Source organism: Solanum lycopersicum, chromosome 9 (genome assembly GCF_036512215.1).
Source record: "Solanum lycopersicum chromosome 9, SLM_r2.1".
Taxonomy (NCBI): domain Eukaryota; kingdom Viridiplantae; phylum Streptophyta; class Magnoliopsida; order Solanales; family Solanaceae; genus Solanum; species Solanum lycopersicum.
In genome coordinates this window covers 26,574,868-26,646,956 of record NC_090808.1, presented here as the reverse complement: position 1 = coordinate 26,646,956, position 72,089 = coordinate 26,574,868, and the positions used below count along the sequence as shown (strand labels likewise).

The 72,089-nt window shown below is 37.4% G+C and overlaps 4 protein-coding genes, 1 long non-coding RNA gene and 1 pseudogene across 5 annotated transcripts; 2 read left to right on the top strand and 4 right to left on the bottom strand.

The window, feature by feature from the left end:
- Window positions 1-20,980: 20,980 nt before the first annotated feature.
- On the bottom strand, window positions 20,981-21,307 carry LOC138338448 (uncharacterized). The gene has a single exon (XM_069289412.1). The coding sequence runs from the start codon at window positions 21,305-21,307 to the stop codon at window positions 20,981-20,983; it is 327 nt and encodes a 108-aa protein (XP_069145513.1).
- A 12,723-nt stretch (window positions 21,308-34,030) lies between these two features.
- LOC101250439 (galacturonokinase-like) lies at window positions 34,031-45,471 on the bottom strand (annotated as a pseudogene).
- Window positions 45,472-50,016: 4,545 nt separating this feature from the next.
- Window positions 50,017-51,550, top strand: LOC101268219 (uncharacterized). The gene is made up of 2 exons (XM_004246920.5): window positions 50,017-50,252; window positions 50,598-51,550. Exon 2 carries the CDS (start codon window positions 50,603-50,605, stop codon window positions 51,251-51,253), a length of 651 nt encoding a protein of 216 aa, XP_004246968.1. The 5' UTR covers window positions 50,017-50,252; window positions 50,598-50,602; the 3' UTR covers window positions 51,254-51,550.
- A 223-nt stretch (window positions 51,551-51,773) lies between these two features.
- Window positions 51,774-52,555, top strand: LOC138338100 (uncharacterized). Its single transcript, XR_011211405.1, has 2 exons — window positions 51,774-52,011; window positions 52,128-52,555. It is a non-coding gene; the product is annotated as an uncharacterized lncRNA (long non-coding RNA).
- Window positions 52,556-54,124: 1,569 nt separating this feature from the next.
- Window positions 54,125-54,727, bottom strand: LOC101268505 (uncharacterized). Its single transcript, XM_004246921.5, has one exon. The coding sequence runs from the start codon at window positions 54,725-54,727 to the stop codon at window positions 54,125-54,127; it is 603 nt and encodes a 200-aa protein (XP_004246969.1).
- A 14,660-nt stretch (window positions 54,728-69,387) lies between these two features.
- On the bottom strand, window positions 69,388-69,831 carry LOC138338447 (uncharacterized). The gene has a single exon (XM_069289411.1). The coding sequence runs from the start codon at window positions 69,829-69,831 to the stop codon at window positions 69,388-69,390; it is 444 nt and encodes a 147-aa protein (XP_069145512.1).
- Window positions 69,832-72,089: the final 2,258 nt, after the last annotated feature.

Sequence of the window (72,089 nt, the reverse complement as noted above, 5' to 3'; positions counted from 1 at the left end):
TATGGAAAAATCATCTAGTTGAGGGTGCAACATGGGAGGCCTAGACCAACATGAAGTTCTGTTACCCTCATCTTTTTGAGAATTAAGGTTAGTCATTCTTTTTAATGATATAAAAATGACTAGAATTTGAAGTTTCTTGATTTTTAGGTGAAGTTTTGCACAGTATGCATTTTTTAAAGAACTTACAGTGAAGTTACTGTAGTATTGCTATTAAAAAAAACTTGAAATCTTTCTTTTCGCTTGTTTTGAGTTATGTTATGCATTTTGATGTGGTGAGTCTTCCTAAAATGATAGGTAGCATGTTGTTAAGTTGAACTTTATGCTAATTGACTCATATAATGTATGTTGAGCTCATAAGTGTTGTGAAAAGGAAATGCCTAATGATAAAGTGTTTTTAGACTTATGTGTCGTAATATGAGTTTTAATATTTGACATATGTTGAATTGATATTGTTGATTGGTTGGGCTTCTAGTCTTGAGTCTATTCCTTCCTTCAAAAGAATTTTAGTGTCATTCGGGGATGAATGTTCCTAAGGGGGGATAATGTAACACCTTGAAAATCCAAGACTCATTGTAAAGCCTAACATAGGTGTCAAAAAGTCTAAACACCATTTCTAAGTCCATTTTTAATGAATATAGGTCATTTTGGAGATTTAAGAACCAAAACATCCAAGAAGTTGGTTCAACGGGATGATAGTGTGCCTTAGCCTACTTGACTATGTTTTAGGAGTCGGATTTTTCAAATATTGGTGGAAATATAGCTAATGGGTGTTTGAGTTGTTCCATGGTTAAAAGGTCTGGGTACAACTCCCCAAGGACCAACCAAGGGCCCTTGAGGAGGACCCCTACAGTTTGATGCAGCACTGCTTGGCAGTGTGCACCGACGGGACAGACGACGACCCGTGTGTGGATCGACGAGGTGTTGATGCCACCGTCGTCCCACACTTAGGATGGTGGAGATTATCCCTCACCTACATAGTTTCTAGAATCATTGACGGAGTGAGGAGGTGTAGGCTACGGTCCGTGTGTGGATCGACGGGGCATCGATTCCACCGTCGTCCTACATTTAGAAAATTTGGGAAAAGCCTCATCTACTTCAGTCTTTGAACGGACTTACGGATGTGCAGCACGGACCATAAGTGGACCAACGGTCCATCGATCGAGGCCTCATCTATTTTATTTGAATATTTTTGGAAAAGGAAAAATATTTGTATTTTATAAATTTTTGACTTTTTAGAGTCGCCACTTAATTTTTGACAAAAATCAAGAAAACTATATTTTCAAAAGAGTTAAATAGAAAAAATCATTTGAAAACTTTAAGGGGGTTCGGGGATTCCTATTTATATTTTTAGGAAGGGGTTAAGCACCTAAAATATCCTCTTAATACGGTTAACCACAACTAACTTAGTTTGGCTAAAACTTGATTTAACTTGAATGGAAAAATGTTTAGAATGGTAGAGAGCTAAAATATTAAATTATTATCTAAAGTGAGTTATTTACAAAATTATTAATTTTAAGTTGATAAAACATTTAAGGCGTTTGCCGGGATTCAGATTTTTTAACTTTAAACTAACGACAATCAAGGAACAAACTATCAAAACAAGTAAAGAGAGAGAGAGAGAGAGAGAGAGACAGAGAGAGAGAGAGAGAGAGAGAGAGAAAGAGAGGCAGAGAGATTAGGGTCCAAATCCAAATTCTCTGTCTGCCTTGACCGGAATTTTGGACACACCTGTTTTGGGTTTTTGACCCATTTTCTCCTGTTCTAAGCTAATTACACAATAATAATAATTATGGAAAAGAAATACAACGAGGGCTTAGGCCCAAAGTTAACAAAATACAATAAGAGATATAAATAAAGTGAGCTTATTTCAACCCAAAATTTCCGACTCTTTTGACTTTTTAAATTTCTCAAACTTCGGGACCTGTCCGTCAACTTTAATAGGCTTGATTCGATAGAGAAAGGGGTTAGGGCCTCCGTAGCCTTATAATAAGATACGAAGATGAGGTTCCGGGAACCCAGATATATTTTCGAATGCAAAAACAGAAATTAAATATTGTAACAGCCAAGTTGTAAAGTGTTGTCACCAATTCTGCATTTTTCCTAAAAATATAAATACACAGTATAACGATAAAATAAAAAAAAAGAATCATATTGCAGGCAGAAACTTAGCATGATAACGCAATAAAGATGATCAAAAGTATTCCACTACATAATAATTAATTTCACAAAAACCAGATGGATAACTCAATTAGTATTAACAACAACATTAATATATATATACATGAACAACTACTAGTGGACACAAATTTTTTTTAAAAAAAGGAAACAAAACAAAGAGGATGTGCTCTAATCAGCCATTTTCAAATCGAGATAGGCAAAAGTCGAGACCGACACTAAATCAATTAGATATCTAATATTAAATATATGGTCAATAAAAATCACAAGACCCGTTTAATCTCAACAAAAATTAAAGCTGTTAAAAAGGGGTTTAAAGCCTAAGACGAAACTAGATGCAGCTGATATACCGTGGTTTCACGGTATTTTTAATGCTTTTCCCTTTAGTTTAGTGTGTCCTAAAGCCTTTTTGTATTAGTTTTTATGTAAGTTTCTCTTTTTTTTGCAGGAAATCTGTCTAAAAGATGAATGCAAAGGTTTTTGAGCAAGAAATGCAGAAAAAGTACCACCTACGGAGCTTGTGACGGTCCGTTGTGCGTGTGACGGTCCGTAGGTGGCATCGTAGTGCAGCTGCTGAAGCAAGATGGGGAAGTCCGACCAAGTGTGGGATTATAGAGTGCGCGATGGACCATCGTAGCCATGATGGTTTGTCCTACTGGTTCGTCATGAAGATCAGAGAAGTAGTCCCGGTACCCTACTTCCAAGAGTTCAAGTGTTATGGAACAGAGACCCCCGACGGACCGTTGTGCCTGTGACGATCCATCATACCTGCCGTCGAGGGTAATGAAGAGAGCATCAGAAGAAATTGTACAAGTATGGGATGACGGAGTTCATGACGGCCCGTCGTGACCATGACGATCCGTCGCGAGGTCCGTCGACCCAACCGCGTTTTGACATATTTCCAGCAAATAGAGTCCTTATTTAATTAGGTTTTTATTTTTTTATAAATAGTTCGAAAAACCTCGTTTTTGAGGTTAGACTCTTGGTTATTTGAGCTTCTTTTGTGCATTAGACTTGCTGATTATTATTACACTTTCGGAGAATCTTTAGTCTTTAATTAATTTCAGTAATTGATTGTTGGTGATTTTTGTTGATTAATCAAGTGAACTTTTGGATTTTATTCCTTCTCATTTAAGTAAGTGCATGAATTCTTATATTATATATTTGAATATTGTGATTATGACTATGGGTAACTAAACTCCATAACTAGGGTTCTGGGAACCATACACGAATAATGAGGTAAAACCTAACTAAAATAACAATTCTAGAATAGTGTATTGCATGTATTGATAATTCTTTTGCTTAGAATTCTTTTTAACGGAGGGCCAACATTAGAACTCGCCTTATTGCTACTTGCCGGACCAAGGAGGTAGATAATAGGAAAAGAATTATCAACATAGATTTAGTTTATACTATCTAATAGGCTAATATTTATTGGTAGGAGGTAATAACTTAGTTAAATATAAAATACAATGCTTAATATGAGGTAAAGGTAAGGGTTAGTATAGAAACACACATAGCTGGACCAAGGTGCAGAGTGAAATTTTCTAGATGCCGGACAAAGGATTTAGAAATACATAACTTATTACTTTGCATGCAAGATACTAGGAAAGAATTATCAAGTTATGAACCTGTGGGGAACACGTAAACCCTAGTTACTTTTATTAATTGATTAAACTCCAACATTTGAAGCTGTTAGTTATCTTCTTTAATTTAGCTAGTTATTTCCATTCATTTAGAAGTAAAAAAACTCTTTTATTGTCTTTGCTTTCCAAGGAAATAATTGACTAAATAGTAGTAATAATAGATTGCAGTTAAGTCTGAACTATTTTCCTTGTGGAACGATCCCAACCTCATTAGTTGGGTTCTTTACTCGATACGACCGCTTTACTTCTTATTTGAGAAGTAAGTTTTGAGTGTATCAAATTTTGGCGCCGCTGCCGGGGAAAGTATCTTTTAGATTAAATTAAACTTATTACTATAGTTTAGTCAATATTTTCTTGATTTTACTTTGTTTTATTGTTTTTGATTTTTGAAGAACCATCTTCCTTGTATGCCAAATACACGGAGAGGAAGAGAACCCTTATTTCCCTAAGATCACGAATTAGAGCGTACACTACGCAACATGAATTGAAACTTGGGTATTAATAATGATGATCCAAACCAGGATATCCAGCTCCGGTTGATGTTCATGGTCAGTTGTTACCTGATGCTCCGGGTGAGAACCAACAGAGGGGACAGAACCCTGCTCCATGTCCCCAAGAATACTACAGAGGCTATGACAATATAGCAGACTCCGATGGGCCGCTTGTCTTGCCCTCTTTACCACCAGGCCACACCTTTGTGGTAACTAGTAGCCTGATGCAAATGCTCACTGCCAGAGGTTTGTTTTCAGGGCTACCTTTTGAGGATCCACATGCCCATATAGCTAAGGTAAGGGCAGTGTGTAAAAGTTGTGTAGGGAGGCCTGACTTGGACTTGGATGTAATAGGGATAAGAGTGTTTCCTCTCTCACTGACGGGAGAGGCTGCTATTTGGTTCACTGAGCTCCCTTACAACTCAATTTTCACTTGGAACTAAATAAGGAACGTTTTCTTAGCACGCTACTACTCGATCTCCAAGAAACTAAACCATAAAGATAGAGTGAAAAACTTTGTGGCACTACCAGGAAATTCAGTTAGTAGTTCTTGGGATAGATTCACCTTGTTTTTGAGAAGCGTCCCCAATCACCGCATAGATGATGAGTCACTGAAGGAATACTTCTATCGGGGACAGGATGATAATAATAAAGCGGTGTTGGATACTATAGCGGGTGGTTCTTATGGGGAGTGTCCTTATGCTTAGATTGCTGAAAAGTTAGAGAAAATCTCCCGAAACAATAAAGCTTGGAGTACTAAGAAGTCAGATACTTGGAGAAACACCTTCCCAGTGCAATCCACTCACAACCCAGCCATAGATGAGATTCATGAAGAGATGGCTTAGATGAGAACTGAACTTGGGTTGGTATTAAAACATATCACTGGGGGTGAAGAAAAGATAAATGCAGTTAACTACTTGTCTAAACCACCACCACCAAATGATGAATGTTATTATGCGGAGGATTCCTATGCAGTAAATGAGCAGATGGGGGGTTTCCGACCGAGTGCCCAAGGCTCAAATCAGGATAATTGGCGCCAAGGTCAAGGGAACCAAGGGATAACTATTGTAAAAGAAATGATAGGAATGGGACCTATGTCCCTCCTCAAAATTGTGAAATTACTCCTAGGGACGGTGGAGATAGTATGGCGCGTGTTAAGGATATGTTGCACGAAATGATGAGGATCGATTTGCAAATGGCCCAATTATGCGCGACTATGAACACACGGCAACCGGGCACTCTTCCTAGCAACACTGTCCAAAATCCGAAAAATGATGCACACTGTATGGCAATCACTACTCAGGGTGGTAAGCAAACCATTGATCCACCTATGCCGTCTAATGAGGAAAAGGTGAGAAAGGATAATGATAAGGTGGTAGAGAGTAGTTAAGAAGTAGAAGATAGCACTGGAAAAGATGCAGAAGTCCCTATAAAGGTAATTCCCATGCCTAGATCCCCCCCTTTCCTCAGAGATTAGTGAAAAAGATCGAGGATGGTAAATATCAGCGTTTTATAACAATGTTGAAGCAACTTTCTATAAATGTCCCTTTGGTAGAATCTCTAGAACAAATGCCCAGTTATGACAAGTTTATGAAAGATCTGGTTACAAAGAAAAGATCAATCACTGTCGAGGATGATGATAGGATGCAACATTGTAGTGCTATTGCTACAGGATCTCTCGTACGAAAGAAATAAGATCCGGGTGCGTTCACTATTCCTTGTACATTCGGGTCATTCCATTTTTGCGAAAGCATTATGTGATCTGGGGGCAATCATAAATCTCATGCCCCTCTCAATTTACAAGAAGTTGGGTTTGGGTGACCCAAAGCCCACTGCAATGCGGCTACTGATGCCTGATCGAATAGTGAAAAGGCATATAGGGACTCCATGATGTGCTCATAAAAGTGGAGTCATTCATATTTCCAGCAGATTTTGTTATTCTTGATTGCGAAGTTGATTTTAAAGTGCCTATTATTCTTAGGAGGCCATTCCTTGCTACAGGTAGAGCCTTAGTTGATATGGAAAAGGGGCAGATGAAATTTTGGTTGAAAATTGAAGAAGCGACTTTCAACATTTGTAGGTCCATGAGGCAGAGTGGTGAGCTCCAATCGGTGTCTCATATATCTTACAAAGAAAAGATGAAGAAGGATAATGACCTAAAAAGCGAAAAATGAGAGTTTATGGTTGGGGATTTGGCGCTTTTTGACAGTTCTAGGTTGCGTTGGCTTCCGGGCAAGCTCAAGTCCAAATGGACTGGTCCTTACTTGATCACCCAAGTATTCCCTCATGGAGCAGTGGAGTTAGAAACCAAGGAGGGAGTGCGGTTTAAGGTGAATGAAGAACGAATAAAACTCTATTTTGGGCATTGCATCAGTGAATGAAGTGATAGAGGCATACCACCTTGATGAAGGTTGAGTAAGAAAGTGTCCTCAGTTGTGCCGCGACATTAAATCAGGTGCTTGTTGGGAGGCAACTCAATACTTATAGTTTTTCTTTTTAGTAATGGTAGCATTTTCTACTAATGGGCTTTAAATTTACAGGCACATCACCAGGAAATTCTACAGAAAATCACTCTGCAACAGTCACTGACGGATACATCGACGGACCGTCATGCATGCGACGGACCGTCGCATGAATCCGTCATGCTAGGTACATCTTTCTGTTATTTTCAAAACTAGGGCACACGCGACGGAACCAATGACGGACCGTCACAACTGTGACGGACCGTCGTCGGGGACTCATCGCGTCATTAATGAAGCATACTCGACCTGACCAGTCTGGGGTTTTTTAAAAAATCTTAACATTTAAAAAACCCACCCCCTTGATTTCACCCATTTCCTTCCCTCTTCCTCCCATTTCCCTCCCTTTTCAACTTCCAATTTCCCACCTCTCTTTAAACCGATCATTTTCCCAAATTCCCTGATATCTAAAATACACTCTCTACTAGTCCGAGTCTGCTGCTATGGTTCTCTACTTGATCACCAAGTACCTTCCTCGCTTGTTTTTCTCAAATTCCGGTATGTGTCTCTGATTTCTACCCATTTACATTGCATTTTTATTTATCACTTAGTATTAGCCTATTTTTTTACTGATGGGTTCATTCTTTCATACATATTCTTTATTACCTAGGTTGAGAATCCTCAAAATTGCCTTGTTATAACTCTAGAAATAGGCGTTTTTGCATTGCTAGTTTACTAGGTATTTGGATTAGACAAATGTAGCTTAAAACACTAACAATTCCATTTGGGTCATTGATATACCGTGGTTTCATGGTATTATTAATACTTTTTCCTTAAGTTTAGTGTGTCCAAAAGCCTTTTTGTGCTAATTTTTATATAAGTTTCTCTTTATTTGCAGGAAATCTATCCAAAGATGAATCCGTAGATTTTGAGCGAAGAAATGCAGAAGAGACCACCTACGGAGCTTGTGACGGTCCGTCATGCTTGTGGCGGTCCGTAGGTGGCAGCGTAGTGCAACTGCTGAAGGAAGATGGGGAAGTCTGACCAAGTGTGGGGTTACGGAGTCCATGATGGTTCGTCGTGTCTATGACGGTCCGTCCTGTAGGTTCGTCATGAAGTTCAGAGAAGTAGTCCCAATACCCATACTCCAAGAGTTTAAGTGTTTTGGAACGACGACCCTCGACAGACCGTCGTGTCTATGACGATCCGTCATACTTTCCTTCGAGGGTAATGAAGAGAGCAGCATAAGAAATTGCACAAGTATGGGACGACAGAGTCCATGACTATCTGTCGTGACCACGACGATCCGTCGCGAGGTCCATCGACCTAGCCGCATTTTGACATATTTCCAGCAAATAGAATCCTTGTTTAATTAGGTTTTTATTTTCTATAAATAGTTTGAAAAACCTCGTTTTTGAGGTTAGACACCGTATTGTGAGACACCGTATTAGGAGACATTGTATTGTTAGACTCTTGATTATTTTGTTGACTGTTTGAGAGATTATTGATTATCTTGAGAGTTTTATCATTGATTGTGGGTGATTTTTGCTGATTAATCAATTGAACTTGCGGATTTTATTCTTTCTCATTGAAGTAAGTATATGAATTCTTATATAATATATTTGAATATTGTGATTATGACTATGGGTAACTAAACGCCATAACTAGGGTTGTGGGAACCATAGGTAAATAATGAGGTAAAACCAAACTAAAATAACAATTCTAGAATAGTGTCTTGCATGTATTAATAATTCTTTCCCTTAGAAGTATTTTTAACGGATGTCCAACGTTAGAACTCGCCTTAATGCTACTTGCCGGACCAAGGAGGTATATAATAGAAAAAGAATTATCAACATAGATTTAGTGTATACTATAATAGGCTAGTATGATTGGTATGAGGTAATAACTTAGTCAAATATCGAATACGATGATTAATATGAGGTAAAGATAAGGGTTAGGATAGCAACACACGTAGCCGGACCAAGGTGCGGAGTGAGATTTTATAGATGCCGAACCAAGGATTTAGAAATACATTACTTATCACTTTGCATGCAAGATACTAGGAAAGAATTGTTATAGTTAGAATTATCAAGTTATGAATCTGTGGGGAACACGTAAACCCTAGTTACTTTGATTAATTGATTAAACTCTAACATTCGAAGCTGTTAAGTGTCTCTTTCAATTTCGTTAGTTATTTTCATTCATTTATAAATAGAAACCCTATTGTTTTTGCTTTCCAAGGAAGTAATTGACCAAACAATAGTAATAATAGGTTAACGTTAAGTCTAAACTATTTTCCTCGTGAGAACTATCCCAACCTCACTAGTTGGGTTATTTACTTGACACGACCACTTTACTTCTTATTTGAGAAGTAAGTTTGAGCGTATCAAATTTTGGCGCCGTTGCCCGATGACGAACCTTCATACCCACAACGGACCGTCATTGGGTCCGTCCCAACATCCCTAACACCCCACTGTCCAATTTTCTCCAAGTGTCCACCAACGGATACATGCGATGGACCTTCGTTCCTACGACGGTCCGTCTTACACAACAATTTTGGTTGTCAGAGATCCTATTTTTAAGGTTCTCCCACTTTTTCTAAGTGTCCACCAACGGACACATGCGACAAACCATCTTTCCCACGTTGGTCTGTTCTGCACAACCGTTCTGGTTGTCAGAGACCCTGTTCCTAAGGGTCTCTCACTTTTTCTAAGTGTCCTCTAATGCACACATGTGGCGGACCGTCGTTCCCACGATGGTCCATCCTGCACAGCTGTTCTGGTTTTCAGAGACCATGTACCTAACGGTCTCTCGATGTTTCTAAGTGTCCTCCAATGGAAAGACGGTCTGTCCTGCACAACCGTTCTGGTTGTCAGAGACCCTATTCCTAAGGGTTTCCAACTTTTTCCAAGTGTCCTCTTATAGACACATCTATGATGGACCATCATACCCTCGACGATTTGTCCTGCATAACCGTCATTGACGGTCAGAGACCCCTCTTCTAAGGATCTCCATACCTTTTTCTATGTGTTCCACGACGGACATTGACGACGGACCTTCATAATCACAACGGTTTGTCCTGCTTATCCGTCATACTTGTCAGAGACTTTCCTTCAGGGGTCTCCACATAAACATAGTTTAAAGTAATACATGACGGACTCCATGACTGTTCGTTGTAATCACGATGAGCCGTCACCTGGTACGTCGTGTTTCTCTGTTACTATAGAAATGACATTGCATCTTGAATCTTTTATTTATTTTGTGTCATTTTTCTTGTCTTGTTTGCTCCTTCTAGTACTAAAAGTTATTCTTTATAGGTACTATCTATTATGGCACCAAAACAAAATCGAGTCTACGTATGTGGGTGATCAAATTCTGTCTCCCCGTCTGCCCATCTGTTCATTGTCTGATGATGAGAGTGATCCCGAATACGTGCCCCCAAGCACTTCCACCCCATCTCGAGCTGCACGTGTTGCTAGAGCCACAGCAAAAAAGGTGGCTTCAGGCGTAGTCACTGCCTCCTAGTATGATGAGGAGTGCACATTGTCCGGCACACCTTCTGGGTCAGCTACTCACAAAGAAGGAGCGTCTGGCTCCTTAGGAGTTTCGTGGTTGGAGGAAGCCTCTGGATTTGCTGAGGTCCCTGCACTCGCCACAGCTGCATATTCTGCCTTGTCTGATGAGGCTGACAGTTCTGAATCCACATCCGGCTCACTGACTCGTGCTCATACCCCGGTTGCCGACCAGCCCAGTCGGTGGTGTGTCGACAGGTAGTATAAAGTTTATTCAGACCTAAAGTTTCTAAATGAAAAAGGAGACATGACACAGACCCTTACATTGGAGCGGCAGGTCCTTACAAAAAGTCTCCCGACTATGCCAGAGATCCACAATCTCTTCTCCTGACATTGACTGGAGTGGACAGTCATTCGCTGGACCGTTATAGTGAAGATTTGGTTCGAGAGTTCTATGCCTCCTACGTGGCTACTCTTAGATCACAGATTGATAGGTGAGCTGCCCCTGCCAAACAGTCCCCACTGGAGCATGTCCGAGTACGTGGCATTCAGGTTGATATTTCCCTGCCTGCCATCCGTCGGTGTCTATACGGCGAGGATGTTGATGCCAATCGAACCCCTCTTACCGCCGAGTTTGACTACCAGTGGCAAATTGTCAAAGATGGACAATTATTACGTTATACATCGCTGAGAGAGACCACCAAGAGGTAGATGACCCTGTACTTGTCTCTTGATGGAGAGGGTGTTGACTGGGTGACCGAGCCGAAGGGAGCCATCAAGAAGGCTAACTTGGCCTTCACAACGAAGTTTTGATGGTTGATGTCTGCCACTGCCTTTCCCCCACAGTCGCTGATAATATAGTCACATGGGATCGTGCAATATTGATGGCTAAGATGATAGCCGGGTTTGAGGTGGACTTTGCTTGGCTTCTACAGGAAGTCATGCACGAGAGGGCTTTTAAGGTCACAACTACTTACCCTTTACCGTGCATGATATTTTCTCTATATAGGTCAGCAGGTGTGCCTGTCTAGCATGTTGATCAGGTCAAGACCCCGCTGGGCACGGTTGATATCGTCCTCATCAGGGATGAGTCCAATGAGTTGGCTCCACACAGAGGGTCCTGTCCAAATTTGCCTCCACTTGGTGACAATCTGGCTGATACAGTAGCATAGGCCCGCACAGCTACGCAGACGTCTTCCACTGACACTACCCTGGTCGAGTCTATCCCGGGTAGTAGCACTTCCCCGAGCTCCTCTCTCTCAGCCCCTTTCCCCGCTCTGGTTCCGCTTGCTAGGGTCCAGAAATTAGAGGCACAGATGGCTACACTTCTGCATCACATCCAGCCCTTGATGCAGAGGTCTATTGTTGAGGCAGAAGAGCGCTTGGAGCGGAAAATGGTCCAGCACACAGAGCGGAAGATTGTTGAGGTTCATCAGCGCTTGGACATTTTTGAGTTGCGGGTGCTAGCCCGGCCAGCCCCTCAACTAGATGTGTCGACCCTTTAGGCTGCGGTCGACAGCCTTTGGCAGACGTTGATATGATCTTAGAGGCTAGGGTGTCTGAGTCTGAGGCCCCTTCTCAAAGCCTGATGAAAACACAATGATGGCAGCCTTATTCTCCACTTCTGATATTCCACCACCTCCCCCTCGAGAGCATGCCAAGAGGCATAAGAGTCGAGAGGAGGATGAGTCTCAATCACGGAAGAAGGAGCGTCATGAGATGGCGGTTGCGAGGAGAGCCTCGCTTGCTGATGAGGAGGCGCGTTGGATGAGGGTCGTAGAGTCAGCTGCTGAGGCATCTAGCTCCAAAAATGTGGAGATAGAGAGAGGTAATGCTGATAGTGTTGATGATGCTGAGGACACTACTGAGGGTGTCCAGATTACAGAGGTAGTAGGTTTCGGGGAACCGGACCCACCAGCTTGCTGATCGTCGGTGCTTTGCGCCCCAGGTTTGCTTCACCTACCACTCTTGTATTTCAATTTTTTTATGCATTGGGGACAATTGCATGTCTTTTTTTTGGGGGTGGGGCAAATGGAAAGTGAGTGCTAGGGTGATGTCTGAGTAGCCCAATTCACTATCCTCATTTGGGGTTTTCTTGCCTGTGTTCTTTTTCCTCAAGAGACTAATTATTTTTACTGTTGAATCGACATGTCTATATATTGTGTACACGGTTTAATTCTTAAGAATGATGGATAAAATGATATCCCGATAAAATAAAAATGATGCATGACTAGGCATAGTATTGATAAATGTGTGGCTCTAAGCATGACATAGAGGTACATCACTGCATGACCCTAAGTCTAAAATTTGAACTAGGTGTCTGATAATCTAGTAGAGTAATGAGATGTCAAGTGAGTATGACAAAGATTTGAATAGTCCACTATTTGTACTGAGCTAGAACTTGTCTGGTTAGTCCTGCTAAAAGTAAGTTGTAATAGATAATTAGGAAAGGATCATAGACCCTTGTTCAAAATAGCCCATTGTTAGCCTAAATAAAAAAACAAATGAAATTAATCCTTCTTTGATCCAAATGATTTGAGCTTAAACTAGACCTTTCTTTTTCACCCCAACTGATCTTTTCTAGGAACAATGTGTTGGCCCTGGTCCCTCCTTGGACATGTGCAGCTCAGCTTATGCCAAAAGCATAAGTTGAGGGTGGCTAATGCACTAAACAACCTTTTCATGGTCCTGAACCAACTTTGGGTATTGTGTACTTTGACTCATGGTAAAGCCATGAGTTGAGAGTGGCTATTATGAGGAATGCTCTAGAAAGTGGGGTTGAAAGAACAAAGAGAGAGAAAGACCAAAAGTAAAGTGACTCAAGAATCAGTTGAAAGAAAAGTGAAATAAAAAAACAAAAAAAACCAATAAATACAAGCAAGAAAAGAAGAGAGTCACTTACACAAATGAAGAAAGAAGGGAAAATAGCAAGGTGAAAGAATATGAGAAACTGGGCAAAATAAAATTATAAAAAGTGGTATGTTTAGACGATATGTCAAGGAGGGAAAAAAGTCACTAAAGTATACCTAAATATACCCTACCTGACCCTGAGCCTATGTTACAAGCTAAGAAAGTCATATCGTGATCCTAAGAGTTGTATAGCGAACTTAAAGCAGTGAAAATAAGGTCAAGCTTATGGCAATATGTATGAATGAGTGTAAATTTGTTCTGAGAGTGCGTGTTGAAAAGTAATCCTTATACTCAAACTGAAATCATTGTGTGAAAATGAGGATATTGTTTTGAAGTGAGGACACTAGTTGCAATACCGGAAATATTAGCACCTCGGTGAGAGATTGAAGAGGATAGGTGTTAGTGCATGGTGAGTCTGTGTCATGATTTGTTTCCACATAATTCAAGCCTAATAGTGATAGCATGCATAAATATGATAAGACTGATTGGGATTGATAGCCAAATGACTCCGAAAGATAAAACATGGATACTATTGTGCATAGATTTTGTATTAAGTCATAGTGCATCGCTTGAGGACAAACAACGAATTTAAGTTAAGGGTGTTGATATACCATGGTTTCACGGTATTTTTAATGCATTTTCCTTAAGTTTAGTGTGTCCAAAAGCCTTTTTGTATTAATTTTTATGTAAGTTTCTCTTTATTTGCAGGAAATCTGTCTAAAAGATGAATGCGAAGGTTTTTGAGCAAGATATGCAGAAAAGTACCACCTACGGAGCTTGTGACAGTCCGTCGTGCCTGTGACGGTCCGTAGGTGGCATCGTAGTGCAAATTCTGAAGGAAGATGGGAAAGTCTGACCAAGTGTGGGGTTACGGAGTGCGTGATGAACCGTCGTAGCCATGACGGTCCGTACTGCTGGTTCGTCATGAAGATCAGAGAAGTAGTCCCAGAACCTAACTTCCAAGAGTTCAAGTGTTACGGAATAGAGACCCCCGATGGACTGTTGTGTTACGGAATAGAGTTCAAGTGTTACGGAATAGAGTTCAAGTGTTACGGCCCGTCGTGACCATGATGATCTGTCGCGAGGTCCGTCGACCTAGTCGCGTTTTGACAAATTTCCAGCAAATAGAGTCCTTATTTAATTAGTTTTTTATTTTTTTTAAAAAATAGTTCGAAAAGCCTCGTTATTGGGGTTAGACTCTTGGTTATTTGAGCTTCTTTTGTAGATTAGACTTGGTGATTATTATTATACTTTTGGAGAATCTTTAGTGTTCAATTAATTTCAGTAATTGATTGTTGGTGATATTTGTTGATTAATCAAGTGAACTTTTGGATTTTATTCTTTCTCATTGAAGTAAGTGCATGAATTCTTATATTACATATTTGAATATTGTGATTATGACTATGGGTAACTAAACTCCATAACTAGGGTTGTGGGAACCATAGGCGAATAAAGAGGTAAAACCTAACTAATATAATAATTCTAGAATATTGTCTTGTATGTATTGATAATTCTTTCGCTTAGAAGTCTTTTTAACGGATGACCAACGTTAGAACTCACCTTAATGCTACTTGCCGGACCAAAAAGGTAGATAATAGGAAAAGAATTATCAACATAGATTTAGTGTATACTATCAAGTAGGCTAGTATTGATTGGTAGGAGGTAATAACTTAGTCAAATATCGAATACGATGCTTAATATGAGGTAAGGGTTAGTATAGCAACACACGTAGCCGAACCAAGGTGCGGAATGAAATTTTCTAGACACCAGACCAAGGATTTAGAAATACATAACTTATCATTTCGCATGCAAGATACTAGGAAAGAATTGTTATAGTTAGAACTATCAGGTTATGAACCTGCGGGGAACACATAAACCCTAGTTACTTTTATTTATTGATTAAACTCTAACATTTGAAGTTGGTAGTTGTCTCTTTTAATTTAGCTACTTATTTTCATTCATTTAGAAGTAAAAAAAAACCTTTTATTATCTTTGCTTTCCAAGGAAATAATTGACTAAATAATAGTAATAATAGATTGAAGTTAAGTCTAAACTATTTTCCTCGTGGGAACGATCCCAACCTCATTAGTTGGGTTCTTTACTTGATACAACCGCTTTACTTCTTATTTGAGAAGTAAGTCTGAGCGTATCAGCAACCAACTTCAAACATTTATTTATCAATAGCAACGCAATGACGTAAGTATTTTAGGATTAAAGCGGAAGAGAAATTTCTTTTATCAAGTAGTAGATAGATAGGCAGAAAGATATATAAAGAAAAAAAACAAGTAACATCATGAACGGAACGCATTAAACTAAATAGACTTGAGGCGTAACCGACAACATGCCAAAGCCTCAATGAATACATAAAGGAGTGAACATTCATTCAAGCCATACAATGAAAAGTTAATACAAAAGAAAACACACTTCAAATGATTTTAAACATTAATCTCCACAAAATCAACAAAAAACCTATGTTTTGGAAATAAGACAAGAAACTCAAACTTTATCGACTCGACTTGCAAATATGACATGTTCTACATGACTTAGATAAACGAGGAGAAATATCAGGCCGAGAAAATCAATGGAACTAAATTAATGCTATTTTTTGAGCATTAAGAGGTTCAATTCATCAAAAATCTCATACCCAACTGCACAATATGGCCTAAAAAAAATTCAGAGATATGTTGCCAAAATCATTTCTTCATTATTATTATTTAACAATATAACCCAAGAAAGAAATAACCCAAAGCTAAAACATTATCCTTTGGCAGCAGAACAAAGATAAAAAAAACTTTGAAACCTTTAAGCGTATATAAGAGAAAATCCTCATAATCTCAAGAATACGCCTAAGGACAATGAGTTTCTTATCTAGACACTTTTAAATAACAAAAAAGTCACAACGAGGGGGCAATATCACTGCATTAACAATATTTCTATCCACATTTTCAGCAAGAAAAAGAACAAAACAAAATGCCAATTCGACTAAATGCAAATAGGAATAAGACGTTATGAATCAAAGGTCGACAACCAAGACAAAAAGAAAGGAAGAAAGCCTTTGTACCTTCTTGTGAGCAGCGAATGAGACGATTTCACCACCGGAATATGACTTTGGAAGTTTTAACGAGTAGAACGAAGACGAGAGGAGGCAGAGCAAAGATAGAAAACTTCCCTCTATATTGTAACCTATATCTCTAAGTATATCTATCTCTTTTGGATGGATAACCCTTTTAATCTGTTTTACACTGTTGGCCACTTTTGTCTGTTTCGATTTCTCCCTAAAAAAAACACTGCCCTTTTTTTAAGCAAATCCCAAAACAAATGATTTTCCCCTTCCTTTTCCTAAAAAATTGTCTTCCCCTGTTTCTTACTAGAAATGTTTTAACTAAAAACTCTCAGAACATCGAATTTCAAATTAAAAAAATCAAACCCACACAAAAAATCTCCCTCTTCAAGCACGAATAGAGTACATTTATAGGAGAAGACACTAGGGTTTTTGGATTGTGGGAGGGCGGAGGAATTTCTAGAAAAGCTTGGGGTAATAGTGAAAATTCCTCTGATAAAATTAAAAATTTCCTCGTCAAGGACCAACAGATAGCTGGTGTTGTACAAGAAAATATAAGCCAAATCCAAAATGTGAAAGCAACACGAGCGGTTTAGATGCATCTCTCATCCTTGAAACTCGACAAGAAATGATCTCGTTCGAGCAAGTATGAATTGACGTGGCTGATACAGAGGGAATGGAGCTGGATTTGCAAAGAATCGTACGGAGGCAATGTAGGCCGAAAATGCATGACACTATTTCCGTCTACTGTCGTCTCCCCCTATACCGCATTGCAAACGTTGGAGCCTATTCCGTGAACTCGCGCTCACGCCGTGAAGATGCCGCTATGTCGCTGTTGTATCTGGGATCCTTGATGAAGGCAAAGGGGGTGGGCCGTATAAAAAGAGTATGGGTTGGAGAAATGGGCTGACAAAGGATTCAATTGGGTCTCAAAGTTCACGATAAAATTTTATTGACTAGATTTGGACTAGGCTCCGGGCACAAGAATATAAATTATGACCAATCAAGAAATTAGATGCAACCGAACTTAATTAATTGGGATAAGTTTGACTAGGTATTGAGTAAGAAGAATGAATATAGATCAATTAATAAGCTTCTTAATTTCAATAAAACGAAATAACCGACTTAATTATAAAATAGCTAAGATAGTATAAAAACGACTTATTATATAACTAAACTAATTAGTAAAATCTTTTGAGATGATTTTCAAATAATCCTGAAATATAGTAATCGTATACATAATTACGCGAAACATGTATATCATCTAAAAATTATATACATATATATGTATATTAAAGGGAAAGGTTAACTTAAAATAATTTTTAAAACGCTATAAATTTTATAAAATCAATTTTCTCAAATCGTTTAGGATTAAAAATCTCTTTGATTATCTTATATCGGGTAGGGTCAAAATTGGGTGTCAACAAGTGTCTCTCAATTTACTTGGATTGATGCAAGAAATTCGAGGAAAATGAAATTGACGAAGCCAATTTTGACCGACCACATATTCATTTTTTGTAAAGGGAGTTGGTGCGGACTTCAGGATTTATGGCCGAACCCCGGAAATGGGTCTCCTACATATCTCAGCTATATGAGTAATCAGGCCACTTGTAGTTCGACACCTTGATTTGATGCACAATTTTGAAAGGATTCAAAAGTCATTTTGATAGCGGATTATGAAGGGATCGAGATGCCTTAGAATGGGATTTGAGAGCGAATGTTGGGATACAACCTAGTTCTCGACTTTGAGCTCGCCTACATATCCTTAAACCTTAGGAATCAAGCTACTTGTAGTTCGACTCAATTGGTTGAAAAGGAAATCTATTATGCTAGAGAAGCATTGGTTCTGGAATAGTGACAAATAAAGTCAAGTATGAAAAAAAGGCTTGTAACCTCTTAGTCATGAATGTGGTGCACTTCACACCCATAATTAAGAACTTACACGAACATAATTTCAAAAACTCTTGGCGCATTGTCACTCAAATTAAAAACTTGCTTCCGAAAAACCGAAATTCCGGATGCAAAACCTAACTAACAAAAACCCAAAGATAAAAAAATCCACATGCCTTCTGATAGAGGTGTGGTTTGATTGTGGCGGAAGTTTCTCCTCTGCTCACGTCCAAAGAGTTTGACACTCCTCTTTGGACCATGTCCCTGTTTACTAAAGAGTGAGATAGTATCTTTTACCGCGTTGACACTTAGTCGTTCTCCTTTAATTTGATGCCAACTCGATCGGTTTAACGTAAAGCAAATAAAACTTTTGTCTTATGCTTGGTATGTAATCTTAAATGTACTCTTCATGTGATGTCAACATAAATGAAAAATGATGCAATATTTATATTTTTCTTGATTACGTCTTTGATGTTCTTCTTGATGTTTACTTTTATCAAAAATAAAGGAATGTAGCTGAAGTCGATGGGTAAATATTTCTCTCGAGATGCACGATTCCTTCTCTAGTAGTGCATGATTTCTTTTGGGGCATGAATATCTTTCCGTGATGTGTAAATTTCTGAGAGGTATGAAATCTTTTCACAATGCATAACTTTCTGTGAGGCATGAATATCTTTTTGCGATGCATAATTTCTACGAGGTATGAAATTTTCTTGAGATGCATAACTTTCTATGAGGTATGAAATCTTCTCGCGATGCATAACTTTCTACGAGGAATGGAATCTTCCCGCAATTCATAATTTCTATGAGGTATGAAATCTTCTCGTGATGCATAACTTTCTATTAGGCATGGAATCTTCTCGCGATGCATAATTTCTGCGAGGTATGAAATCTTCTCACGATGCATAACTTCTGCAAGGAATGAAATCTTCTCGCGATGCATGATCTTCTGCGATGCATGGATATTGACTCGCGATGCATGGATCTTCCACGATGCATGAATATTGACTTGCGATGCATGGATCTTCCACAATGCATGAATATTGACTCACGATGCATGATCTTCCGCAATGCATGGATATTGACTCGTGATGCATTAATATTGACTCGCGATGCATGATCTTCCGCGATACATGGATTTTGACTCGCGATGCATGATCTTTTTAATGCCTTCTTGATAATCATATCGTCTCATTGGATAATAACTGTAAAATGACTTCCACATAGTATATCATCTTGATAGACAATAAAATAAATGACCCCTTTAGGTAATGTATTGTCTTGATCGACAATAAAATAAATGACCCCTACGAGTACTATATTGTCTTGATCGACAATTAAATAAATGAACCCCCCCGGGTAATGTATGGTATCATATCTAACATTATGATGCAAACGACATCCTTTACGGAAACCATAAACTGTTTCTTGAGATTTTTACTAGATTCACCTTCGAATCTAGCTAGACACTCCTTATAAACTTCATGTTGTTGGAAATTGACTAAAATAAACAATTCATATTCCCAAGTCTACGGTATAAGAAATATAAAATAATTCTTGCGTCTACAGGAACACCGCTAAATTTTGGGAGAGCTTTCTCCTCCCTAACTTCTCCATATTCGTCGATCGGAGAAATTTACTGATATCACAGCAAAGCTATGAACATGCGTCCACAGAAAAATCATTAGTTTTAAAACGGACTAATCTGTGTTGATTCTTCAATTGTCTGATCCTTGTCCTGCTATCTCCAGTTGATTTTCCTGATCTCCTAATTCTTGATAGATAAGATAAAATATTTTATGCCAAAACAAATGAAAGACGAAAGAAATTTTTTTTAGGAAAATAAATTTTGAGAAGTTATATTTTTAAAAGGGTCACTGCCAAATGCCATGTCACGTCAACCTTAGCAAACTTCTTAGAGCCTGATGCTTGTAGGTATATCTGATTATTCACTGCGAGTATTCAAAACCACTCTAGACTTGTAGATAAACCCATGGTGATATTTTAAGATCATCCTTAAAATTTCTGTCCCAGTTAACTGTCTTGCTTACCTTTCAACTGTAATTGAGTAGATCGCAAAATTTTGAGATCCTCTAAAAAAAAATTTGTCCCAGTTGCAAATCTTGAAATATCTTCAGTCTTGACTTGTTGAGGAAAAATCTTCTTCTCGAGAATTTTTTAGTTCCTCTCAAAAATTCTGTCCCAGTTTCTATTGTAAAGAAGAATAGAAATATTACGGGAGATATGATCGAATCCTTGTGGTGTATAAGTATACCGTTGAGGCAGAAATCAGGTCAAACATAGTCCCCCCCCCAAAGGTTGACAAGTGTAAGAAATTTACAATGAAAACCGACTGAGGCCGACATAGGCCACCTACGTATCTCATTTTTGAGAATTTGGGTCAAACTTAGTTCAAATACAAAGAAATATTGAAAAGGATAAAATGAGGTGACCGAGGCCGACATAGGCCGCCTACGTATCTCATTTTATAAATTCAAGTCAGACTTAGTTCATTACAAGAGGGATAAAATTTAAACAAAGCAATTACAATCAAATGGAACGATTACAAGTAAATAAAATAAATGCAAACCAAAGCTTCACATATGGTATCTCTTGACAACATTTGAGTTGATCAGTTTCGGCCATGTGATACCATCCATCTCCAATAGGACCAAAGCACCTACAGATAATACTTTGCGAACCATGTAGGGTCCTTGCCAATTTTGAGAGATTTTTTCTTTGTACTCATCCTGATGAGGAAAAATGCGTCTAAGTACCAATTAACCGATTTCAAAGATTCTAGCTCTAACTCTCCTGTGGAAAGCACGATCATTCTCTATCGATATAGTTGACCATGAAAAACGGCAACCATTCTCTTCTCTTCAATAAAAATTAACTGATCAATTCTCTTTCTAACCCATTCAGCATTACTCAACTTAGCTTCTTGGATGATTCTCAAAGACGGTATTTCAACTTCAGCAGGTATGACTGCTTCTACTCCATCTACCAGCAAGTATGGAGCTTCTCCAATCGACGTTCTGACTCTAGTTCGATAACCCAATAACGCATACGACAACATTTCATGCCAACCTCGGTGATTGTCAATCATCTTCCTCAAAATCTTCTTTATATTCTTATTAGCATCCTCTACAGCTCCGTTCATTTGAGGACGACAAGCGGTTGAGTTTCAGTGAGTAATCTTAAATTGCTCACATTATCAGTGATGATCGACTTTGGTATTCCAAACCTGCAGATCAGATTTTTGCGAACAAAATCAGCTGCAACATTCTTGGTCACGGACTTGTAGGAAGCTGCTTCCACCCACTTGGTGAAATAATTAATGGCAACCAAATTAAATCTTTGTCCATTAGAAGCGGCTGGATCTATCGGACCGATGACATTCATGCCCCAAGCTACAAATGGATAAGGTGAACTCATAGCATTAAGTTCGTGAGGCGGCACTCGGATCAAATCATCGTGCACTTTACATTTATGACACTTCTACACAAACTTGCAACAATTATCTCCATAGTCATCCAGAAATAACCGGCTTGAAGGATCTTTCTTGCCAAACTGAGCCCATTCATATGTGTGCCACAAACTTTGGCATGTATCTGTTCAATAAACTTCGCGGATTCAACAGCATGGACACATTTGAGAAGGCCCAAATCTAGAGTCCTCCTATGTAGGACTTCTCTACTTAGAAAAAAATTGAGAGCCATGTGGCGTATCGACTTCTTTTTGTTGGATGTTGCATCTTAAGGATAACTCTCACACTTCAAATACTTATTTATATCAAAATACCATGGCAAACCATCTGGTTCTGCTTCGACATGGGAACAATGGACTGGATGTTCCTTAAGCTCTATATCCAGAGGATCAATATAATCTTTGTACGGATGTTTAATTATCAAAGGGATGGTGGCAAGAGCATCGGCAAACTCATTTTGTATCTTTGGAGTGTGTCTAAATTCGATCTTACAAAATCTTTTGCACAACTTTTGTACGTACTGCACGTAAGGTATAATCTTCGGGTTCTTCACATCTCATTCTCCTTGAACTTTATGAATCAGAAGATTTGAATCTCCAGTAACCAACAACTCGTAGACATTCATGTCAATGGCCATTTTCAACTCAAGAATACAAGCATCGTATTTAGCCATGTTTTTTCATGCAATTATATCGAAGTTTAGCCACCATGGAATAGTGCTGACCATATTTTAACACTAAATCCACTTTGATGCCTTTCCCTTGATGATTCGCCGCTCCATCAAAGAATAACCTCCAACCAGGATATGCTTCAGAAATAACTTCACCCATAAATGACACTTCTTCATCGTGAAAATAAGTCTTAAGCGGCTCATACTCTTCATCAACATGATTTTCTACAAGATGATCAGCCAAGGCCTGTGCCTTCATTGCCTTCTGAGTCACGTACACAATATCGAATTCACTCAACAACATTTTCCACTTAGATAACTTTCCGGTCGGCATCACCTTCTGGAAAATATGCTTCAACGGGTCTATTCTAGAAATGAGGTATGTATTATACGAAGACAAATAATTTCTCAACTTCTGGGCAAGCCAAGTCAAAGCACAACACGTTCTCTCCAACAGAATGTATTGAGACTCGTATGGAGTAAACTTCTTGCTTATGTAATAGATAGTCATTTCCTTCTTTCCTATCTCATCTTGTTGACCGAGTACGCATCTTGAATGCACTTCCTGATACAAACAAGTACAACAACAAAGGACTCTCTTCTCGCGGAGGAACCAATACCAGTGGATTTGACAAATAGTTCTTAATAGCATTGAAAGCATTCTGACACTCTTCAGTCCACTTTGTCGAAGCGTCTTTCTTCAGCAGCTTGAATATAGGCTCACACACCACGGTTGATTGAGATATGAATCGATTGATGTAGTTCAACCTCCCTACAAAACTCATCACCTCTCTTTTCGTCTTCGACGGAGGTAACTGTTGAATTGATTTAACCATAGAAGGATTGAGATCACTACCACTTTTGGTGACTATAAATCCCAACAACTTTTTGGATGGAACTCCAAAAGCGCATTTGGGGGGATTTAAATTCAAGTTATAACGATGTGAACGATCAAGGAACTTTCTTAGTTGTGTCAAGTGGTCCGAACTCTCGCAGGACTTGATTATGACATCATCTACGTACACCTCGATCTCTTTATGAATCATATCATGAAATATAGTTTTCATAGCCCTCATGTAGGTAGTACCAACATTTTTTAGGCCAAATAGCATTACCCTATAATGATATACACCCCAAGGTGTAATGAAAGCTGTCTTTTCTGCGTCTTCTTCTTCTATCAGAATTTGATCATATCCTACGTAACAATCCACGAATGACTATATTTCATGCTTAGCATAGTTCTCAATCAGAATATGGATATTTGGCAATGGAAAATAATCCTTCAGGCTAGCCTTGTCGAGATCCTTATAGTCGACACAAATTCTGATCTTCCCATCTTTCTTGGTGACCGGAACAACATTGGCTAACCAAGTCGGGTATTGCTTCACTTCCACCAATCGAGACTCGATCTGCTTAGTGATCTCTTCTTTGATATTTAAACTCAACTCAGGCTTGAATTTCTGAGTTTTTTCTTCACCAGACTGAACACTGGATTGATTGGCAATTGGTTAGATACAACGTCGGTACTTGCCCTAGCATGTCGTTGACTTCCCAGATGAACACATCAATGTATTCAGTGAGAAAATATATAAGATCCTTCCTCTGAGTTTCATTTAAGTGAACGCTAATTTTTGCTGCGTTTATCAACTAAACAAAAGAGAAAAGGTGAATTATCCTTCAAAAAGAAAACACACCTACGACAAAAATTATTGGTGGAGACCTATTGCAATATGTAGAAATTTCAAACAAACAAACCATATTACGAAAGTTGAAAGTTCAAAAACGTTCAAAATAGTGCTCCATCACAAACAATATAAGCATTAGTTGAGGAGGATCAACTTTTCAGATTGCAGTAATTGAAGCAAAGGAAGAGAGCTGAATATTTGCTTTTATTAGCGTTGATACTAGAATAATAAGTAGTTTAGTTGTAGGAGAAGTCTTTGTTCTAATTTAAAATGTTAGGTTTAGTTAGATAAGTCTAAGTTATATATTTGAGATTTTTTAAAAATTTTATTTTACTGAATTTTGCACATTTTTTGTTTTTTAAATTGACTATTTAACTCTCTATACTTACTAAAACTTCAAAGACAATTTCAATCAGTTTTATATTTTTTTTGCTGCTCCATCCTTTTAAAAACACAACATAAACAACGTTATGTCAATGTGTATGTCTTTGAAATACCCTTCGGGGGGCCCAATGGTTTTTGTTTGGGCTTGGTCTTAGGACTTCCATGTTGGAGGTCTCAAGTTCGAAACCCCTTGCAAGCGAAAGCAAGGGGTTTGCCGCCTGGGTCGAGCTTGTCGCACCAGGCTTGCCTAGTGCAGGTTACCTCTCCTATGTGGTTTGTGAGCTATTGCATAGGAGCGGGGGTTTTACCTAGTGTGTAGCTGCAGGTATCCTTGTCATAAAAAACGTATGTCTTTGAAACTACTATCTGATGTGTTTAAATCATTTTAGTACTTTTAATTACTTCTAATTGATTCTTGTTAGAAATGAGATAATTTTGCTGAAATTTCTAAATAGTTGATTTCACGTTAACACTACGTGTTGCAGGTATACCCTCAATATATAAGATGTCGGGGGGCATAAAATAATAAGGTCTTATTGGAGAAACTACTTTAAGCAAACTGATGGCTTGGTGTGGGTTGTGGATAGTTCTGATCTGAGAAGGCCAGATGACCGCAAATACGAGCTGCATAATCTTATGAAGATGGAGGTATATGTCATATTAGTTCTCTTTTCCGTTGTTGAACCTTATCTATTCCCTTGTGCAAAAGCTCCAAGAACATATAAATTTTTAGGGTGGTTTACTGATCCAACTCCCCCTTTCTCTTCTACTAACTACTTCCATACGAGTGTATCTAGGGGTGAGAGTCCTTCATAAGTTGTGTCAAGTAAAGGCTACAACTTGTTTGAACTTTTCTTGCTTCTATATAGTTGTATTTTCATTTTTAAGACATGCAGATTTATGATTTTTGTTCTTACGATGTTTATAGGCAGCAAACCATTGAATTTTCACTTCTCCATTGGTTTTTAAACCTAGTGACATATTTTTATTCCTGAGTTGTTACATTGCATCTTGTTTTAGGAGACAGATGCTCTTGCTTCTTCATGTATTAGTGGATGGAGATTTTTTATAAGGGCAACGGTGACGTGATAAGTGTCATTCAGGAAGACGTGTGTCCCCACCCTTACAAAAAAACAACTACATCCCCTAATACATTAACAAGCAAGAGCATGTGTTCCTTAAAGTAAGATGTTGAATTTAATTCATAGCTGATACTATAATACATAGGAAATAGAGTTGTTGGAACTACTTATTCCTATTTAGCATTGTCTTAAAAGGTCTCTCCCAAATGTATCACTGACTTGGACAACTGAAAATTGAGCCGTGTGCAATCTACACCTTGCATGCTTTGGTTTGGCATTACCTGCTCTATATTGTTTTAAGTGCAAGATAATGGTCAAGAAACTAGGGAATAAGTTTCAGTTATGGCATAGAACACGTGCATACTTTTATATTGTATACATATGCTTCTCTCGCCATTTCATTTTGTGTGGCATAGTTTGACTGGGCAAGGAGGTCAAAAAAGAAAGAAATTTTTTTGAAACCTATGGTTTAATATTGTCATGGCATTTGTGTGTTTATAAGACCTTTGAAACATGTATGGCTATAAAAGCTTGTCATTAATGGTTGGGATATTTAAGTTAAATTGTTTCCAAATTTAGAATTTAGTTAAGGAAATATTTCCATGTAAACTGGAACATAGGGAGCATTTCCATTGGTCTAAATGCAAAATAGTGAGTCAGAAGCAAGGGGACGAGTTTTGAAATTCACATGTCAAAGCGCGTCCAATCTCATACTTCGTCGTGGAAATGCTGCCAGCTTCTGCTTATTATGACACTTGTTTGAATATTTTGTTATGTTTAAGTTAATTAATTTTTAAAATCATTTACATGTCATATTCTGGCGACATTCCTTTTGCTTCTTTGTTGCATTTTCCTCTATAGTGAAGGCTTTGAGTAATGAATACTATAACTTTGTTTTATGCAAGTCGCAGCACATATTATAGCTTCCTTCCACCCAAAAATCATCATACTATTAATGATCTCAATTAAGATTTTTTTTCTGGAAACTTATTTGTGTGGCTATGAAAATAATAAATTGTGTACAGAACCTATTCAGTGATTTTCTAACAGAACTGTCTATGCACATTTACTAGCTCTATTAATCTTGTTACATGTTTCATAATGTTGTGCCGATAGAATTTTACAAGATAGTTGCCTAACTGTCCACCCTCACATCATCATGTTAATAAGTGCACAATAGAGGCATAAACCTTGTTGTTAATCTTTGTTGGATTTTTTGAATGTGTTCATTATGCGCTTCAAAAGTCTTCTTTTGTGTATCTGTAACTTCCTATGTGTCCTAAACAAGAACGCGCAAATCCTTTTTCATTAAATGAGGATAGGATGACAGATCATTCTATCATTAAAATTTAGTGAAGCTGCATAGCTTCTTTGAATGTCCTATGAATCGACTATATCATCTAGGGACATGACTCATTCCAAAAGACAGGTCTTTCTTTATTGTTATAAAATCCGTCTAATTGAAAAAAAATAGTGTATGATGCAACAAGTAAAATGTGTGGGTGAGGTGAGACTCCTTCACTACACTCAAGGTAGAAAGACTAACATATCCTATACATTAGTAAGCTCTTACTCCATTATTAGTATACTAAGTGTTGGTTGTCTTATTTATGAAAGAATATCCACATGTGAATCGGGGCTCTCTCATTAATAACATCTCTTTTTGATTGACCTCCTCCTTTTATTAGTAGGCACAAACAAATTTTGTTGTTGAATGAATCCACTGTTGTTGTTATTTTAGTTAGTTTATCACATTATTTCCGTTTTCTTTTTGTTATTGAAAGAGTTGGTTTGGTTGTTGTAGAATCAAACTAAATGAAGATGAATTGACATGAATATTTAGTAGGAAGATAATTAGCACAAAATAAAAGTCAAAGATTGTATCTTGGTAGGTGAAGTTTAGGCAAACCATGAAAATGGCTTCATATTCTTAACCTTGAAATTTTTGGCATATATCATGGATGAAATCAATAGGGTGAATTTATTCCTATAAATAGGTAGATCTTAATTCATTTTCAAATTATCCTCTCACTTGCCTTCTCACCTACTAAGGAATTTGTGTCTCTCTCTTGTAGTATTTCCATTGTATTCTTTGTAGAGTGAAATAAATATTGGTGTTGTTGTTCTTTGGTGGACGTAGGATCATTTTGATCCAAACCACGTTAAATATTATTGTTCTTCCTTGTTCTATAATTTCACATTTCCGCTAATAATTGGTATCAGAGCCAAGGTTATGTCTGAGTATGCTCTGTGGTTGCAGCACAGTCTGAACTTCCAGATCAGAAAAGGATTACGTTGGTTTTCAGTAGTTCCAAATACATTGTAGTATAAAAGTAAGAACAAGTGAAAAATGATTTCCATGAAGATTATAATTGATAGATTTAGTGGGCTCAACAACGTCAATATCTGGAAAATCCAGATGATGGCGTTACTGCGGAGGGAAGGTTCAATCCATGCTATTGATGGAAAATACCCCGATAAGATATCAGATTCCGACAAGGAGAATATTAAAGGAGATGCATTAAGTGTAATCCAAATGTACCTTGCACCTAACGTACTATGTGAAGTGAGTACAAGTACCAAAGAGACGACCAAAGAGTTATGGGAAAAGCTGGAAGGGCTTTACCACGACCAGTCAGTGACAACAAGAATGTTTTTATAATGGCGTCTTCATACATTTAAGATGAATTCAGGTACTTTGTTGCAAGGCCATCTAGATGCGTTGAATAAACTAGTGATGGACTTACAAATTGCTGGAATTAAAAAGGACGAGCAGACGCTTGCATGTTCTTTGCTATTTTCATTGACTTCAAAATATCGTGATATTGAGAATTCAATGATTTATAGAAAATAACCTATCATACTTAAGCAAGTGTGGTAAACACTTAACTCTTGTGATGTGCGAATGCATTTTGAAGGAGACAAAAGTGACGAAGCTAGTAGACTCTTTGTAAGAGGTCGTACTAGACAACAGGGAAGGAGAAAATCTAAGTACATATCAAAGTCTCGTCTGAACAAAAAGAATGCGGAGTGTGGGGCTGTCTAAAGAAAGGGCACTTTGAATGAGATTGTCCTATGTCGAAGTCCAAAGAAAAGGCGAGTGCATCCATTGTTGAGCAAGTACATGATAATGATGATGATTATGTACTAACAACATCAGAAATAGTGGATTCTATGACAACAAATGGGTCTTAGACTTTGGTTGTACTCTGCATATGACATTCCGAAGGGATTGGTTAAGTAGCTATGAAACAAGTGGAGGAACCGTACTAATGGGCAATAATGCAACTTGTATAATCGTGAGGACTGTTACAGAAGTATATCATGTTCCTGATCTGAAAAAGAATTTGATATCCCTGGTTACTTTGGATAAACAAGGCTATAAGTACATGAGTGAAGGAGGAACTTATGAAAGTGACTAAAGGATCTTTAGTCATGTTGAAGACCAAGCTAGAGGATGGACTTTACAAACTTACGGGAAGCATCATTATTGGCTCTGTAAATACATCTACATTGTAGTTATCTAATGAAGACAAGGAAAAATTATGGCACATGAGACTAGGCCATATGAGTGCGCGAGGATTGGAGATATTGAGCAACCACAACCTTTTGAATGGTGAGAAGATCAGCACACTCGAATTTTGTGAGCACTGCGTCTTAGGGAAGCAGAAAAAGGTCAGCTTCAGCACTGGCAAACACAAGACGGGAGGGGTTCTAGACTACATCCATTAAGACTTATGGGGTCCCTCTAAGCTTCCATCAAAGGGAGGAAAGAGGTATCTTCTCACATTCATTGATGATTTTTCACGAAGGGTTTGGGTGCCTTTCCTGAAGACAAAAGGTGATGCTTTTGAAGAATTTAAAGAGTGAAGATTTTTGTTGAAAATCAAATATAGAGGAAAATCAAGTATCTTTGTACAAATAATGGCTTGGAGTTTTGCAGTGAAGAGTTCAATGATTTCTGCAAGGTTCATGGGATCCCAAGGCATAAGACGGTTAGGCACACACCACAGTAGAATGGAGTTTCCAAGAGAATGAATAGAATTCTTCTTGAGAAGGCTCATTGGATGCTCTTACAGGCCAAGATGTCCAAAGTATTTTGGGCTAAAGCAGTTCATACTGCTTCTCATATTGTCAATCATTCTACAACATCAACAATTGATTATAAGACTCCGAATGAGGTCTAGTTAGGGGAACCCTCTAACTATTCATACTTACAAATATTTGGGTGTCCAGCTTATTATCATGTTAATAAAGGAAAGCTTGAACCAAAGGCTAAAAAGGTCATATTTGTAAGATATGTAGATAGAGTAAAAGGGTAGAAACTTTGGTGTTTGTCTTTACTCAAATTTGTAGTTAGTAGAGATGTTTCTTTTGATGAATCCTCTATACTTGATCCTCGTAAAGTCTCTGTGGAGTTATCAAGAGACGGGAACAACGAGCAGGTGGAGATACCGGTGGAGCTTACCAAGGAACGAGATCAAGAGACTTAAATTGATGAGTCAAAAGATGCAGATCTTAAAGAACTTGCTGCCAATGAACCATACACAATTGCGAATGGAAGGGACAAAAGACAGATACGGAAACCGAAATGTCTTATAGAGCAAGAAAATCTTATTGCACATACGTTCGTAGCTGCAAAAGAAGAGATTAAGGATCTCGAGCCCTCTTCATATGTTGAAGCAACTTCTTGCAAAGATGTTGCACAGTGGCAGTTAGCTATGATGGAAGAGATGGAGTCTATTTAAAAAAATGAGACATGGGTCTTAGTTAAAAGTCCAAAGGGGATGAGGACAGTTGGATACAAATGGGTCTACAGAAAGAAAGAAGGTATTGCATAAGTGGAAGATGCTAGGTTTAAGCAGAGATTGGTTGCAAAGGGTTTCTGTCAGAAGGAGGGAATGACTACAATGAGATCTTCTCTCCAGTCATGAAACATTAATCAATTTGTGTGCTACTAGCATTGGTTGCACAATTTTATTTAGAGTTTCAACAGCTTGATGTCAAAACTGCTTTCTTACATGGTGATATAGAAGAGATAATCTATATGGATAACCTTGAAGGTTTCGTAGCTGAAGGAATGGAAGACCATGTATGACAACTGAAGAAGTCTTTGTATGGTTTGAAGAAATCCCCTAGACAATGGCACAAGAGATTTGATGCATTCATGACTACACTTGGATTTTTTAGGAGTGCATTTTATAGTTGCTTGCATCATAAGAAGATGTTTGGTAATTCTATGATTTATCTATTGTTTTATGTTGATGGTATGCTTATTGTTACTAACAACATCACCGAGATAAATATTTTAAAAAAACTGTTGAGTGTGGAATTTGACATGAAGGATTTGGGAGTTGCAAAGAAAATTCTTGGAATGGAGATTTCAAGAGAAAATGGTGTTGTACATCTTGCTCAAAAGAGGTACATCTAAAAATTTATTGAAAGATTCAATACGCATATCAGCAAGACTGTAAGTAATCTGTTAGCTTCTTATTTCAAGCTTTCAGAGTTACAAAAGCCTCAGTCTATGGGTGAGGTGGAGCATATGTCAAAGGTTCCTTATACGAGCGCAGTTGGTAGCATAGTGTATGCTATGGTATGCACACGTCCAGATATTGCCCAATCTATAAGTGTGGTAAGCAGGTACATGGCAAATCTAGGAAAAAAGGCACTGGGAAACTGTCTAGTGGATATTGAGATATCTCAAAGGAGCTCCTAATGTTGGCCTAACCTCCTAGAAAAGTGAAGGTATTTCAATTCTCGATTATGTAGATTCTGACTATGCAGGGGATCTTGATCGAAGGAGGTCCACAACTAGATACATCTTTACTCTCGTTGGTAGTGCCGTTAGTTGGAAATCGACTTTGCAATATATTGTCGCTTTGTCTACAACAGAGGCAGAATATATGGCAGCAACGGAGGCAGTGAAACAAGCTATCTGGTTGAAAGGTTTTGTGGAAAAATTGAGTTTGATTCAGCCTGAATCGATTTGATTAAAAGTCAAAGTGCTATTCATTTGATTAAAAATCAAAGATTTCATGAGAGCACCAAACACATTGATATCAGATTTCATTTTATTCGAGATGTCGTAGAAGAGGGAGCTATCAAGGTTGAGAAGGTTATCACAGACGACAACGATGCAGACATGTTGACCAAAATAGTCTAGCTTGCCAAGTTTGCACACTACAAGGACATGGCGGGAGTATGCATCAATTGATGCAACTCTAAGAGAACAACTGGTAGGTAGAGCTGGTATGTTCAACAAAGGTTTGATTCTTCTTGTTTTTTACAACGGGATTGCCCTTTAAACTTAGAAGTTTTGGCCAGAGCTGTTTATATGCATGCTTGGAACACAAACCAAGGTGGAGATTGAAAGAGTTGGTTTGGTTGTTATAGAATCAAACTAAATGAAGATGAATTAACATGAATATTTTGTAGGAAGATAATTAGTACAAAATAAAAGTCAAAGATTGTATCTTGGTAGGTGAAGTTTAGGCAAAACATAAAATGGTGTCATATTCTTAACCTTGACATTTTTGACATCTAGTAATGTCATGGATGATATCAATAGGATGAATTTATTCCTATAAGTATGTAGCTCTTAATTCATTTTCAAATCATCCTCTCACTTGCCTTCTCACCTTCTAAGGCATTTGTGTTCTCCCTCTTGTAGTATTTCACTTGTATTCTTTGTAGAGTAAAATAAATATTGGTGCAGTTGTTCTTTGGTGGACGTAGTATCATTTGATCTGAACCACGTTGAAAATATTGTTGTTCTTCCTTGTTCTATAATTTCACGTTTCCGCTAACAGTCATTAACAAGTTATTCAATCTCTTCAAGCACTTCAATGAGTGATACCAGGAGTACTCTTTTTTTTTCATTCAATGCCAAGAGTACTCTGCAACTTTATTACTGCAGAATATATTCTCTCTGATTATTCTTCATAAAGATAACAGTTCAATTCTGGTGAGGCTTGGTAACAATGTAGAGCACAAAGAGGGATCTACAATTCAATCATTGAAAATGATTTTTACTTAGTGTTATATGTTTTTTGCAGAGGCTATCAGGAGCATCATTATTGATTTTTGCAAATAAGCAGGACATACAGGGTGCTCTTTCTCCAGCTGAAATAGCCAAAGTAAGGATGCTTCATGTTATACCTTAAACTGTGTCGAATGAATATTGAAGTGAAGTTCTTACACTTGGAAGTAGTAAGGTTGAAATCTATGATAACAATTATGTCGAATGTTAAGCATAAACTGTTGTTTCGTTCAAAAAACTGAAGATCCAATTATGCAAACCAAAAAACTGAGAGATCGGGAGAGAAGCTTCTTTCTAGTGGTGGTTGAGAAAGTATCAATTCGCCCTTTAACTTGGCTTTAGCTGGTATGTATGCCCTCTAACTTTGGGTGTGCACAAGTAGACACTTAGATTTGTATAAAATTGAACAAATAGACACACGCGTCTTACATGGCATAATACACGTAGGATACCATGTAAGACACAAAATAGTCATGTAGTAGGATGTGTGTGTCTATTTGTTCAACTTTATACAAGTTGAAATATCTACTTGTGCAAATCCAAAGTTGGAGGGCATAGTTGTCAAGTAAGGCCAAGTTAATGGACATGCTAATGTATTATGCCGAAGTATAAGGTAGTAGTTTCCAGCAACTTCAATTGACTAGTAACCTATTTCTACATAGATCTGCTTCTTTTATGTACGGTCAACTATTCATAAAAACTTGACATTCACAGATAGGGGACATAACTTTTTTCTTCTAATTCAGGTGCTTAATCTGGAGGCTATGGACAACAGCAGGCACTAGCGAATCATGGGATGTAGTGCATACACAGGAGCCGGGCTACTTGAGGGATTTGATTGGCTGGTACAAGACGTTGCATCGCGAATCTATATGCTTGATTAAGTGAAAATTTTACATTAAGATTTTGATTCCCGCAAGATGACATTGTTAAAATCTTTTGGATATACAACATTTGTGCATGTAAAGATAAAGAAAATCATGTAAGTGGAATTTTACTAGCTACTGCTCAAAATGACCATTTGTGAGGAAATTCTTTTTAAGACCTTTCCCAGTATGCCAGTCTTTTGTTGTAATTATAGCAGGTTGCACAAAAAAGTAACTGTCCTTGACCAAATAAATTCTTCATAAATTAATAATTTTTATAATATATGAGGATTGATCTTGCTATGTACTTGGGGTCTCGTTTGTTAACGGAATTAAGTGGAATAAACAGTCATGCACCACCACCCATAGAATCAAGAATGAGCTCTCAGTCTACAATCCTTACTATGCCCATATTGACTCAAATTAAGCCGCAGCCTCCATCCTAATGGTGCCCTTCCATCAATTCCTTTAAGTTTCAGCTTTATGACCATATCCTTAATTAGACAAAAGAAACAAGTACAACATCTAAAAAAACAATTATTGTGACAATCACTACAGAAAGTTCTTATAATCCTTAACCAATACAATTTATTGATGTAATGCCACTCCAGCGTCCAATTTAAAATACACAAAGTAAATGTGGAAAATGAAATAATAGGAAGCGCTCAAAGGGTAAAAAAATACAAATAATCTGAAAAGAATAAATGACAAAAAATGAGATATCATGGAGCTATAACTATGAACGTTTACTAGTTTAGCTAACTGAAAGTGTTGCTTATCACGCGTGCAGAGTCACTTGCATCACATATCAATACAGCCGGTCCTTGGTTAAGATGACTAGCCAACTCGGGCTGGAGCATACTGTACTCGTCCACGACAAAAGTTGCAGTTTTTTCTGCCTTATCTTCTTCTACAAATGCAATACAGCAGCCTCGGAATCCTGCACCACTGAACCGTGTCCCAAGTACACCATGAGCCTTCAGAAGAATCTGATATAGCTGTATAAGTGGTTCACAACCTAAAATAATTGAAGTGAAGTTCAAGATTTGGTTATTCTTTGTGCCTCAGACATACAATATCGAGAAAGTTGTGTATCGAAAACAATGAAATTAAGATATCAAACAAGAAAATTAACACTTACCACACTCATAGTCTTGAATAGAACTTAGACCAGATGTTGTATTCTTTAATGTTTCCGGAAGCCCAAGCCTCAATTCCTAAAACAGACCACACAAGAGTTATGAATGGACTGTCCTAAAGCTACACATAAAAATAAAAGGAGTAAAGATCTGTAAAGAATGATACCTTTCATAACTCTCTCATTTTCGGAGAAATAATGCTCTGCTCGTTTAGCTAGGTTGGCTTCTAATTTGCTCTGAAAAGAAAATTCCGAAAACATTGTATAAATACAATCAATCCATATATATTCAAAGAAGATTTTCACATACACATGTCGCAAATAACCTTTGTATAATGATGGTTGAGTAATTAAACATCCAATATATATACTTGTGATTTTTACCTTGTGGGCTTCAAAAACTTCTGGTTTAACTGCATAAACAATAGATTTGTTATCAACATCATCATTAAAGCTGCATTACTATTTCAATGACAAACGCAGGCCGAGAACCCTACCATTTGATAGAACAGGTTCCATCTCTTCATCCCCCGAAGCTCTAGAAGGTCAAAGTTAGAGTCATCAGAAGAAAAAAAAATGTAAGTCCCGGAAATGAGAGCTGTAATATAAATCAATTAGATCTCATCAAAACTTCATCATACTTGTATTGCATTCCAAAAAAATCAACAAGATTTTATTAGTCTTTGGAATGCTTCACACTTTCAGAAAAGGCCAGAAGAAGGGTTGAAATTCAATCATTAAAGAATGTTCATTCTTTTGATACATTTCCTTCAGGATTAAAATACAACGTATTTGTCTTAATGGAGAGTAGTGGCCTACATCTACGATTTACTGTTCCAAGTCTTAGTATTCAATCAATAAACGGCCATGCATTCCATGACCATAACTTGAAAAAAGAAGAAATGATGTCATTCCAGGATGCAAGCTTCAATAGAGTTGGAAAATATCTTACTGCAACAGAATCTTCGCAGCCTCTTGACACTCCGCAACTCGGCGATTATATCCGGGATTTGTTGTCAATGCCAGTTTAAGACCTGAAAAGGCCAACAATATCTTGTATGCATTACCTAACTCTCCTTCATGATTATTTTCCACTGATGCGGGTGTATCAGTTTGTGTTTTATGGTCTGCACATGTGGTCTATAATTGTCAGATTTTTCCAAGAGAACACAAAATCTATATCAGAAGAAAATAACAAAAGATGCCATAATTTAAAACTGAAATTGTAACAAGAGAAATATTGGAGCAAATGACATAAACGAAAAGGCAAACCAACTCATCATGCAGTTTCGAATACTAACAAATTATTTCTACTTCTACTCCTTCCTTTCTTGCGCATAGTCATGCTTGCTTAAAGTTCCTATGTTCAAATATTTCGGGATTGACATCTAAACCCTCTTCATACATCTCAAGAGCATCACAAGTTAAATTAGAAGAGACGGTATCACTTTTTTAGCTGATGCTAAGGGAGAACAAAAAAAAATTCAAGGGCAGGAAGAGCTTTCTAACAACTTCTCAAAACTCAATTAACATAAAAGATTATTTGCTAAGTCAACCATTTATTGTGTGGAATAGAATGCATCACCTTGCAGTTCATGAAGGTCAAACAGCCATAGCTGGATAACAGTATTGCAGACTGATCCAATATCCAATTTTTCAGACCTAAACATTCATTCTCAATCAGCCTGCACGCAACAAAAGTAACAAGAGATTCGTACCAAAATAATGTCTATCCTAGACACCTTAGACACCGGATCCTCGGTAGGACTCTTATTTGATAGGCATTAGGGGATTTGAGGTTTTGGGGTTTCACTCGCAGACCCAGCCCTGCTGCTTCCATCAGTCTCCTATCCTAAGTTTCTTTCTCTGCATGAATCAAGTTCTTCGACAGGACCATCCCGACCGAGGGCTAATCATAGATCTACTATGGTCTTTTTTTTATTCTTTTATCTTATTTCCGGTTCCAATTTCTGGGAGCATTATGTTAAGTCACTCCAAGAGTAGAATCAGCAGCTCACCTCACGTTTTAGGAACTGAGGAATCACACGTAGACGGACCTGAGCATTCTCCTGCTCTACGGAGCACACAAATTAAATAGCAAAGGAAGAACTAGGTATCTTAAATGAGCTTGCTAGCAACAAAGACGAGACCACTGTACAAGTAGCATACCTATCATATCAATATTTTCTGTTGGGGTCACTACACGACCATTGGCACTTTCAGAAGCCAAGAGATATGCAACACCAACCTGTTAAACATGACAATGGTTAAATGAAATTCCAGAAGACAAAAGAAAAGTTATACTGAATAGGATATCTCAGTCACTGTATGGAACAGATACTTCTATAAGAGAAGAACAAAGATGCAAACCAAATCTCCTAAAAGGAAAAAGTGAACAGCGATATTTTTATGTTCTCAAGAATGCAACAGCAAAAAGAAAAAAGTCCACTATAAGGCCTTACGGGGTTGGGAGAACGAACTTCACCAGATCTCACGAACTTCTCTAAAATTAAAAAATAGGAACTACATTTCTTGATAGTCTAACTAATGCAAATTCAAAGGCAGTGATGGAAAAAACAACTTACCGAGGCAGAAGAGCTGAGACCTGAACTGTCAAGACCCTCAGAACCACATATAAACCCAGTGATACCCTGCGAGAAAAAGTTTCCAGCAAGAATTCTGTAAATGAAAGATATGATGCACACTACGGTTTAAATTGTTAAATAGAAGTACTGTGCTAAATAATACAGATCAAGGTGACTGCTAATAAAATAGTGCAGATAATGAAACAGTACTTTTGACAGAACAACGTATCCGAGATTAGAACCACCAAATTGAACTTAGAAACCACACATTTTGTATTCAGTGGAAAATAACAATAAACACTACTGGATTTGGCCCAAGAAAAGAAGGATGAAAGAAGTCATCCGCATTAAGAAATTGGATCTTTGGGTCCAACTCAATCTTAAAAACTTAGCTCATGAGGTGAGGATTGCACAAGCCCAATTAAGGAGACAATAACCAATTTCCTTAACCAATGTGACACATATAAGACTAGACTAAACATCCAAGGCGTGGAGAACATAAAATGGGCCCAACATTAAACCAAGAGTACGGCTAGTTTTATCTCTAGTACACGGTAAAGAAAATTTACTTAGGCCTAACTTAATTGCAAAACTTACTCAGGAGTCCACACCAAGGACTAGACATCTCAAACGTGAAAAACATCACAAAGGGGTGGGCCTAACATTAGGTACACTAAGAATAAAGAATTGGTCACAATAAACTTTTGTTCCTAACTCAGCCTAAAAAAGTAGCTAATAAGTTGAGAATTGTCCACGTTTAAGTCTTAAAAATTTTTTCCAAAGTAGGTGGGGTCCTCTTCTTAACAACTTAGAAGCTATGTGACTGTTTTCTGTCCTTGTTATTATCATTTTTTTTGCTGTATGTGCATCCTTCTTTCAAACTTCATTTCCATTTACACTTTGACTTCCACTTGTTTTCTCCTATTTCCAAAACTCTTTCCGTGCGTGCAAATATGGTAATATTTCCATTTTGATTTCTTGTTCCTTGTGTTAGGTAGTGGAGCCTGATTAATTTTAAGTTTTCCTATTTATTCTCTATTTATTCTCTGTAACCAAAAATACTCTGATTTATTAATATAAATATACCTCACCGCCGTGGAAGTTTACTCACAGGTGTTACCACGAAATATTGGGTTTTCTCTTTCTCTCTCTAGATCTCTCATCTCTTTCTCTTGAAAGTTCTTGTGTTCTTCATTCATTTAGTGTGTGTGCGCGAATTTGATCCTAACAACTGGTATCAGAGCCAAGGAGATTCAACACGATCATTGAAGATGGATAGTTCGAAGCTTGGAATCGAGAAGTTTGATAGATCTAATTTCAGTTTTTGGAAGATGCAGATCGAAGATTATCTGTACCAGAAAGATCTTCACGAACCGTTGACCGGGGTGAATCCGGAATCCATGACGGAGGAGAAGTGGAAACTTAAGGATCGCTAGGCTCTAGGGTTGATCCGATTGACTTTGTCAAGAAACGTGACGTTCAACATCGTGAGGAGAAGACTACGTCTGGTCTGTTGAAGGCATTGTCAAACATGTATGAAAACCAATCGGCTATGAACAAGGTATATTTGATGCGTAGATTGTTCAATTTACAGATGTCTGAGAATGGATCCGTTTCTAATCACATAAACGAGTTCAATATGATTGTGAGTCAACTCAATTCTGTGGATATTAATTTCGAAGATGAAATTAAGGCGTTGATTTTGATGTCATCTCTGCCCGAGTCTTGGGATACTGTTGTTGCTGTGATTAGCAGTTCCCGTGGATCTGAGAAACTGAAGTTTGATGAAATCTGTGATGTTGTTCTTAGCGAAAGCATTCACAAACGAGAAGTGGGAGATTCATCGGGCAGTGCTCTCAGCATTGACCAAAGGAGGAGAAGTAAGACGAAAGGACAAAATCAACATGGTCGATCAAAATCAAAAAATCTAGGAAAATCCCTGAACAAATCAAACGTGACTTGTTGGAACTGTGAAGAAAAAGGGCACTTTCGGACGAACTGCACAAAGCCAAAGAAGAAACAGAATCAGAAATTTGGAGATGACAATGATTCTGTAAATTCAGCAGAGGACATTGGGGATGCTCTAATCCTTAGTGTGAACAGCCCGGTTGAATCATGGATTTTGGATTCTGGTGCATCTTTCCATTCATCTCCAAGTAAGGAGTTGTTCCAAAATTTCAAATCTGGAAATTTTGGAAAAGTATATCTTGCTGACAATAAAGCCTTAGAGATTGAAGGAAAGGGGGATGCTTTCATAAAGACCACCTCGGGAAACCAGTGGACATTGGAGGATGTCAGATATATTCCGGGGATCAAGAAAAATGTGATCTCTGTTGGTCAGTTGGATAGCACGGGATATGCAGCAGAGTTTGGGAAAGGTTTGTGGAAGATCGTGAAAGGTGCTATGGTAGTAGCTCGTGGCACCAAATCTGGAACCTTGTACACCACTGCAGGGTGTATAAACATGGTCATTGTTGCTAAAGGTGCTTCCGGTTCATGTCCGTGGCACAATAGACTTGGACACATGAGTACTAAAGGAATGAAGATGTTGGTTGCAAAAGGAGCATTAGAGGGTCTGAAGTCTGTTGATATGGGTCTTTGCGAGAGTTGTGTTATGGGCAAACAGAAAACAGAAAGCTTCACAAAGAATCCTAAAGAGCCAAAGAAAGTGCGGTTGGAAATGGTCCATATAGATGTTTGGGGAATTGGATTCTGGTGCATCTTTCCATTCATCTCCAAGTAAGGAGTTGTTCCAAAATTTCAAATCTGGAAATTTTGGAAAAGTATATCTTGCTGACAATAAAGCCTTAGAGATTGAAGGAAAGGGGGATGCTTTCATAAAGACCACCTCGGGAAACCAGTGGACATTGGAGGATGTCAGATATATTCCTGGGATCAAGAAAAATATGATCTCTGTTGGTCAGTTGGATAGCACGGGATATGCAGCAGAGTTTGGGAAAGGTTTGTGGAAGATCGTGAAAGGTGCTATGGTAGTAGCTCGTGGCACCAAATCTGGAACCTTGTACACCACTGCAGGGTGTATAAACATGGTCATTGTTGCTAAAGGTGCTTCCGGTTCATGTCCGTGGCACAATAGACTTGGACACATGAGTACTAAAGGAATGAAGATGTTGGTTGCAAAAGGAGCATTAGAGGGTCTGAAGTCTGTTGATATGGGTCTTTGCGAGAGTTGTGTTATGGGCAAACAGAAAACAGAAAGCTTCACAAAGAATCCTAAAGAGCCAAAGAAAGTGCGGTTGGAAATGGTCCATATAGATGTTTGGGGAATTGGATTCTGGTGCATCTTTCCATTCATCTCCAAGTAAGGAGTTGTTCCAAAATTTCAAATCTGGAAATTTTGGAAAAGTATATCTTGCTGACAATAAAGCCTTAGAGATTGAAGGAAAGGGGGATGCTTTCATAAAGACCACCTCGGGAAACCAGTGGACATTGGAGGATGTCAGATATATTCCTGGGATCAAGAAAAATATGATCTCTGTTGGTCAGTTGGATAGCACGGGATATGCAGCAGAGTTTGGGAAAGGTTTGTGGAAGATCGTGAAAGGTGCTATGGTAGTAGCTCGTGGCACCAAATCTGGAACCTTGTACACCACTGCAGGGTGTATAAACATGGTCATTGTTGCTAAAGGTGCTTCCGGTTCATGTCCGTGGCACAATAGACTTGGACACATGAGTACTAAAGGAATGAAGATGTTGGTTGCAAAAGGAGCATTAGAGGGTATGAAGTCTGTTGATATGGGTCTTTGCGAGAGTTGTGTTATGGGCAAACAGAAAACAGAAAGCTTCACAAAGAATCCTAAAGAGCCAAAGAAAGTGCGGTTGGAAATGGTCCATATAGATGTTTGGGGAATTGGATTCTGGTGCATCTTTCCATTCATCTCCAAGTAAGGAGTTGTTCCAAAATTTCAAATCTGGAAATTTTGGAAAAGTATATCTTGCTGACAATAAAGCCTTAGAGATTGAAGGAAAGGGGGATGCTTTCATAAAGACCACCTCGGGAAACCAGTGGACATTGGAGGATGTCAGATATATTCCTGGGATCAAGAAAAATATGATCTCTGTTGGTCAGTTGGATAGCACGGGATATGCAGCAGAGTTTGGGAAAGGTTTGTGGAAGATCGTGAAAGGTGCTATGGTAGTAGCTCGTGGCACCAAATCTGGAACCTTGTACACCACTGCAGGGTGTATAAACATGGTCATTGTTGCTAAAGGTGCTTCCGGTTCATGTCCGTGGCACAATAGACTTGGACACATGAGTACTAAAGGAATGAAGATGTTGGTTGCAAAAGGAGCATTAGAGGGTCTGAAGTCTGTTGATATGGGTCTTTGCGAGAGTTGTGTTATGGGCAAACAGAAAACAGAAAGCTTCACAAAGAATCCTAAAGAGCCAAAGAAAGTGCGGTTGGAAATGGTCCATATAGATGTTTGGGGAACATCTCCAGTATCATCACTTGGAGGATCCAGATTCTATGTTACCTTCATTAATGATTTCAGCAGGATGGTATGGGTTTACTTCTTGAAGCATAATTCAGATGTGTTTGCAATTTTCAAGAAGTGGAAAGCTGAAGTTGAGAATCAGACCGGTTTCAAAGTCAAATGCCTAAGGTCTGACAATGGATGAGAGTATGACAAATCAGAGTTCAAGGCATTTTGTCCAGCTGAGGGAATCAGATTGATGAGAATAGTTCTTGGTAAGGGAAGGCAGAATGGAATTGCTGAGAGGATGAACAGAACATTGAGTGAGCGTGCAAGGAGTATGAGGATATACTGTGGGCTGCCCAAAACACTTTGGGCGGATGCTGTGAGCACAACTGCATACTTGATCAACAGGGGACCATCAGTTCCTTTAGGGTTCAAGATTCTAGAGGAGGTGTGGACAGGAAAAGAACTCAAGTACTCACACTTCAAGACTATTAGTTGCACTACTTATGTTCATGTTGATCCAGAAAAGAGAGACAAGCTTGATGCCAAGGCTGTGAAGTGTTACTTCATAGGATATGGTTCTGATTTGTTTGGTTACAGGTTTTGGGATGACAAGAACAGAAAGATCCTGAGACATTGTGACGTGACATTTGATGAGTCTGTCATGTACAAGGATAGAGAGCAGAAGGTTCTAGAGATTACAAAGCAAGTGGGAGTTGAGGTTGAGTTGGATAAGAGTAACCCTAGAGATGTCAAAGTAGATACTCAACCAACTCCTACTGAAGAATCTGAAGTGGAGCAAGTTACACCTGAGCAGGTGTTAAGGAGATCATCCAGATTCATCAGGGCACCAGATAGGTATTCACCTTCATTACACTATCTATTGCTGACTGATGAGGGGGAACCAGAGTCTTTTTATGAGGCCCTACAGGTGGAGGATTCGATCAAGTGGGAGCAATCCATGGATGATGAGGTGAGGTCACTTGAGAAGAACGACACGTGGGTGTTGACTAAGCTACCTGCAGGGAGGAGAGATTTGCTGAACAAGTGGGTGTTCAGAATCAAGACTGAACCAGATGGCAAAAGAAGGTTCAACGCTCCTTTAGTGTTTAAAGGATATTCACAAAGGAAAGGTATTGATTATACTAAAATATTCTCTCCTGTTGTGAAGTTAACCTCTATTCAAATTCTGTTGAGTGTTGTTGCATTGGAGAATTTGCATCTAGAGAAAATGGATGTAAAAACAACGTTTTTACATGAAATTCTGGACAAAGAGATCTATATGCAACAATTAGAAGGATTTGTGGTTCCAGATAAGGAACACATGGTGTGCAAGCTCACCAGGAGATTGTATGGACTAAAGCAAGCACCAAGGCAGTGGTACAAGAAGTTTGACTCCTTCATGACCAAGAGTGGATTCTGCAAAGCTGAAAAAGATCCTTGTTGTTACTTCAAGAAATGCACTGATTTATATGTCTTTCTACTCTTGTATGTGGATGATATGTTGATTGCAGGATCTAGTATGAGGGAGATTAACAATCTGAAGACAAGGTTGTCTGCAGCGTTTGAGATGAAAGATTTGGGTCCAGTAAAGCAGATTTTGGGGATGAATATTTCTCGGAATAGATCTGCTGGCACTTTAAATCTATCTCAGGAGTTGTACATTGAGAAGGTGCTGAGAAGATTCAGGGTTAATGATGCTAAACCCAGGACTACTCCATTGGCAAATCACCTTAAATTGTCAAAGGAGCAGCCACCCAAGACTGCCGAGGAGGGTGATCACATGGCACTTGTTCCATATGCTTCAGCAGTTGGTAGTTTGATGTATGCTATGGTCTGCACTAGACCTGATATAGCACATGCATTGGGAGTTTTTAGCAGGTACATGGCGAACCCTGGGAAAGAGCATTGGGAAGTTGTGAAGTGGCTTCTGAGATATATGAGAGGTACATCCGGTACTTCACTTTGTTTTGGTAAAGGCAAGATGACTCTACAGGGTTTTGTGGATGCTGATCTTGGTGGGGATGTTGACTCGATCAAGAGTACATCCGGGTACATTTACACCATGGGTGGAACAGCAGTGAGTTGGATGTCCAGGCTTCAGAAGTGTGTTTCTCTTTCATCTACTGAAGCTGAGTATGTGGCAATAACTGAAGCTGGGAAAGAGATGATATGGAGAATTGGGAAAGAAGTGGAGCGAGAAGATTCTTTACTCAGATAGCTAGAGTGTCATACAGTTGGTGAAAAATCCAGTCTATTGTTCGAAGACAAAGCACATCAGAAGGCGATACCATTTCACTCGCAAGGCAGTGGAGGATGGTGATATGTGCTTGGAGAAGATAGAGGGTGCAAAGAACCCGACAGACATGATGACGAAATGTGTTGATGTTGGGAAACTGAGGTTATGTAAAACCTCGGTTGGTATTTTGTAGTTGCTGCTACAGATGTTGCGGTGCGGTAAAGATGTTGATGATGAAGAGATTTTTTTTTGAGAATGTATTTTTTGGATGACTGAGTCAGTCTCCAAGTGGGAGAATTGTTAGGTAGTGGAGCCTGATTAATTTTAGGATTTCCTATTTATTCTCTATTTTAGGCTTTCTTATTTATTCTCTATTTATTCTCTGTAACCAAAAATACTCTGATTTATTAATATAAATATACCTCACCGCCGTGGAAGTTTACTCACGGGGTGTTACCACGAAATATTGGGTTTTCTCTTTCTCTCTCTAGATTTCTCATCTCTTTCTCTTGAAAGTTCTTGTGTTCTTTATTCATATAATGTGTGTGCATGAATTCGATCCTAACACTTTGATCCATGTGATTACCCGTAATCCCAATTCCTCAAAGAATTCTTCGTGTTCTTGGAACTTGTTTGCGCCTGATCAAGAGTCTTCTCCAGTATACTGTGAAGGACCTGATTCCTTCAATTCTTGCAGTGTGCTCCTGTAATCAGCTCTTGCAGTAGTCGTGTCATAAACACTACTAGTTCCTATTTGAGACATGTTTAGTGTCTAGTTCATTGATCATGTTTCTTATGTTTTTCTAATCATCAAAACTTCATATGTAGCATATCTCTTAGCTTTAAAATTTTCTTACTGAAAATCTTTAGCTTATCTTTGTGAAATCAAATGGGAACAACCAGAAGCATCATCTTCCAGTAACCAGTACTCAAACAATTTGCAGATGCATGGTGACTAATATATATTTTTCAAATAATAATGAATTGGTTCCCTGTCGGACAGCATTAAGCAGAACAAAGCAAGAATATACAAACTTATTTTTAGTTTTATGTCTTTTTTACAAGAGAACTTCATTTTTACACATAAGAGATCAGGAAAGGTCATTTTCTTCTATTCAATTTGTAAGTGGTCATAATAGATCATTCCACCAGAACAAAATTGTAGAAACAATCATTTCAGTACATACGAGATATAAGAAGTGAAAGTTGGATGGTTCATGGAAGGATCTAAATCTGTATTAACGAGCTAGAAGTCCACCTATGGAATGAATAACGGAATGTAAAATTTTAGAGTTCAACATCTAGAACCAGGCAGCTGCAATTCACAGAAAAAGTACATGCAAGTTGATTGAATATAACTGACTCACTTTAATAAGTAATAAATGGAAAATACTCAGATTTGGTGCAGTGCTTAAACAGCAATTGTAAACAAGCTTCCACTCATTCTTCTCTTTAATGTGAAAGAACCTTTTTGTAAATATTGATAACATAAAAGGAATCAACTGGTTTGGAAAACTAAGCATATCACGTATGTCTATCAACCAGCAGCCAAAGAAATCTTACTAACCGGTTTCAGATGATTCATTTGCTCTGCAGGGCATAGATTGCTCCTCTAGCATAGTTACCCCATTTCCATTCTTCCTGAGATGGGGATGAGTCCATTTGTTCAGTTAAACCATTTGTCCCATACATATGCTTAGGAAGCTGAAATTCGTCTATTCTGTGAAATTAAAAGATGTCAGGGATAAATTCATATCTGAATCAAATTTTGAGTTTGATAAATTTTGGAATTGATAACATTAGGAGTTCGATCCTTTTTGCAGAATTTATACTGTTGATTCCATGAAACTATCATCACCTATTGTTTTTGAAAGGGCTAAAAACTAATTAATGCAGGTAAAAGTAGAGCATCAAAAGGTTAAGTGCGTAAAACAGTGATGGAATTCTCCACATTGTAAAAGACTGCTGCAAATCAATGAACATGAGACCATAGATTCATGATTCAGCAGCAGCAAAACCTTATTTACATGGATCCAAATGGAGATTTTTTAATTCCATAATAGATATCCAAGTAGTTATGCATTAGTATGAACATGCCTAAAAGCAACATTATTTACCTGAGCCGAACTTCTCCTTCAAATTGCCCAGATTGCAATGTGGCCTACAAATTTGAAGTTTTAGTAGAAAATGAGTAGGAAGTAGAATAGAAAATTACTATAGAATTTAGTACATATTCCATAAAATCAAGCTATTAAGCAGAGAAGTGAACATAGTGGACCAGAAAAAGTGGACATAATGGACCAGAGAAGAACTGTGTTGATTCAACTTCCAGTGTTAAGCCAGATTTCTCCAGTTTACAAAGTAAAACCAAAACAGTGAACATAATTCAAGTGTTGTAAAGACAGATATGAACATAAATGAGGACATGAGTAATGACTTCTATCCTATAACTACATCTAATTACTTGTGTCTCAGTTGCAGCTTTCCAGATAAAACATTCAATTCATAGCAACCCTGTTAGCACCCCGTTAATCTGCCAGCGGTTTACTGTTACACATGGAAATTTTTTAAATTAGAGAAATAGATGACTTTAGCATATCTGTCAGTTATGTATCTTATTTCTTTGTAGCAGTTTTTTGCAATAGGGAGGTTATCTCTCCACTTTCTCATTCCAGTAATGTTATTAATTTGTTTTCTTGTTCCGGGTGGTTAAACTATCAATTTTGTATCTAAAGATATTTGAATTTGATAAAATGCATGCAGAAAATTGCTTCAGACTGTGAGTCCTTCAACTCAATTGATTGTTGGTTCTCTCTTCACGAACCAACACCGTAGGTCGCATAAAGTGAACCTCTTCCCAGACTCCTCATTTATTCCACATTGACTCTGATTTTGTTTTACAGTGTCCCATAACCAAATCCATAATAAGGGACCATAACAAATTGGTATGAGAGCTTTGGAGTTATGAGAGTCCAAATCCAGCAACAATTGGCACAGTTGAACTTGTTCTTCTTGTGCAACCAATTTAGCCATATAAGAAGCCATAAAGGCTCACTTGGATGTAATCACAAAGAATTTAGCAAATTCAAAGGTTCTGACATAACAAAAAATATTTGTTAAATTGAAAGAGTTAATAGAAATGGAATACTTATACCCAAAAGTTCTATGGGTGTTGGAGGTTTTAATATGGTTCAAAGTGTATTAAATGTCTAAACCGACTAGTCGAAGCAAAAATCACACGTATAGTAACGAAAAAGATCGTAGAGAATTAGCTAAAATGGTTGTTGTTGGTGGTTTGCCTTTTTCATTCCCTTCACATCCTGGTTTTGTTCATTATATTCGAGAAATATATAACCCAGATTATGAAGGTATTTCAAAAAATACAATTAAAAGAGATCTTTTTAAATATTAAAAAGAATATTCTCATTTTCTTTGTTGTTTATTTGTTTATTATGATGGTAGATTGTCTATTACTTCTGATATGAGACGTAGTCCTAATGTTAACGATTATTTTACACTTACTGTTCATTGGATTGACCATGAATGGAACATGCAAAAAAAAATATTAGCGTATAAATATGTTGAAGAAACTAAAACCGGTTCTTATATAGCATCAAAAGTAGGCTCTATTTTACAATATTATGGAATATGTGATAAAATAATGAGTGTCACTTTAGATAATGCTTCCAATAATTTAAGAGTCGTTGATTATTTAAAAAGTGGACTTTGTCCAATTGATACTGATTGTTTTCATATTAAGTGTGCCACACATGTTTATAATTTAATTGTAAAAGATGGTATTCCTCAATTTGGAGTTTCATGTGAAAAAATTAGACTTGCTTGATTGGATTTTTAAAGCTAAAGTAAAAGCTAAAATTACAATGTGGACTGGCATATAGAAAAGTTCCAAAAGAAGTATGTACTAGATGAAATTCTTTATTTGAAATGCTTCAAGTTGCTTATATTTATCAAGAACCGATACAATTAGTTTTTAATGCTCATAATGCGAACCCAAGTTTGAGAATTGGTTTGAAGATTGGCAAAATACAAAAGAACTTGTTGAATTTTTAAGTGTTTTTTATAGAGCAACAAATGCATGTTCTGGTCAATATTATCCTACTATTTCTTCTGTTTTAATAAATATTTGTGCTATTTCATCTGAATTAGCAAAATATAAAGGTTCACTTGCTTTTATGATTGAAAAATTCAAAAATATTTTTTTCCTATTCCTCAAATCTATTTGACTGCTACTACTTTCAACCCAATTATAAATTAAGAGGTGCTGAAAGAATGATTGAGAAGATTTATGTAAATTTAGAAATTAAAAATGATGAAACTCCTAGTGTTGAACAATGTAAAAGTAGAATTTATACAAAAGTTAGAGATTTATATAATGAATCTAAAGTTATGAAAATAAATATTCCAATAGTTCAACCTCCATCTTCTAAGCCTAAAAGTGATGATACGGATGGTTGGATGGATGAATATCTTGAGCTTGAATCTTCTACTATTAATGATTTTGATTTATATTTCAATCATTCTCGGAAAAAGATTAGGCATGAAGAAGGGCAACTTCAATCTCCAATATTAGTATGGTGCTAGAATCGTGAAAACCAATTTCAGACCCTTGCTAGGATTGTTCGAGATGTGCTAGCGATTCAAACATCATCGATCGCTTCTGAGCAAGGCTTTAGTGCGACGAGATTTATGAATGGAGATCATCGATATTCATTAGCAAAGGACAGTTTGAAAATATCGATGTTGTTTCGAGATTGGATCAATACCGAAAAAAGAAACACTGGACTACCACTATTAAGTAGCCAACTAGATGAAATATTTTGTGAGAATAGTGATGATGACATGGAAGCAATGGAAGAAGGACAAATGTCAGTTCCAAAAAATCTTTCTTATCAAATGATACTAAATTTACAAAAAGAATTTTATAAAAAAATGTAATTGTTAGTACAATAATTGATATTCAATGTCTAGATTATGTACTCTTATTCTCTTCCTAATAATTGTATTGTACAATTTATTTATTTGAATAAATATACGGCTATTCGCCTTGATTTTCTTTTAAAATAGTCTCTTTTATTTAATTCATGTCATTTTACAAATTTAATTTTTAATTATTTTAATATAAGTTTATAGTTTAAACATTAATATAAAAGTGAATTTTAAGGTTTAAACATTAAAGTTAAGCTTTTTCAATATAAACTTTAAAGTTTAAACTTTAAATTCAATTTTAAACTTTAAATTCAATATAAACTTTAAACTTTAAATTCTATTTCAAACTTTAAATTCAATATAAACTTTAAAGTTTAAATTCAATTTCAAACTTTAAATTCAATATAAACTTTAAACTTTAAATTCAATATAAACTTTAAACTTCAAATTCAATTTTAAACTTTAAATTCAATTTTAAATCTTTAAACTTTAAATTCAATTTTAAACTTTAAACTTTATATTCAATTTCAAACTTTAAATTCAAGATAAACTTTAAACTTTAAATTAAACTTTAAACTTTAAATTCAATATAAAGTTTAAACTATAAATTCAATTTCAAACTGAAGTTCAATATAAAGTTTAAACTTTAAATTCAATTTTAAACTTTAGTTCAATATAAACTTTAAACTTTAAATTCAATTTCAAACTTTAAATTCAATATAAAGTTTAAACTTTAAATTAAATTTCAAACTTAAGTTCAATATAAACTTTAAACTTTAAATTCATTTCAAACTTTAAATTCAATAGAAACTTTAAAGTTTAAATTCAACTTCAAACTTATATTAACTTTAAAGTTTTCAATTGATGTTTTTAATAATATAATATTATTAATTAATAATATAAATATATAATATTATAATTATATATAAATTTTAATTATTTTGATTATTATATAATATTATATATTTATATTATTAATTCATATTAATTCATAATATATATATATATATAAAAGGTACCGGATGAACCGGTAAGACTCGGTTCCAAACCGATCCAACCAGGTTCCTAATCGACCGGGAGGAACATGTTGAATTTTTCGGTAAATCCAGTCCGGTAAGATTCGGTATCGATAAGAAAATCTGGTAAGAAAAATTCGATACTGATATCGGTTCCAAAAAAATTGGTCCGGTAAACCCGGTCCTGTCCAATAGCCAGCCTTATGTTGCAAATATCAAAGTGATATTAAATTCAGTTTGAAATAGTTAAAATATATAATAGATTGTTATGATAGTTAAAATGTTTAACTATTTTTTAGTATAAATTTTGAGAGGAATTCAAGCATTTTCCCTAAATAATAATAAAATTGAATGGGTAGATGAGCCTAAGGATATTGATGTTGACTGGTCAAACTTGTTACTACAACATTTAATTTAGAGAATTAATGGTGTACCTATCCGAGTTCATTTTGCGCAGAAGGGGATCTCAGACTATATTTCCCATTTCCCATTTCCGGCTGGTTGCTGTAACTTTGTTTGAGGTAAGACTCTGCATTCTTTACTTTACTTGCTCATTTCAATCGATACACTTGTATTGGTTTATCCTTTTTGTTTGATTTAGTTCCCTTGTAGTGTTGCAAAAACCTAAAATTGATCTCCAGGTTAGGACTGTCGGCCACGCCTCCAATTAGCTTTCAACATAGAAACTATTCTCCGAAATACTACATTTTTGCTAGCAGTAGGGGTTTGCTTTGATTTTATTCATACACATACTACACATGTGTTGGTGGTCATCTCATATAATACTTGATAAATTGCTAAATCCTCCAATTACCTATTTACACTTTATCCTTTGAGCATATTTTTCATATCAAAACTCATATCAGGAATAATGGACACTACTCATGTTGGAAATAAGGAACAAAGTTTGTCGCACTACTCCATTGTTAAGAAATTAAAGGGATGTGCTGATCAGTCTCCAACAGCAGAATTGCCATCTGATCCTCTAGGTCCAACCACACCTGATTCCACCCGAGAAGCTGGCGACCATGTAGATGGCTCTTGTTCACCAGTTTGGTCTTCTCTTCACAGGACTCGTTATTGCTTTAATTCTCAACACACGGTTTATACAAATGAAGGGAGGAGTCAACAGACTCCCAAGGGGTTAGGCTTTGATCCATTTGCCCCTGGACCAGATGAACTGATGCTTGCCCCACAATGTAAAAAGTATTTTACAGATTCACGAGCCAAAGTGACACGCCAGCTATACTTTGAGGAGACTTTGAATTTCAGTGAAAATGTGGGAACGGTGTCTGAGGATGAGATGTTATTTGAATTGTTGTACAATTCTCTCCTACAAGTTATTAATGAGGATCTTCATTTGAAAGCCTCAACTCCACTTTTAGATTCTGATGGATACAAGACACCTACCTCTGCACCTCATCTTAGTGGAGTTTCTGATACTTGCCCTGCTGCTCCTATGAAGCCTGTAAGTCGGTATAAAAGAATTGACAAAGGATTATGCAAAAAGCTGATATTTTGACTTTGCAACAATGTTGAGAAATCTGCCGGAGATAGATTCTAGTAAATGACAACCTCACTCATTTTCAGTGTTGTGGCTAACCTCAAACTTGGATGTCGTAGAGCATTAACATAGTGTTTAGTTTGTTGAAATCATGACTGTTAATCCAGAATTTACTTGTAATTCTAGGAGTTTTACGTACTAATTATGCAGAATTATTAAGTGACTGTACTCTTTGTATCAGTAGGATTTTGTTTTAACTTCTGATGTGGACAAAAGTCTATTTCTTTTGATAATTGATTAGAGGTCATTTTGGTACTTCCATGAACTTTATGTCCATCTTATATACTTCCAAAACTTGTCAATTGTTTCCCATAAGAGAAAATAATTAACAATAAGCCTGTGGTTTAGGAAATGCATGTGGACCTGTTGCCTTTGGACAACTTTATTTTCGTTTTTAATATTTTTGTACATGATCAATGATTGTTTGGGGAGAAATGTTTTGTTTCATAAACTGACTTTGCTGTTACATATATTTCAGTTCAGTTGGCATCTCATCACTTCCTTGATATCAGACTATTTAGCTAATAATCTCAGGTTCATAAACAGTGTCTACCCAAATGAATTTAAGAACCAGCACTACATAGCCATTAGCCTTGCAGAGAATTGCATACCAAACACACATGAATACCTCAAAACTTGTTAGGTGTGGACTGTGGAGCGTGCAGTCGTCTTTTGCCTGCCATATGCCTGAAGCTGGCTTTACTTGGGTTTTCAGGGTAATGTTCAGTTTTATTTTATAAAGCAGACCAGTAGATACGTATGGAAAATCATTGGATGACATTTTAATGCGAGGTAACTTAATCCTGAATATAGTCAATGCCAATATTAACAGTGTGAAGAAGATGGCAAGAAAGACGACAGCAGACAGAGTCTATTCTTGTGTGTATGCCCAATGAAATTTAGGTTGATCTCCTGCCATTTCAATGTGGTCTGTCCAATAGTACCAAATGAGAACAGAAGAAGCCAGATTCAGAAGAGGACTGGAAGCTGATAAATCACTCAATTGGAACTTGTTCTCTTGGTCTTTATTAGCACGTTAAGAAAAGTTCTAATTTTATGTTAGGAAACTAAGTGCGGTAGGAGCGTAAGGTTGTCCAGTTAGCTAGAAAAAGGATATGGGAGTCAAATAAATTGACTGCAAGGATTCAAAGGGTCCTCCAATGTAACATATACACTGTACTAGCAGCAACACTGCAACCCCGATGGCCTAAACGTGCTTCGAAAATGAAAGGAAAAATGAAATGATATTTATCAGATAAACATGCATATTTGTGTATTTGTCCAAATTCAAACCTCATTTCTATGTTGACTTCTGCACCTTTTCATTCTCTTGCTTCTGTTGTTGTGTAGCTTTCAACCAAATGGGCAGAAATATGACTTTTGTTTCTGATTGGTGCCAAATGAAGAAAAATAACAGACAAAAACTCTCCCTTAGGTCCGAAAGGGAACGAAAACAAAACAAAAAGACCACCATATCGTGCTTTTATAAAATAGTTGATGAGAATATAGTAAAATCTCTACTCATAAGGACCCAACTATCTGACATTTGACTATAGTAATAATCCTGGTAAAATGGAGGATTATTTAATCTTGCGTTTGGTTGGAGGTATTAGTTAATCCATGAATTATTCATCCCATCATTTTCACTATAGTGATGAGATAAGTTATTCAATATACATTGTGGGATAACTTACTCTTGGGATTAACTATCCCGAGATAACTTGCTTCCAACCAAATGACCAACAAGCACCCCCTTTGGCAGTTGGAACTTGGAATTGAAACACCAATCTGTTTGACATTCTTCTGCGCGTTAACGGCCGTACAGACCAATGTCATTATGGGGGCAAGGGAGGCTTGTGATACAAAGCATGATATTGCTATTATATCAGGCTCATGGGCGAATTGTCAAATTTACGTAGATGATCAGAAACGCCTGTATTCATAAACTTTGATATGTTTTGCTTTTTAGCTTGCTCTTAAGTGACAACAGAGGAACTTCAAGAGTTACAAGTAGTCGAATATAAACATGACTTGTCTTCCCACGACTTGTTTGTTCCCATGTTTCAATCTAACATCATGGTTGAGATAAGCGCATTGTGTCTAACATGATATCTCAGGAACATAAAGCAATTAAATTTGTTCAATAATAGGAGATGGAAATCACGTTACACTTGAAAGAAATAACTCCATCTATAGAACGTGTACACTTTCCATGATTGTTTTTCTGTCAGATTTTGTTTTGCAGTTACCAGTTTATTTCATAGCAGGCACGTAGCAGATACACAATTCAACTTGAAACTAACATCAACGCAACTCTGCAAGTTTTATTGTACTCCCTGGTGTATACGACAGTGAAAGACAAAAGTGCATCAAGTTAATAGCAAAGCTTCCCAATACTTCCGTTAAACCGGGTTCTTTTCCTTGATAAAGATTTCAATTCTTGGTCATCAAATGGACAACCACTTTTAGAAGTAGCTAAACTTGAACAGATTTTATTATGGTGGAAGAAACAAGGATGTCTTGTAAATTTAAAGAAGAACCATTTTACAGAATAAAAGATACTGAATGAGAATTACATGTTGTCTGTCATCAACTCCATTTGGTTCAAGACCACACGAAACAAAGAGTAAGTGTAGTGCAAAATTGTAGTTGATAAACAAAAATGTATGTTTAGCCTTTCAATTGAAGTAGAGTAAAAGTGTACAAAGCAAATAGAGAGGACAATATATTAAGTGGGATCTAATATAATAAAAATGAAAATCGAAAATCAAATCTCATCCAAAACAGTAGTGAAGAGAAAACAAATAAAACAGTAAGTGGTATGGAGAATCATAGCTTTGTCTTATAATGACAAGTCTGATTAAGGAGCCTCCTGTCAAGAACATCGATGAACAAATCGCAGGTAGAGGAAGTCTTGACATGAATCTTGAATAGAAGATGAACAACCCCAGACAATTTGACGTAAGTAGTGAGGTGTAAGGCACCGGCCATAACATCGGAATACAAAGTGGAGTCTGAAAGCAATCGATCGGCCATGACGGTGAGGGAAATATTCATTGGATGCGTTTGACGGGAGCCAATTTTGGCTGCCGGAAGAGGGGCCTCTCCAATAGCTTTTCCTTTGTACTGAAGCAGAGCAGATGTGGTGTCGTATTTGAAGCTGACCCGGTTGGGATTTTGGATAGAGAGATCTGCTTTAACGGTGACATTGAGGTGAACTTGGAGTCGTGCGATGTCAAATGAAACATCCAAATCATCTAGGGTAACGGCATCTACTGTCGTGACAGGCTTTTTGGTTTTGAAAACTGTTAAGCCCAAGGTGAGTAAGAGAAGCCCTAGAAGAACAAGGACAGCGAGGCAGACGAAGCAGCAATTTCTTGCTCTTTTCTTGTTACCCATAGCAGCAGCAACAGGGGATTTGTGGTCTTCCATTGAATCAAAATCAAATCACAAACTAAAAAGTAGAAATAAATGCAGGATGGCGGGCAATTTCCCTTTTAATGCCAACTACTACCTGTATGGGATGTAGTGGGACGCATACCTGCACATGTCAATAAATTTTGGGGAGAGCAATATCGTGCCCTCCTTAATCTGCACGGAAACTATATACTTAAATACTTTCTTTCTTAAAAACGTGTTTTCTATTTTATAATATTAACTAGTTCTCGAACACGTAAAATACACGTGTATTTCATACTATTTTAAACTACACGAACACACAGTCAACTATGAATCTGTGTGCTCCAAGCATATTCCATGTCCACATTTCAAAGTTCAAATATTCAAAGACATTTACAGATCAACTTGTATCTGAATTTGAATATTATTGCAACAGAAGCTTTTCATAAATAGATATTATATACTAAAAGAAGTGAATATGCTGCTAACTTAGCAATAATACAAAAGTGTTGGACAATATTTGTAGCTAAATCAATTATATTGGAATAGATTTATCTGAAGTAAGACTCTTTTTGGAGGAGAAATCTATCCAAAGAAGGCAAATGAAATAATTGAACAAACCCACCTTATGATACACTTTATAGAGTATTTAACGAATGATAAAAGATTGATCAAAATAAATATTATTGAGAAGATTAAACTATGTACAATCAATAAAACAAAGAAATTTTACATATTAAAATATGAATGAAAATGTAAAAAGTTGAAAGATGAAAGAAAAAAAATTAATAGGTGAAATAAATTTTAGAGTTCCTACACACAAGAATTGTAGGAATAGTAAATTAAAGCTTTTCTTAGAAAAGTTAAATTTATACAACAAAATTGTGCAAACATGAAAAAACACATGAAAAATAGAAAGGTCAAATACTATTAAAATAAATATAAAAAAGATAGAGATGAAATTTAACTTTAAAAGATACAAGCATCTACTTTAATTTCTTGTTTTTAAGGAATAATTACTCATTTGTATTTTTAAAAAATTTGTGTGAGAAATTTAAAAGGTCAAGATTTTGAAATAAGAAGATTATATATATATATAAGAAAATTATAAAAATGTTAATTTAGTAGAGGGGCAAAATGATAATTAAAATTTTCATTTAAAGCTTCCCACTTATAATAATATATAATTTACAATCATAACACGTTTAATACATTCACTTTATCAAATTCGTATGTATCCATCCATCCATTCTCTCTGTTTTTTTTCTTTCTTAAATAAAATCTCACTTTAAAGTATAAACAACAGGATCATATCATATTATATATAAAAAGGAAATCGTGTCTATTTAAAATATGATTTGATAACCACATCACCCTTTCCTTTCACTTTCAATAAGCCTACTTAATCTACTCTTTTCTACCTACTTATATATTTTACAAACCCACTATTATTACTCATACTATTTTATTCGTATGTGACACTTTTAATTTTTAAGAGTCAAATAGTTTAATTTTGATCGGACATTTTGTTGCCAATCTGTGTTAAGAAAATCAGAAATTACTGGTTGTAATAAATCATTCAAAAACACGAAGTAACAGAGATTTTTTGAACCAGTAAATAAGATGAACATAAATTTATTTGTAAAAAATAATTTAATCTGTAAAACTTACCAGAATGTTGATTACTCTTTTATTTCTCTTTTTGGGAAGAAAATCAAGTCCACTGAATTCACAGTGTCCCCTTAAGGAAATTATTCCCCCTCTAGTATCCGAGGTTTGATTTGGAATATAACCTCCCAGGGTAAAATGATCTTAATCAGTAGAGTATAGATACCAAAAACTCTACTGTCAGCGAATCAATCCACGGCAGGAAAGTACACGAAGAAATATATGTTTTTAAGAAGAAGGAAGATCAGAAAATTCGTTAGTTAATATTCTGAAGACTGAATGGTATTTATAAGCAAGAATAATATATTCTGAAAGGTTGCAACCCTTTCAGAATTAACACGACCATTAATGAAAGGTTGCAAACTTTCAAATGGTATTGACTGTTCCTGAAAGTTGCAACCTTTCAGAACAGTGGCGGGAATCTTTAAATATAATGGAATTGGGTCACGCGCGCGGATCCGAGTCAGGTCGGGTTAACTAAAAAGTTGAAAATATTTCGGTTATTTTTTGTTATCAACTGATTAATTGAAAATAATTTTTGGCCATTTAATTAATTAAATAATTAAAATAAATTTGTCCAAAAAATTATCTCTCGATCGATCATTTGTCAAAGCCAAAGCCAAAGCCAAAGCCGAAGCGAGCGACGACGACGACGGCGCGAGGGGGGTCCCTCTTTCCAACCCTTTTAATAATTAATAGGAGTGTTTATTCATTTAAACTCTCCTATTTTCATTTCCATTACCGATGAGGGACTATTGCCTTTTTTATTAAAACATTAGAGGACTTTTCAAGTTCCCAACCTTTCAAGTTCTAAACTTTTCAAATTCCTCTCATTCCCTCTATTTCCCATCAATTCTTGCTACATACCCAACACATTTGGATATGAAATTATTAAATTTTTTGAAATGAAATTTATATATTTATAAACTTCGTATAGAGTATCATAAGTTATAATAATTGATAATTCAAAATACTAAAAGAATTTATGAAAAACTTACTGTCAAAGATAGACATGTTTGAATCTCAAAATGCGAAAAGTGCCACATAAAATGGGACGGAGAAATTATATTGTTTTGTCACGTCTACACAAGATTATGTTTAAAAGTGCCCTCTACATATTTTATTTTTATTAAAGAGGTGTTTTTAATAGACAAAGATGTCTTTTCTAAGATTAGTATTGAAAGGCTCGTAGGATAGAAGTGTGACAGAGACTCAATAATTAATCAATAACAACAAGAGATATTTATTCTTTTGGCGATACCAAGAGATGAAGTAAGAAAATCAAGGGGATAAAAAAATAATCCTAATCCCAGCAGACTAAAATACAAAAGTACCAACACTATATTGTATTTATACACTTTATCAATAAAAAAATAATCCTAATCCCAGCAGACTAAAATACAAAAGTACCAACACTTTATTGTATTTATACACTTTATCAGTCTTAACATATATTTGAATTCTTGCTTCACACATTGACATTGCCATCACTATTAGAAAAATGCCTGTAGCAACAATTATTTAGCAACAATTAAATATGTGTTGCAATAGATACTCATTCACAGTTGTTATAATCTTTGCAATAGATAAATGGACCTAATGAAACACTTTAAGAATTAAATCATTGCTTTAGTACTACAACTGTTGCCATAGTATCTCTATATTGCAACGATTCTTGAAAATCGTCACGTTAGGTACTCTATGGCAACCATTCCGCCAATTATTTTTCCTCAATTATTTCCCTCCACTTATTTCATTACACCTGCCAATTTTTTTTAATTAATTGTAAAAGTAAAATAAAAGATAAATATATCACATTAGGTCAATGTTTTTCTTTAAAGTTGAGACCATTCCTCATAGGTATCGACCAACTTATCTCTCTTCTCTCTGAAGAACCAAGGTAGTCATCCATGGCTTTGCTTTAACCATTATTCTTTGATATTCCTTGTAGGAATCTGCAATTTTTAGGTCTTCCTTTTTGTGGGTTGTACATTTCTGCAGAGACGGACCGTCGTCGAGGAATCGTCGCGTCATTAATGAGGCGTACCCGACCTGACCCGACTGGAGTTTTTTTAAAAAAATTTTTACCGTTTAAACTCCCCAACCCCTCATTTCACCCCCATTCCTTCACTACTCCCCTATTTCCCTCCCTTTTCAACTTCCAAAATCTCTCCCTCTTCAACCGATCATCGTTCCCTCAAAATTCTCCAAAGCCCTAAAAGTTATCACCTACTAGTTGGAGTTGCTGCTGTGGGTGTCTTCTTGATCACCAAGTACTTTTCCATCTTGTTTTTCTCCAATTCTGAGGTTTGTGTCTCTAATTTCTACTCATTTATCTTGCATTTTTGTTTATAAATTAGTTTTGGACTAGTTCTTATTGATATGTTCATTTCTTTTATATAAAATTCTGTCTAACCTAGGTTAAAAATCTTCGAAATTGCCGTGTTTACAACCCAAGACATAGGTGCTTTGACATTGCTAGTTTACTAGGTATTTGGGATAGACAAATGTAGGTCTAAAACACTACACATTTGATTTGGGTCATCGGGGATGAATGGGGTACCCCCAGTTCTGTCACTGATCTACAGAACGAGACCCCGATGACGGACCGTCGTACCCACGACGGACCGTCGTAGGGTCCGTTCCAAAATCCCTAACACCCCGCTGTCCAATTTTATGCAAGTGTCCTCAAACGGACATATGCGACGGATCGTCATACCCACGACGGTCCGTCCTGCACAAGTGTTCTGGTTGTCAGATACCCTATTCCTGAGGGTCTATCTCCATTTCTCTAAACGTCCTCCAACGGACACATGTGACGGACCGTCGTACCTACGACGGTCCGTCCTGCACAACCGTTATGGTTTTCAGAGACCCCTCTCCTAAGGGTCCCCATATTTTTTTCAAGTGTCCTCTGACGGACACCGACGACAGACCGTCGTACCTGTGACGGTCCATCCTGCACATACCGTCATACTTGTCAGAGACTCTTCTTCAGGGTTCTCCATGTATACATAGTCTAAGTAAGACACGACGGACCCCATGACGGTCCGTCATAGTCACGACGAGCCATCACTAGGCCCATCGTGTTTCAATGTTACTATAGAAAAAGTCATTTTATTTTATTTTTTTTGTGTGGTTTTGCTTGTCTTGTTTGCCATTTCTCATACTCATATTGATCCTTTACAGGTACTATCTACTATGTCACCTAAACAAGATCGAGTGTATGCACGCGGGCCATCGAAGTTTGTCGCCCCGTCTGCCCGCATGGTCATTGGCTCTGATGATGAGCGTGACCCCGAGTATGTGCCCCCAGGCACTTCCACCCCTTCCCGTGCTGCACGTGCTGCCCGAGCCACACCCAAAAAGGTGGCGTCCGGCGTCGTCACTGCCTCCCAGTCTGATGAGGAGCGCACACTGACCGGCACACCTTCTGGGTCAGCCACTAATGAAGAAGGAGCGTCTGGCTCCTTAGGAGTTTAGTGGTCAGAGGAAGCCTCCGGCTCTGTTGAGGTTCCCACACCCACCACTTCTACAGCGTCAACCTCGTCTGATGAGGCTGACAGTTCGAAATCCACATCAGGTTCACCAGCTCATGCCCTCACCCCGGCTACTGACCAGCCCAACTGGTGGTGTATCGACTGGCGATTTCAAGTCTACTCCGACGCCAAGTTCCTGAATGACAAAGGAGTTATGACTTGAACACTTACATTGGAGCGACGGGTCCTTACAAAAAGTCTCCTGACGATGCCTAAGATCCACAATCTCTTCAAAATACATCACCTGGAGTGGACAGCACGTCCGTTGGGACGTTATAAAGAAGAAATGGTCGAGAGTTCTATGCATCCTACGTAGTGACTCTCCGATCACAGATTGATAGGCGGACTGCCCCCGCCAAACAGTACCCACTGGAGCAGGTCCGAGTATGGGGCGTTCAGGTCGATATTTCCATGCCTTCCATCTGCCGGTTTCTATACGACGAGGGTGTTGATGCTAATCGGACCCCTCTCACTGCCGAGTTTGACTACCGATGCAGATTGTTAAAGATAGCCAATTCCTGCGTGAGCCATCAGTGAGAGAGACAACCAATAGGTGGATGGCCCTGCACTTGTCCGTTGATGGAGAGGGTGCCGACTGGGTGACCGAGCCAAAGGGGGCCATGAAGAAGGCCAACCTTACTTTAACAGCAAAGTTTTTGTGGTTGATTGTCCGCCGCTGCCTCCCCCCCGTAGCCGCCGATAATATCGTCACATGGGATCGAGCAGTACTGATGGCAGCGATAATAGCTGGGTTTGAGGTGGATTTCGCGTGGCTTTTACAGGAAGTCATGCACGAGAGAGATTTTAAGGTCAGAACTACTGACCCTTTCCCGTGCATGATCTTTTTTCTCTAAAGGTCCGCAGGTGTGCCTATATGGCACGTTGATCAGCTCAAGACCCCGCAGGGCACTGTTGATGTCGGCCTCATCAGAGATGAGGCCAATGAGTTGACTCCACGCAGAGGGCCCCGTCCAGAGCTGTCCCCACTTGCTGACGATTTGGCTGATACGGTAGCCCAGGCCCACACGGCTACGCAGGCGGCGTCCACTGATACTATGACGGTCGAGTCTATCCCGGGTAGTAGCACTTGCCCCAGCTCCTCTCGCACATCCCTCTACCCGCGCTGGTCCCGCTTGCTAGGGTCCAAAAATTAGAGGAGCAAATGGCTACACTCCTGCATCATATCCAACCGTGGATGCAGAGGTCTATTACCGAGGCAGAAGAGCGCTTGGAGCGGAAAATGGTCCAGCATATAGAGCGGAAGATCGCTGAGGTTCACTAGCGCTTAGACGCTTTTGAGTTATGGGTGTTAGCCCGGCCAACCCCTCTGGTGGATGTGTCGACTCTTCAGGCTGCGGTCGACAGTCTTCGTGCAGATATTGACACGATCTTAGAGGCTAGGGTGCCTGAGTCTGAGGCCCCTTCTATCGAGCCTGATGAAGACACAGTGTTGGCGTCCTTATTCGCCACCTCAAAGATTCCACCACCTCCCCCTCGAGAGCATGCCAAGAGGCGTAGGGGTCGAGCAGAGGATGAGGCGCGAGCACGGAAGAAGGAGCGTCGTGAGATGGAGGCTGCGAGGAAAGCCTCACTTGCTTAGGAGGAGGCGCACCAGATGAGAGCAGGAGAGTTAGCGGCTGGGGCTTCTAGCTCCCGAACTGTGGAGATAGCGGGAGGAACTGCTGATAGTGCTATTGTTGCCGAGGACACCACTGAGGGTGTCCAGATTACAGAGGAAGTGGGTTCCGGGGAACCGGACCCACAAGCTTGCTGATCGTCGGCGCTTTGCACCACAGGTTTGCTTCACCTACCACTCTAGTATTTAAATTTTTTATGCATTGGGGACAATTGCATGTTTTTTTTGTTGGGGGTGGGGTAAATGGAAAGTGAGTGCTAGCGTGAACTCTGAGTAGCCCAATTCACTATCCTCTTTTGGGGTTTTCTTGCTTGTGTTCTTTTTCCCCAAAAGACTGATTACTTTTTCAGTTGAACCGACATGTCTATATCTTCTGTACATAATTTAATTCTGGAGAATGATGGCTAAAATAATATCCTGATAAAATGGAAAATGATGCATGACTAGGCATAGTAATTGATAAATGTGTGGCTCTAAGTATGACAAAGAGGTACACCACTACATTACCCTAAGTCTAAAATTCGAATTAGGTGTCTGATAATTTGGTAGAGTGATAAGATGTCAAGTGAGTGTGAGGAAGATTTCAATAGTCCACTATTTGTACTGAGCTAGAACTTGCCTGGTTAGTCCTGCTAAAAGTAAGTTGTAATAGACAATTAGGAAAGGATCATAGGCCCTTATTCAATGTAGCCCATTTTTGGCCTAAATAAAAGAAAACCAAATGAAATTTATCCTTTTTTGATCCAAATGATCTGAGCTTAAATTAGACCTTTCTTTTTCACCCTAACTAATCTTTTCTGGGAATAATGTGTTGGCCCTGGTCCCTCCTTGGACATGTGCACCTCAGCTTATGCCCAAAGCATAAGTTGAGGGTGGCTAATGCAGTAAACAACCTTCGTTATGGCCCTGACCCAACTTTAGGTATTGTGTACTTTGACTCAAGGCAAATCCATGAGTTGAGGGTGGCTATTATGAGGAATGCTCTAGAAAGTGTGGTTGAAAGAACAAAGAGAGAGAAAGAACAAAAGTAAAGTGACTCAAGAATTAGTTGAAAGAAAAGTAAAGAAAAGGAAAATACAAAAGAAATACAAGCAAGAAAAGAAGAGAGTCACTTACACAAACGAAGAAAGAAGAGAAAATAGCAAGGTGAAAAAATATGAGAAGCTGGGCGAGATAAAATGATAGAAAATGGTATGTTTAGCCGATATGTCAAGGAGGGCAAAAAGTCACTAAAGTATACCTAAATATACCCTACCTTACCCTGAGCCTATGTTACAAGCTAAGAAAGTCCTATCGTGATCCTAAGGGTTGTATAGCGAACTTTAGGCAGCGAAAATAAAGGCAAGCTTATGGCAATATGTATGAATGAGCGTGAATTTGTTCTGAGAGCGAGTGTTGAAAAGTAATCCTTATACTCAAACTGAAATCATTGTGTGAAAAATGAGGATTTTGTTTTAAAGTGAGGACACTAGTTGTAATACCAGAATTGTTAGCACCTTGGTGATAAATTGAAGAGGATAGGTGTTAGTACATGGTGAGTCTGTGTCATGATCTGATCCGACATAATTCAAGCCTAATAGTGATAACTTGGATAAATATGAATGACATTAATCAGGATTCATAGCCAAATGATTGCAAAGGATCAAACATGGATACTATTGTACAAAGATTTTGTATTGAGTCATAGTGCGTCGCTTGAGGACAAACAACGATTTTAAGTTGAGGGTGTTGATAAACCATGGTTTCACAGTATTATTAATACTTTCCCCTTAAGTTTAGTGTGTCCAAAAGCCTTTTTGTGCTAATTTTTATATAAGTTTCTCTTTATTTGCAGGAAATCTGTCCAAAGATGAATGCGGAGATTTTGAGCGAAGTAATGCAGAAGAGACCACCTACGGAGCTTGTGACGGTCCGTAGGTGGCAGCGTAGTGCAGCCGCTGAAGGAAGATGGGGAAGTCTGACCAAGTATGGGGTTATGGAGTCCATGACGGTCCGTCGTTTCTATGAGGGTCCGTCCTGCAGGTTCGTCATGAAGTTCAGAGAAGTAGTCCCAGTACCCAGATTCCAAGAGTTTAAGTGTTTTGGAACGAAGACCCTCGACGGACCTTCGTGTCTGTGACGATACGTCATACTTGCCATCGAGGGTAATGAAGAGAGCACCAAAAAAAATTGCACAAGTATGGGACGTCGGAGTCCATGACGGTCCGTCGTGACCAAGACGATCCGTCGCGAGGTCCGTCGACCCAGCCGCATTTTGACAGATTTCCAACAAATAGAATCCTTGTTTAATTAGGTTTTTATTTTCTATAAATAGTTTGAAAAACCTCGTTTTTGAGGTTAGAAACTGTATTGTGAGACACCGTATTAGTAGACACTGTATTGTTAGACTCTTGATTATTTTGTAGACTCTTTGAGAGATTATTTATTATCTTGAGACTTTTATCATTGATTGTGGGTGATTTTTGCTGATTAATCAATTGAACTTGCGGATTTTATTCTTTCTCATTGAAGTAAGTACATGAATTCTTATATAATATATTTGAATATTGGGATTATGACTATGGGTAACTAAACTCCGTAACTAGGGTTGTGGGAACCATAGGAAAATAATGAGGTAAAACCTAACTAAAATAACAATTCTAGAATAGTGTCTTGCATATATTAATAATTCTTTCGCTTAGAAGTCTTTTTAACAGATGGCCAAAGTTAGAACTCGCCTTAATGCTACTTGTCGGACCAAGGAGGTAGATAATAGGAAAAGAATTATCAACATAGATTTAGTGTATACTATCTAATAGGCTAGTATTGATTGGTACGAGGTAATAACTTAGTCAAATATCGAATACGATGCTTAATATGAGGTAAAGATAAGGGTTAGGATAGCAACACACGTAGCCAGACCAAGGTGCGGAGTGAGATTTTCTAGATGCCGGACCAAGGATTTAAAAATACATAACTTATCACTTTGCATGCAAGATACTAGGAAAGAATTGTTATAGTTAGAATTATCAAGTTATGAACCTGTGGGGAACACGTAAACCCTAGTTACTTTGATTAATTGATTAAACTCTAACATTCGAAGCTGTTAAGTGTCTCTTTCAATTTCGTTAGTTATTTTCATTCATTTAGAAATAGAAACCCCTTTTATTGTTTTTGCTTTCCAAAGAAGTAATTGACCGAATAATAGTAATAATAGGTTAAAGTTAAGTCTAAACTATTTTCCTCGTGGGAACGATCCCAACCTCACTAGTTGGGTTATTTACTTGACACGACCGCTTTACTTCTTATTTGAGAAGTAAGTTTGAGCGTATCATGCAACTACATGTATGTTGTGTTTCATCTTCTTCAAAGTTAGAAATTTTTTATAAGTTAGGGTTCTTGACAAATGGGTTTCTTTGAAGTAGTTTTTGCTAGAGTTTATGTTTATAATGTCATATTTTTGTGCATAGAGTGTGTATTTCGATTTCAGTGAAGATTGAGAAATATCGGCAAAAATGTTTAATGAAATTCTTAGTTAAGGAAACATAGATTAGTTTTAATTTTTCAATCTGCGTGATAGGTCTTATCCATTTAAAAATCTTTTATTTTTCAACAGGACAAACAATTTCTAATAATAAAATCTTCAATATGCATGCTAATTCTTATCTATTCAAAGTAATTTTCTCCTCTAAAAGACATTGAAGTCGAGCATTTAGGGATTTTGTTTCTCTTTACGAGTATATTTTTCAAGTTCTAATTTTATACTTTCTTCCTTCTCGTCTGAATTTTTTAGTGGACAAACTACAAGTTGGTCATCGAGCTCAGCTCACTGCTCAAAAAAGAGGTAATTTCCTATTTCTCTTATTTTTTTAACTTTGATTTACATCTGTGTGTCTTAATCTTTTTCCTGCTTAAAAAGTAATTCTTTCCAACATTGAAATAACTTACCTTTGATTAGATGTAATTCGAAGCTAGATTTGGAATTTAGATGCATCTTGTGTTTGAATGTTATAATACAACCTGATGGAGTACATGTTTTTGCATTTCTTATCATAGTATGATGTCTGAATGCATCATGCGGCACTTGTTTTCAGTTAGGCATATAAATTTATGAAAATAAATAGAAATGTAACGTCTCATTTATATTGTTCAGCCGGTGTATATTAGATACAACACTCATTTTTGTGCCTATGCTCAGCAAGGTGTTGTGGTAGGAATGAATAGGAAGCTATGTAACCGTAATCTTACTCACATTTTTAGTGACCTGCACATTTATTGATTTAATGTTCCTGTGTATGTTAACTTTGATGCAAAGTTCAAGTTGGTAATGTTCTAATTTCTCTTATTAATTATGTTCATTATTGCTTATTCATTACTCAATTAAATCATTCCATATGACTATATTTTTCAAATTTAAGGTTTGTATTGTAAGTTTAGAATGTTGAAAAATTATCACTTTATGCTTTACTCTAAAAAAAATTCATGATAAATTTTCTTTGTTATGAGTTAAGAGGTTCAAAACCAGATCATTCATGTTACTTTCTGCCTCAATGAACTCCATCTCGTCTATTCCTTTCCCAGTGTACCAATGCAAACAAGCTATTCTTTTGAACATAGCTGTGTAGTGGTGGAGTGTATTCTTCTTGAAATGAAAACAGAAGTCCGAGGTCGTAGATTTTTTAATGATTATGATTAGGGTTGCCAGGTGCTCTCAACAAGCATTACTGCTTTATGAATAAATTGAGTAGACCCTGTGTCTAGTTGATCATAGAATAAAGCTTTAATTTTGAAATCAACCTCTTTAATCTTTGAGCACCAAATAAAACCTAATATATTGAGTAGTTATTTGTTTTCTCCTTTAATATGCTTTTTTTTGGTGATAACTATAGTATTTTCTATTTATTCATTATTTCTGCTTTTGGAATACAATGAGTAGATCCTTGGTGCAGTTGAGCACAACAGCTTTGAGTGTTTACAACTTCTTTCACGCTTCTTCTAGATTTGGATCTTCATGTCTACATTTAGCTATACATCCAAGTTCTCTAAGGCTGCTGCTTGTCTTTTCTCTATATTTGAAGTTTTACTATTGATTTTTTTAGTTTCTTTAGTGAGGTTATTGACTTGATTTTTTTGTCTTCTCATGCTTTTTTTTACCTTCAAATTCGCTTAGAAGTCTTTAATTATAGACACAACACCCTCAACTTATTAACTCAAATTTTCCTAGTTAGGTGAGTTATGTTTATCTTAAATTTAAAATGTTATAACTAGTAAAGTTTTCATATAGTGAGTTATTCGCTGCTTAAAAAGAGGTAATATTCACTTGTCGCTTAATTTTGTAGTTGGTTTTCTTTTAGTTTACTCTTATTTCCATTGATGCGTGTGTGTGAATCTTGTTTTTTAATTTTCTTTTTGTGTTGTTTATAATCATTTCTTGGTGATTCTTTCTCCGTATATGTGCTCTTTAAATGTTGTGCTTGTATAGTTAGTTTAGAGTGCTGGACAAGATTTCCCTTTTATGTGACTTTTCTATTAGTCTTTTTTTCTTTTTGATTCATGTTATATTTTGTGACCATTGCTGATTCTATAACAGATTTAGGAGATATTGGGTCTGATTGAATAGTAACTCAGCCACTTAAGGGGGAGTCGTGCAATCGTGTGCTACTTAGTTTTTGGTCACCCATTAAATTATCCAAAAGACCCCACACTTAAATGGGTTTATTTGTGAAGTCAAAATACCAAGACTTTTTACGAATCTGGGAAGTGGCTCCGCATCGCGGGGCCAACACACACTTTATTTCCCAAAAATAATTTGAGGCAGTGAGGTCCGTGTTGGCTGCGCGTCACACAGTAGGCCACTGATTCTTTACTTTAGCAGGCTGCTTTGGCAGCCTGCCCACCCATGTTGGGGTCCTTTCTAAGGACCCTTCCGGTGGTCCTTGGGGTGTCGTTATCGGATGTTTAGACTATATATACTACACTCTACCTATCCAAAGTCTTTTTAACAAGTTTTAGAATTCATTTGATCCTCAAAAACCCTCCCCAAACATAGGGATGTCTACTAGTTAAATTTCGCTAGTTTTCGGACTTTAAGACTTTTCTTTAGTCCCATTGCTCAGATACTTATCAAACAAGTTATTGATTCTTATTTAGGTCTAAAACCATCATTATTCAACATATAAGATCTATTATAGGTAATGGAAATTTTTGGGTGTGTCGATACTACCCCTCCTTAATAACATTCGTCCTAAATGACACTCCAAACCTTTCTATAGGAGGAAAGACTCAAGACTAGAAGCCAACCAACTAACAATACATAATGATTCACAACTCATAGGAGGAAATATCAACTCTTTTCAACATATAAACATAACATTAACAAATAGGAACTTAATACACACATACCATAACAAAACTCAACTTTTCATATCACATAAGGAGGTACTACCTTCTCCATTTCAATATGATCTATGAACATTAAAAGTTGACATGTTGATTTCTTATCAAAAAAATATCAATTATGCTCATTATAATCTTCCATGAACACTCATAGCACACAACACACTAAAGTGAAAGCCAACATATTAAACATATTTCATGGAAAGACAAGAACTCAACTTAGGCATGAATTCGTACTACAATATGCACATATTTAGAAAAGAAACATGATAGGTTCAACAATATTAACAATAATCATATAAGTAATTACTAACCTTAATCTTTTCTAGGAGTAAGGGGGAAAATATAAGGATAGCGGGTCTTTATGTCGGCCTCAACCTCCCATGTTGCACCCTCAACAAGGTGGTTCCTCCATAGAACCTTTACGGAGGCAACCTCCTTATTCCGCAATTTCTTAACTTGGTGATCCAAGATCTCAATCGGGATCTCCTCATATGAAAGGTCCTCCTTTACCCGCAAAACTTCTAGAGGAAGAATGGACACCAGATCGCCTATACACTTTTTAAGCATAGATAGATGGAATACCGGATGAATCATGGCCAACTCATTTGGCAATTTCAACTCATAGGCAACACTCCCAAATTTCATATGGCCCCATATAATGGGGACTAATTTTCCCTTTCGTTCCAAACCTCATAACCCTTTCATGGGTGAAATTTTCAAATAGATCCAATCTCCTACTTCAAACTCAAGGTCCATTTTTCTATTATTGGCATATGATTTTTGTCGAATTTGAGACTCTCTTAGTCTATATCTTATAACCCAAACCTTCAAGAGCTTTATACCAAATCGGGACCAAGTAGAGCAAACTTATCTACCTTATACCACCAAGACGGGGATTTACACCTCCTCCCATAAAGTGCCTTAAAAGGTGCCATGGAGATAGTTGAGTGGTAGATATTGTTGTAGGAGAATTATATCAAAGGTAGGTGGTCATCCCAATTACCTTTGAAGTCGGTAACACAAGGTAGGGTAGTGCGTTTCACTTGACCATCTTTATTGGGATGCAAAGCGGTACTAAGTTTCACTTTCGTACCAATACCACTTTGGAGAGCTTTCCAAAAATGGGAGGTAAATTGAATACCTCTATCCAAAATGATGGACAAAGGGGATCCATGCAATCTCATTATTTATTTGAGGTACAATTTGGCATAATCTTCAGTTGAATATGTGACTTTGACGGGAAGAAAATGTGCGGACTTTGTCAACCTATACACAATAATCCATATCGAGTCATGTTGACTTCGGGTATGAGGCAGCCCAACTATGAAATTCATGTTAATATCCTCCCAATTTCATGTGGGAATGTCTATATTTTGAGTCAAGCCACCCGACCTTTGGTGCTCCACTTTTACTTGTTGACAATTTGAACACTTAGCGACAAAATCCGCTATGTCCCTTTTCATACCATTCCACTAATATGTTTCTTGTAAGTCGCGGTACATCTTTGTGGAACCTGGGTTAATGGAATATCGGGAGCCATGAGCCTCTTCCATGATCAATTCCCTCAACCCATCCACATCCAGTACACACAATCTTCCTTGGTGCCGAAGCATCCTATCTTCCCCTTGAGAGGACTCATTAGCTTTACTAAGGACCATTTCCATTAACTCCATCAATAGAGGATCAAGGTGTTGTTTGGATTTCACCCCAACAACTAGAGACGACTCGAAGTTATGGGAAACCATGACACCACTTTTTAGAGAATCTTCTAGTCGGACACCCAACCGGTCCAACCTATGAACCTCTTTCACTATCTCTTTCTTATCATCTTCTACATGCATCACACTACCCATGGATACTGGACTCAGACCATCCGCCACCATATTAGCTTTCCCGGGATGGTAAAGGACACTCATTTCATAATCCTTTAAAAGCTCTAACCATCTTCTTTGGCGTATATTCAAGTCTTTTTTGGGTGAACACAAATTCTAGACTGTTATGATCCGTGAACACGTCAACATGCACCCCATATAGATAGAGTCTCCAAATCATTAAAGCAAATACCACGGCCGCAAGTTCAAGGTCGTGTGTTGGGTAATTCTTTTCATGAGGATTAAGTCGTCTAGAGGCGTATACAATAACTTTGCCATGTTATATAAGCACACATCCTAGACCCACACTGGGAGGCATCACAATAAACCACAAATCCATTAGTACCCTCGGTAAAGTCAATACCGGAACAAAGGTTAGTCTATCTTTCAATAATTGGATGCTCTTCTCGCAAGATTACGACCATTCAAACTTGGACTTCTTTTGGGTTAAGGCCGTTAATGAAGATGTGATAGATGAAAATCCATCACGAACCTCCGATAGTAGCCGAGCAACCCTAGAAAACTCCAAATGTCAGAAGGCTCAAAGGTCTCGGCAAACTTTTGACCACTTCTATCTTTCTTGGATTGACCGCAACCCCTTCACTAGAGACAAAGTGACAAACAAAAGCCAATGACCTCAACCAAAACTCACATTTGCTAAACTTTGCAAAAAGTTGGTTATGTTTGAGAACTTGCAAAACTATTCTCAATTGATCCATATCATCATCCACACTCCTTGACTAAATCAGAATATCATCAATAAAGACAATCACAAATAAATCAAGATACTTTCTAAGAACTCAATTCACGAGGTCCATGAAAGCCGCTCGGGCATTTGTTAAACCAAATTACGTAACAAGGAATTGGAAATGACCATATCGTGTTTGAAATGTTATTTTTGGAATATCAACCTCCCTCACCCTAAGTTGGTGATGACTTTTTTTTAAGCAAATCTTTAAAAAGTAGGTAGATCTTTGGAGTTGATCAAATAGGTATCAATCCTAGGGAGCGGGTGCTTATTCTTTATAGTGACTTTGTTCAATTGATGATAATCGAAACACATTCACAAAGACCCATCCTTCTTCTTCACAAATAACACGGAGGCACCCCATGGAGATTTGCTTTGTTGAATAAAACCCTTATCTAGCTAATCTTTGAGTTGAGCCTTTAGTTCTTTCAACTCGGCTGGGGACATCTGATAAAAAGGGATAGAAATAGGTTGTGTATCCGATAATAGATCTATACCAAAGTCAATCTCCCGTTTGGGAGGGATTTCAGAAAGATCATCGGGAAAGACCTCTGGAAACTCCCTTACCACGGGTACCGATTCTATGGAAGAGACCTCGATTCAAGATCCATAACTCTTACTATGTGATAGAGACAACCCTTTGCAATTAACTTGCAAGCTTTTAGATATGAAATGATCTTACCCCTAGGATTTGAGTTTCCTCCCTTCCACTAAAAAATGACTTCATTCGTAAATTGAAATTTGACCACCATTGACCTACAATCAATTAAGGCAAAACACACATACAACCAATCTATTCCCAATATAATATCGAAATCTAGCATATCAAGTTCTATTAAGTCAACCAACATAACTCTATTGGGCAAGTAAATAGGACACCCTTTATACACCCTTTTACCATTACAAAATCATCCACTAGGGTAGAAACCGAGAAAGGCTCATATCAGATGTCGGTTAGTATATCAAATTTCATGGCTAAAGGAGGGGTCACAAATGACAGCGTAGCTCCCGGATCCAACAAAGCATATAAATCAAAAAAAATACTTTTAACATATCGGTGACCACACCCGATGAGATCTCTTGATCACTTCAGGATTGAAGAGCATAAAAGTGATTCTTCTTAGGAGTATACGAGTTTGGAGCACCTGCTTGAGCTTGAGAATTTTCCCTTCTTTGAGTCCTCATCATAGGGCAATCTATCTTGATATGATCACTCTTTCCACAACTATAGCAATTACCCGAACCAACAAGGCACTTGCCCTCATGTCTTCTACCATATTTAGAACAAAGATGCCTTTCAACATACAAATCACAACATTTTCCCTCTTGGGGATTAACAGTAGGGACATTAATCTTATTGGCCCTTGGAGCACTAGAAGATTCTTGATTAGAAAACCTCTTCTTGAACCTTGGTTTGTCTTGAACCTCATACATTTTTGGAAGAATTCCCTTCTTTGGTTCTCACCTTCTTCAACTCCCTACTAACTTGTTTAAGCTTTTGTTCCTCAATTTGTCGGCATGAACCATGAGATGAGAGATGTCCATGTAAGGAATC

Coding starts and splice junctions, on each gene's coding strand:
- LOC138338447 (XM_069289411.1), bottom strand. CDS start 69,831: ATGAGTGTCCTTTACCATCCCGGGAAAGCTAATATGGTGGCGGATGGT.
- LOC101268505 (XM_004246921.5), bottom strand. CDS start 54,727: ATGGAAGACCACAAATCCCCTGTTGCTGCTGCTATGGGTAACAAGAAA.
- LOC101268219 (XM_004246920.5), top strand. CDS start 50,603: ATGGACACTACTCATGTTGGAAATAAGGAACAAAGTTTGTCGCACTAC.
- LOC138338448 (XM_069289412.1), bottom strand. CDS start 21,307: ATGAACGGAGCTGTAGAGGATGCTAATAAGAATATAAAGAAGATTTTG.